The sequence below is a fragment of the Diadema antillarum genome, unplaced genomic scaffold (assembly GCF_040938485.1).
Source record: "Diadema antillarum isolate AM-2024a unplaced genomic scaffold, OU_Dant_1.0 seq00000490_RagTag, whole genome shotgun sequence".
NCBI lineage: Eukaryota > Metazoa > Echinodermata > Echinoidea > Diadematoida > Diadematidae > Diadema > Diadema antillarum.
In genome coordinates, this window is record NW_027271451.1 from 477,710 (window position 1) to 549,798 (window position 72,089).

A 72,089-nucleotide genomic window follows, 5' to 3' on the forward strand; every position below is an offset into this window, starting at 1 on the left:
TGCGTGTAGATCGGAGTCAAGAACGTTTGAGAGGTACCAACGACCCTTCCAATTAGTGTTTCGTTCAAATTACAGGGCTGACCTATGGTGCTATAAGGACTCTCCATAAGCTGGGCGATCGGGCCCTTGATTTTGGAGACACATATCCATATGCCTACTAAAAGAAACATTCCAAGAGAGGCATTGTTTCATGCAGTCGAGACAAAAACGGCATCATAATTCAGGACGAGTTTCATTGACAGTGGAATAAACGTTAACAATGACAGATCGGCTATCTCTTTGAGGCTTAGAGAAAGGATGCGACCTTTATCTTGGACAAGACAAAAAATTTGCCCGACCAGAAGAATGAGTAATCCTGGTAGGGAAAGTATGCTGTAGAACATAAAAGCATTTTTCAAACAGCTGTGCAAATTCAATCCAACATAAATTTGTTGTGCTGTCAACTGTGTTCATATGACTGGCATCAAAGTCGTTATAAGCGGAAGACCTAGCTTCGTCATTTACCAGAGGCCCAGCAATTGTTGGCTCTAACCAGTCTGCGTCTCTGTTCCTGTTTGTTGATGAAGACAAAGTGTCGGTAGTTGTTGGCGAAGTTGTTGATGAATGATCCTGGTGGATTTGGGAAACTTCTCTTGAATCCACATTCTGTGGTAGCAAGCCAAGAACTCGTGCACATTCTCGACATCTGTTAGGCCAGAGGACAAGTTGACTCTTGTGAAAGTTTTCACGATTGCGAACGAAATATATCCCAAGCAACAGTATGCAAAGTGCTATGACACTGAAAATGACGTTAATAACGCAGAAAGTTGTTTCCTTTACACTGGAACTGTGTCCCTCGTCGGACGGAAGATTTGGGAGGAGAGCGAGACTTGCTCCCAAACTTATTAGAAAACATCCCAGAATTGATGAGTGGTGGTACAGCCTAACATCAGATCTCCTCTCAAGAACGTTCACGTTTTCCATATTCGCGCAATTTTCAACAAAAAGCTATCAGGTTTGCACAGACTGACGAAACGTGGAGAAATGCGAATGTCTGTTGAGCAAACTGTAGACCTGCGCTATGAGTGATGATAGTTATAGTGGTGGTGATAGTGATAGTGATAGTGATAGTGATAGTGATAGTGATAGTGATAGTGATAGTGATAGTGATAGTGATAGTGATAGATGTCCTGATCAGATATGACCATAATTATCGTGCATACGATATCACCTCACCTTTCACTGAATACGAAATAGATATTAGAGTGATTTAAAGACGGTTTCAGGTTTTCATGACAGGATTTGATTACAAGATTATTGCTGATATCATTCTTCATAACATTACTTTTTAAAGACAATGTTACGTTGACTCGTCGGGCAAAATTACCTTGCTTTGATCTACTTCCGTAAACCGATTATGGTGTACTACAGGTCCACTGACAGATTATTAACAATAAAATTGGTATAATGTGTCAAAGATAAGATGTGGGAATTCTTAACGAGACTCTCATATACTGTAAGTTGTACTTTCGGTCATGAAAAGATTCTCTAATCTAATGACATGATTAATATCATCATGATCTATCCCGGGGTTCGTGATTTTTCCTCTACTGTTTTAGGCATTGTGCTTCAAAAGACAATAGGGAGATTTAGATTTGCGACGTGGACGTTGAAGACGGCAATTGCATTGGCCGTTCCCCTCTCTCCCTGCTTTGTGTTGCTACGTATCTTTAATCAAGTAGAATGGCGCTTCCACAGGATCATTGCGAGTAGGTCACTGCGTCGTGCATAACATTAGCGGACGCCAAAAAAGACCCAGAACCGGCTCAGCAAACTCAGATGACGCAATGTCAATTTTTATAAGCAAATATACACATGCGCAGAACATGTCCCTTTTCCTCTCTCTCTCTCTCTCTCTCTCTCTCTGAACTTTCGCGTCGCAAAAACCTTAAGTTTCCTAATGGACGTCCGATTGATGGAATACGATTTTTGTGCAGATCTGATAACTATTATGATCTTTTTCCACCACTACATGAGCACATGTTATGATAAATATACACTCCTTTCAGACCTTATGCCTGCGTTTTATCATAGTTCTTACTTTCTTTATAGCCCATCCCTCTAGATACAAGGCGCTTTAATAATGTACGTAATACAAATTATCATCATGAGAGACAAAAAGTTCAAAATTCGAGTTACGAGTTCCATCTATGTATGACAGAAAATGAGCGTGAAGGCCTAGGTAAGCTATATGATGCTCTGAACATCGTTCAGAATTTGAAAATCTCGTCATGGAACATTTTTTTGGTAAAGAAAGTCATATCTGCCAATAGGATTCATAAATGAAGAACCACTTTATTCTTATAATATAAACAGAGCAATATTGCATTCCTCGCGATCACGTAAAAACAAGTATTTTGTCTTACAGGTATTATTAACCATTTCCAGATGAAACAAAAAACGAGCTTTAGTGCTTCAAAATATTTTTAAAATGTGAGCTAGGCATAGAAATAACCATTGTAAAACGGAGGATAATCACTGTTCAGCATTGATAAATATACAAAATGTGAACAATAGATATAAGAAAATTGTTTTTAGACTAAAACGTCTACAGTTGTGGTTTAATGATGAATATAGTGATATCCTATATTAAAGGTGTCATTGCAAAATTTTTATATGAAAGGGTGTTTAGCGATACAACTGACCACATTATGTACCAAATGCGACAACTCGATTTTTTTTTCTATAAATCACTGCTCCTAAAGACACAATACCTTTTTTGAAGTCCATGTACACAAACAAATGAATGAAATCAAATGCACGTTCTGGGTTGTTTTCTTCTTTCTTTCTTTCTTTTTGACAAAACAATCCATAAGGTTTTTATTTTTTCTAAATTTACAGTGTCAGCAATTGTATTAAGAAAAAAAATAATAATACAAAAAAAGAAAAAATGAATCTCTTCTGTTTATCAAATGGGAGGTCAATAATTGATTCTATAGTACATGTTTATACAGTACCAATTTAATAACTCTAAGTTGCCTTGGAACTCTCTTGTACAAACAATATATGAATTTCAATAATCTAAATTCAATTCTTTAAATACATGTCATCGGCATGCACATACAACATACAAAAACAAGAAAAACAACAGTCATTTTCGACATACTTTCTACCACAACAACTGTTTTTTTTTTGGTATGTGCTTTATCTACATGATGTGCCAAAAACGTCGAAGTCAGTCCGAGCTAATAGCGTGTATTTACATATACTGTACTACAATAAATCAAATGTATGCATAGAGGACATTACTCTAAGTCTTCTAACAACAGGTGCATACACATAATTAAGAATAATCAATGCCGTTTGATTGTGGGGAAAGCAATCCAGTTCTTTTACTCTTCGTATACTACCACTCTCTTTCTAGGGATCAAGTTGTATGATCTCGGGATAGCACCCTCTTGTACGGCTCGACTGATGTAATGCTTGTCGTCATCTGAAATGACGATGGGAATGTGTGTGTATGGGGGATAAAAAAAATCATAATCTATAGCTTATGGAATTAACCAAATGCTGACCATGTTACCGAACCCAACTGTTGACACATTACTTTTGTGGTTTATCGAAATGTACAGTTATCCGTGCATTCGGTAAATTGACCGTCTCGTGTATATCCATATTGTTTTCGGACACCAGTGCACACCTTTCTTGTCAAAAGAGAAATAACAATAAACAGCACACGAACAAAGTAGACGAGTCATGATTTTTGAGCGACATTGATAACGACGATATTGAAAACACTTTCATTGGATGCCAAACATGTATTACAAAATGTGTATGTGCATATAACAGCCAGATGAAATTGTTGGGTTGACGTTGATACATCTCGACGGTGCTTTTCCCGGGGGGGGGGGGGGGGGGAGGGGTCTGTAAAAAAGCGACTGGATGCTACTCATCATATTCGAGCAGATGAAATTGCGTCCATCAAAATTACGTCAACTATAACCAAATATAACATACACTTCATTGTCACACCAGCTTTCGTTGAAATCCCACAAATTGCTAATTGGATATGACTGGTTGCATCTTTTACTGTGTGTAATTTGAATTCCAATACTTAAAGTGTGACGAAAATGAGGAGTTCATAAGTTCTAAAGTCCGCCAGCACATTGCATGCACATTGTTACTGTTGGGATAAATAAATAGGTCTTCTCACTGCAACTCAATCAATACAAAAATTGTACAGTATACGTTTTATAATGCCTTGTGCTAAGCTTATGGGGAAGAACGGCTTTCTTAACAATCTGTAAATGGAGACACAAGAAAAATGAAACTGATAACAGCGTAGTTTCATGGCTTGTGATCAATTACTTGACGTCTCTTATCAAGGTTCCCCGAATTCATAATTTTTCAAAATAAATGTCTCGAAAACCTGTCGAATATCAGCAGTCATCACATTTCTTTACTTAGAAAAAAAAATGGTAGCATGATATCAATACTTCTTGATAATTCCACTTTGCATGAATATGAAAATATTACTGTTTAGTGCTGTCCTGCTAAAAAAACACACACAAAAAAAAAAAACCCCAGACAAACAAAGAAAAACATTACAAACGAAGATTTGAGTTTGGTAACAATGGTTAAACGCCTCTAAACGAAATAAGGACTCCCGATGTAAAACGATTTTACGACTGCAATTCCCTCATGATGACTTTATAAGTTTCGTAGGCAACCATTGTCGTATGCAACAGATAAAGACTTCCAAAGGGATCTAAAAGAACACCAATCACGCGTCCTGTGGTTTCCCCGAAGAACAGCATGTGAATCGGCCAGATTTCAATGAGGAATGTTCTCATTACCCATTCCGCTCCATTAATGAACATGATATAAACGAGGCAAGAGATATTCCATCTAGCTCTGTTGAGATTGTCTTGAGACAGTCTTTGAGCATTAAGTATAAAAGCTGTCGTTAGCCAAACAATAATCGTATTGATGATAGAGTAGACGATTGCCGAAACAGATAACAGAATGTCGTCGCCAGTGAGGGAACCTCCTCTGACGAGGACGCCAACCGCTGCAGACGAGCGAAAAAAGTTTTGACCGAACATTCCGCAGATACATAGCAGAAGAAGGACATCGTGACTTTTGAGCTTCTTTGTAAATATTTCTCGGGAAAACACTGATATTGATGAAGCGTCCATGTAGGTGTATGTCTCGTTTACAAAAAGAGCAATTAGTGGGAGAAGGTAAGCAATCTCTACGCCCCAGAGAAGTACTGCCTGTTTTGTCTCGTTTGTTGAAGAAGTACTATTAAACATGTTTGGCAATGGCATTTCGATACAAATGACGTTTAGAATGAAGTAGGATAAACCGATGCAAAAGCAAATTGACCAGGTCCGGTAAACGTGTGTCAGAATTTCAGGACGCGACCAAGTAAGTAGACGTTGCCATTCACCCCTACTTCTCATCTGATTTGGCCAGCACATGTGATTAAAATAGGATCTACAAGTTGTTCGTACATCTTTTAATTGCGATGAAAGACTCTGCCCCTGCCATTCTTGGTGTTGAGAATAAGTGTCGTCTACTTTTAACGCAGACTTTGGAATCATAGCGTTCCACATCTGCAACAACATTGCAGTAGCAATAATGGTAAATTCCGTGTAAACTGATGACATTCTCAAACTCGCATTCTTGTAAAATACCCTAATAGTCCCATTCAATTCGCACGGCTGATCATAGGTAGTGTTCATGAGCGGTCGTAGTGGGTCGATTACCGTTATGCCAACCATCCACAGTCCCCAAGACAGAAATATAGCAACCACTGTACAATTTGCGGTTGTTGCGACAAATACAGCATCGTGATAGCTTGTAAAGAAAATCATTGACAAAGGAATCACGAGCAACTGAGAAATATCAGAATCTTCGTAGCTTATGACATCAAAAAATGATTCCCTACATGTCATTTCTCCTGTAAAAATAATCACGATACCAATTACTACGCATATGCCAAACATGTTAAATACATTCACCATAGAACGGTGAGCGCTGAAGGTGGACTGTTGCGGCGGAGAATCTTCGTTAATGACTGTACGGATAAGAGTGGATAAGGCACATGGATTCTCGGGAGGGAAAGGCTCTTCCCCCTGGGAGCTTTCATCTGAAGACTGCTCGTCACCTATTGGCACGTATGGAGAGTCTAGTACCGAAATATTGTCGTATCGACGGCGAAAAGCAGGGTCCATTCGGTGAGGTCTATGTGGAGACGTTGGTATCGCGGACGACGACGGGGATGGTCCGGGCCTCTGCAGTGTTGTAAATCTGCTCCTGTACGAGGATGCGAGGAACGCGTTGCACTTCGGTCGCACACCAGTCAAGCGGGCACAGTGGTGGCAGCGCATCGGCCATAAAATGCGTCCATCTCGGTGAAGTGTCTTCCGATGGCGTAAAAGAAAAACAAATGGTCCAAAGGCGGCGAGTGCAAGTAAGGACATGCCAATTCTTCTGACGCTCGCAAATACAGATGAACAATCTTGCATCTTTAAGGGAATAACTTGCAGGAAGGGTAAACAAACACCGACGCTAGCGAGTAAACAAACAAACATTGTAGCATTATAGTGCCGTGCCAATACGCCACACGACCCGTTACGAGGCATGTTAATTTCGTGGTATGATTTTCAATTTGCTCTATAAAACAAACAGTTTCTCAGTGCAATGACACGAATTCGCATGAATCATCTGTGCTTCGGGAAGTCACTGAGCTGACAACTTTACACTGACAATGCCTGATATGGAATTGTTCTTTTGCCTTTGTTTGCTCCGCACAATGCGCTCAGATAATGCGACAATTCAAGGCGTGGTGATAGTTTCAATCACATGACCCATTGCCCACACTCTCTATACCGAAGTATTTCATTTTGTAAAACTGAAAGTTTCTTGGACTTGTGAAGAAATGTGAGCAATGATCTCAGGCATGTAACAGCTCTACATCCGCGTGGTCAACCACTGTCAACTGCTGAGATAGTCGTATCAAAATGCCTAAACTCATCTCGTCCCTATCATTTTATCAACGAATAGTTGGATATCAGTTATTATACTTTCACTTCGTTGAATACTCGTTAAGTCTTTTATTAAGTTTGTCTAAACAACTGTCACTTTACAGAGTCATTGTGGCTTCAACCTCTGTGTCTTCAAGTTACGTGGTCTAATCGGCATAAAAGTTTTGAAGGAGAATCTCCCTCCCCCCCCCCACACACACACAATATTTTATGTGAATGCTGAAAGAGAAAAGAAGCATAAGAACACATCAAGTGACATCGGTGAAAATTGAGGATATTCGGTGAAATTTCACTTCCTTTGAATAAAGCTACATTCCTTCTACTCAATTGTAGCGGACAATCCTGTAAAGGGCAATACACTTCCCACTTACGGTGCCAAATGATCATCTATATAGTTTTACTCTGTACAAAAAAAAAAGAAACAGACAGGCATATCTGTGATCACATTACAATTACAACGTATATGCAACAGACCTTTTTGGACGAGTGATAGGAGACGAACGAAAACTTGAAAACTTGGAACACCTTTACGGGCCCAAATTGACAGATATCTGACCATGCTTGAGTCACAATGTGATCACCTTTAAAAGTGCAACTTTGCACCTTTCTGCACACGTAAAGGTGCTCCCATCAGGGTAGCATATTTCGTCTGCACCTTCGAAGGTGCAAAGGTGAACCTATTTTTCTTATTGTGCGCAGAAAAGAAAATCGTATTATATGGAATTTATTCAGCTTTCCACAGATTTCATGTTCAAATTTATAACATGTTTTGTTCTCACGTTATGAACACAAATGCGAAGAAACCACATATAGCAAGATTAAACACAATTTAAGAAACAATCGGTGTGCCTTTGAAGTGCTTATCAGTGTTAACTGTCCTGAGAGTTATAATGTAAGAGCTCGAAGTGAATTACATATCAATTACACACTCTGCATAATGTACAGCAATTCAACCTGAGATAATTCAAACAATGCCGAAGCACGCTCCAGTATCATAGATGATACGATAAAAACAACGTCTTGTGAAACGAACGATTTTCTTTAATTGGTTGCGAGGTATGATGTTCTATTGTTTCCCAATAGTATCAGCCAATCACAAATTATTATAGAGTGTTAAGCACATCCTCTACTAGACAGATCGGCCAATCAAAGATGCATCCCTTCGGCACAGATTTTGGTATATGCCCGAAACACAGATTGGGTTAAAGGTTAACTGGAGTAAGGTATAACATTCAGATATCTTTCGAATGAGCTTCTTGCAGCTGAATTGTGTTTTTAACAGGGTGTTCATAAACCAGCCAAAAAAAAAAAAAAACTAGAATTATCACTGAAGGTGATTAATACCCCCGCCCCTAGTGTCGTTTTATAGTATGTGATCTCATGAGGGCAATGACGTTAATACCAAGTTTGTGCACTTGTCGAATTGGAAACAGAATAATTTTAGTTTACTGTACTCAATTACAGAGTTGACACTGAGTTCCACAATGCATTTCTGACCATTACTCATAGCTTGACCCTCATAGCTTGTTTATTTTGATACAAAAATGAGTGGTTACCATGGCAACACACTTTCCATAAACTACACGTTGGTGTCTTGCAAAACTACACTTCTAGATCATGATACATACTATATTTTACTTTCATTGCTTGAATGATGGAAAAGTTATTCGATCTGCAAGGTTTTGGTAAAATTGTGGTTACCATGGCAACGGTTTGTGTGACAAACACAAAAATTATGTGTTCCACATCTATACCTCAGGGCCATAATGCCTCCCAAATTTGGTTTCAATTGCTTAAAAACTGTGGAAGAAGTTCACTCCACAGGATTAAAGAAACAAACATGCGGTTACCATGGCAACGCATTGTCCGATACAAATACAAGGGACATTTTGCAAAACTACACTTAAAGAGCATCATACACACCAAATTTCACCTTCTTTGATTAAATGGTTCAATTTGATACAAAAATGAGTGGTTACCGTGGCAACACATTTTTCTTATATTAACACATTGGTGTCTTGCATAACCACTCCTCCCGATCATCATACATATTAAATTTGACCTTAATTGCTTGAATGATGTGGAAGTTATTAAATCCACTAGGTTTTGGTAGAATTATGGTTACCATGGCAACGCTTTGTCCGACAAACACAAAAATTATGTGTTCCACATCTATGCCTCAGGGCCATAATGCCTACCAAATTTGATTTCAATTGCTTCAAAACTGTGGAAGTTGTTCACTCCACAAGATTTCGAAGAAAACATGCGGTTACCATGGCAACGCTTTGTCAAGTACAAACACAAAGAGTGTCTTGCATAACTACACCTATAGATCATCCTAGATACCAATTTTGAAATTGATTGCTTGAATACTATGGAAGTTAATCCACAAGGTTTTGGTAAAATTATGGTTACCATGGCAACGCATTGTCTGACAAACACAAAAAACATGTCTTGCACATCTATACCTCAATATCATCATTTACTCTAAGTTTCATTTAAATTGCTTCAAAACTGTAGGAGGAGTTCGCGACGCAAGATTTTGCAACAGACCGACCGACCGACTGACCGACCGACCGACTGACCGCCCGACCGCCCGCCCGCCCGACCATTATCACGGTGATTCCTATATACCCCCTTCACACTATGTGTGGCGGGGGTATAAATAGGAGGTAATCAAAGGACAAAGGCCAGAGAGAAGAGGGTGTAAACTCTGGCGTTCATTTGACACCTTGCATCATCGCCATCCATGTATCCCGAATCACTGAATAAGACACTCTATAAAGTAGTCCATCAACATCTATCATATACAGTTTCTACAAATTGCAGATCAACCGGGGACGTCACAAGCTTTTGTCAAGGGAGGAGGGTGCGTTTATATTTTTGGTTCTACTTCCGGGTTTCTCCAGCTGACAAGTAAGCACACAAACAAACAAACAAACAAACTATTTTTAAAATGTAGACATTGATTATATCAAAATAAAAAATAGCTTGATATTCATAAATAACGTGAATTATAAATTTCTGGAAAGCTTAAGTTCTCAGAATATGATTAGGGAGCTTTAGATTTTAGACGCGCGGACGTTCAAAGGGAAAAATAAAAAAATGGTCTGAGCGTGCGCAGTAACTTGACGTGCGCTACTGCGCACGCTCAGACAATGTTTTTTTTTCCCTTTGAACGTCCGCGCGTCTAAAATCTAAAGCTCCCTAATAATCAAAGTTTCAGAACGATGGAGAGATGGTGTTTTGAGACCCTTTTCTGACCACCAGAACCCGATCTTACGGCAAAATTTTGGGGACCGAAATCATGACGTTACGCGAGTAAGCTTAAAAATTCAAGCTTCAAGATTGACACATAAAATGTTCAAATTTTAGAAGGTCAACTTCAATCGATTTTTTCGTAGCGATGAGGTTACGTCCCGAAAAAAGATATTGATTTTTTTTCTTTTCTTTTCTTTTTTAAGCTAAAAAGGACAATTAAATTACCTGGTCATTTTAATGACGTGCATGGGATTTAATATACGTTGAAAATTGTTACACTGCATAAATCCTCCTATGTCAAGGAGAAGTACAAGAGCAGATTCTTAAAGCATTGCTGCCTCTTTATCTTTTTTTTTTTGGGGGGGGGGGGGGGTGGTAGGTCATCCCACTAGACCGACAACCATGAGTCATACGGCCCACGAGTTCAACATTTAAAAAAAAAAGATCCATGAGTCACACACCAAACGAGTCGTAAGGCCCACGATGAGCTCATAGGTAACATGTACAATGAGTCCGACAGCATCCAAACAATGCGCATACGTACGACTTGGGCAAAAATGGCCCATGAGTCCGACATTAGTCAAACAAGGCCCATGAGTTCGACACTAAGCGAAAAGGCCCACAAGACCGACATTACATCACTTGGATTAATGTTTCGGTCTCGTTAGCCCTTTTTGTTGATGTCGTTGTTGCAAGTGTGGTTATTGTTTGCCTATAAGTGGCGGACTCATGGGCCTTATTAATTTTGCCTTATTTAGTTCATGGTGCCGAACTCATGACGTGCAGGATTGGGAGGGGTTGTTTGTATTTGTATTTTTTCTTGTTTTTTTTTATCCTTATCATTTTTACGAATTATTACCCCGGAAGTCAGAATAACATACATGTAGTAATACATAAACTGTAGTAGTAATACTAGTAGTATACAACTTTGTAAGTAGTACTGTAGTAGTAGTATATACAATTAGGTAGTATATACACGTGTATAAATGGGCACTGTTTTAGCAATTTGTATATAGTTAATTATGATTATTTCGACAAGACTTAGATTATTCACGTCCATGTATATCTACTGGAGGAAATTAATTTGACTGCTCATATCATTTTCTGCGACTTTGGTCTGTTAAAGGGACCGCATACTTTTGGGTGAGACCTACGTCGGGTTTTTAACATTTTTGGTGAGATGTAATGAGAAACATCTTATGAAATAGGAAAGAGCATTCACTTGACAACTGGTTTTGAAATGGCCGACATATCCAAAACAGAGTGATCCTAATGAGAGATCGTAATAAAACGTGGGTTTAACCTTTTATTACGATCCCAATGCTCTGCTTTGTTTGTTTGCTCTTTTGTTTTGATGTTTCAGCAATTAAAAAACCAGTTTTCATAAAATAAAATTTAAATTTCTCCTAGAACAATATAGGCTCTGTACGATTTTCATAAGTGGTTTCTTGGCATTTCACAAAAAGTTTAAAGCCCAATTCTCATCTCCACCAATACTATAATACCATCCCTTTAAGATGTATATTGTATATGTCATGATATATATTATTAAGAAACATGAAACAACAAAAACAACAAAAACAACAACAGCAACAACAACGTGCGCTTCCCGCCAGGATGATGCTTTATGTATCAAAAGTAAAAACTCTGAGCAAAGCCTATTTTCTTTGCTCAAAGTTTTCACTATTTATCATTTTTTTGTTTCTGGTCAGTTTTCCATTTCTTTGTTTATGATATATATATATAGTGAAAACTTTGAGCAAAGAAATGGATTTTCATCGGGTTTCGAACCCGAGACCTCCGGATTACTAGACCGGTGCTCTACCGGTATTAATGTGTATAATATATAAATATATATATATATATATATATATATATATATATATATATAAGAATTAGTAGAAGAAGAAAGACGTAAAAAAATAAATCATAGATCTTGAATATATATATATATACACATATATATAATCATGATAATACAGGGATACTATCTCCCTGGAGCCGTCAAAGCCCCCTTCCCCTAACCTTTCTATGTTATCAGGTACTATATATAATCTGCAAGAATGCGGACTGGGTCTCCCCACCCCTGACCTGTGTGACAGCGCTCTCATACGGCTCGACTCACTGAGTGCTTGTCGTCCTCTCACGAGGGTGTGTTCGAAGGGGGTCCAGAACAATCCAGAATCTAGCTTTAAGGGATGGTATAGTATTGGATGACATGAGGATTCAGCCTTTTACAACTTTTCGCGAGATACTTAACAATATAGAAACACTTTATCAAAATGTTAAAGAGCATAAAATTTGAAAAGGAATTCAAAGTTTGTTTGATGAAAGTCGGTTTTGAAATGGCTGAGATGTGCAAAAATAAAGCAAAACAATGCGATCCTAATAAAAGGCGGATCCCACCTTTTGTTAGGATCGCTTTCCATTTTTTTTTTGCATATCTCAGCCATTTTAAAACCAATGTTCATAAAATGAATTTAAATTCCTCCTAGAATTATATGCCCTTTCATATTTCTCAAGAGGTTTCTCATCATCTCAACAAAATTATCATCAAGAAATGATGGAAGCCAAAAGCTAATATCAAACAAAACTATACCATCCCTTTAAAATTGAGCAAAAGCTGGGCATGTTGTCGAATCTAATCGTGGTACACGTTTCGTTTATGTGAATGTGTGTGTGTGTGTGTGTGTGTGTGTGTGGGTGTGTGTGGATGTGTGTGTGCGTTTTATGGTTCATCAAAATGCTTAGTTATCTGTGCATATATATTTTGATGCAGTGGGTTGAACGTCTAGTAAAAATGCATACAATGTATAGGCCCTACATATATCAATACTTTCAGATACATATTGCATTAACGCACACAAGATTCGCTAGTACATGACTTTTAGAAGACCAGTTTATTCTTGTTCTCTCAAGAGATGACTCAAAGACACAAGTCTACATCTTACAAAATAGTGTACAAACGAGAAATAACCAAAGCACGGCACATAAATAAACTGAAATACTATATAATTATGGTGATTTCCGATCAAAATTGAGAATCCAGCACCTAAAAACAATAAAAGCACGCATTATATACTTCGGTGTAATACACTTTGATTTTGCAACAATATACGTGAACAAACGGTATTACTACAGCTGCAAAATCCAAATTCATATTGTACGTGTATACATATATTTTAATTCACGTTTTCTACTTAGATCTTAGTGTGAAGAAATTGGACGATTCAAATTTCTAAGATCACATAAAAATAAGAATCTTTTGGCAATCTTCAAAAGTCTGCGAATAACTAGATTAGAAGTTGTATGTACACGTATACTATATGCAATTTTTGCACAGTCGATGTTACATATCAGTCACATCAGTCTTTCCGAAATGAACACCACCGCTCTGTTTACACTTGCAATATGCCTACTTTACACGCCTACTTTACAGCTCTCTACTGTCCTTTATACATGTAACTGTCTGTGTTGTACATGTACATGTAGGCGTACATATTAATTAGAATGCATGCCGATGCAGGTTGAGCCAATGAAATAGACCAAGGAAACAAATAATCTTCAATAATCAACAATCTCGGCACTTGACTCCGAATTTTGGATTAACATATACGTCTCGAACGTCTTTTCGCAGGTTATGTCACATTGACGTATCGTTCTACTTTTTGTTTGTTTGTTTGTTGTTGTTGTTGTTGTTGTGTGTGTTTTTTTTTTGGGGGGGGGGGGACGGCCATGAGACGATTGGATGATGTTTCAGTTATTACAAGTAAAGTGAAATTTTGTCCGACTGATTCATTCCTCGCAACAAATTCTGACAATACCTAAAATATTGATACACTCTATTGTCACACCAACTGTCGCATAAGTTCATATAGTTAACTGGACAAAACTGGTGGCTTCTTTTTTCTTTTTGTTAATCATTTGAAATCCAGTGCTAACATTGCAATGGAAGGCACTTGAATGATCAGTTGGTAAGTTCGACAGGAGCATATTCATTGGTAACTGCCATAGCTGATAAAAATGGGAGCTTAATAGCTTCATCTCGTTCCTTAGAAAATTGTAAAGTAACGTTTCAACGTTGATTGTATGATTTGTGCCATCATGCTCAGTGAACTGGTTTCATAAAAAATCATTATATAGACGCCAGGAAAAAATATCAATTGATAATAACTTGGTGCTTCTCATGAGATTGTGTCAATAGCTCCCCAGATATTGAATAGGTACTGATTTGTTACAAAATATATAAGCAACTCAAATTCTTTCTGCGTTATTCTTCGAACGTAAATATATGCGCTAAACTTGAAAAATGAAGATTTGAATTTAACTGCCGCTCTGCGAACTACGAACTCCCGATGTGAAATTTTTTGACAACCGTAGTTCCCTCATGATGACTTTATAAGTTTCGTAGGCAACCATTGTCGTATGCAACAGATAAAGACTTCCAAAGGGATCTAAAAGAACACCAATCACGCGTCCTGTGGTTTTCCCGAAGAACAGCAAGTGAATTGGGAATATTTCACTAAGGAAAGTTCTGATTACCCACTCCGCTCCATTGATGAACATGATGTAAACGAGGGAAGATATGTTCCACTTAGTTCTGTCGAGATTGTCCTGAGACAGCCTTTGAGCATTGAGCAGAAAAGCCGTCGTTAGCCAAACAACGATCGTAATCACAATAGAGTAGATTATTGCGGAGAGAGACAACAGTACGTGTATATCGTCGCCATCAGAGAGCGATCCCCCTCTGAAGAGCACACCGACAGCAGCAGATAAGCGAAAAAAGTTTTGACTGAAAATCCCGCAGATGCATAGCAGAAGAAGGACATCGTGACCTTTGAGTTTCCTTGCGTACATTTCTCGGGAAAACACTGATGTTGATGAAGCTTCCATGTAGGTGAACGACTCGTTAACAAGGAGAGTAATTAGTGGGACAAGGTAAGCAATCTCTATGACCCAGAGAACTATCACCTGTATTGTCGAAGAAGTAAACATGTTTGGCATTTCGATGCAAGTGACGTTTAGTATGAAGTAGGATAAACCCATGCAAAAGCAAATTGTCCAGGTCCGGTAAACGTGTGTCAGAATCTCAGGACACGACCACGTGAGTAGGCGTTGCCATTCACCCCTACTTCTCATCTGATTTGGCCAGCACATGTGATTGAAATAGGATCTACAAGTTGTTCGTACACCTTTCAGTCGCGACGAAAGACTCTGCTCCTGCCATTCTAGGTGTTGAGAATCGGTGTCATCCCGTTTCAACGCAGACTTTGGAATCAGAGAGTTCCACATCTGTAAAAACATCGCAGTAGCAATAATGCTAAATTCTGCATAAATTGGTGCCATTCTCGTGGCCCCGTAGTCGTACAAAGTCTTAATTGTCTCACTTAAATCGCACGGCTGATTATAGGAACTGTTCATGAGCGGTTGTAGTGGATCGTTTAGCTTTACCCCCACCATCCACAATCCCCAAGACAGAAATATGGCAACCACTGTGCAATTTGCGGTTGTTGCAACAAATACAGCGTCGTGATAGCTTGTAAAAAACAACATTGCAAAAGGAATCATCAGCATTAGAGAAATATCGGCCTCCTCGTAGCTTAAAACATGCAGAAAGGATTCCCTACATGTCATTTCCCCGTGAGAATACACATGATTCCAATGACTACCCATATGCCAAACATGTTGAATACATTCACCATAGACCGGTGAGCGCTAAAGGTAGACTGTTTGACTGGGGAATCTCCGTTGATCATTGTATTGTATTGCCGAGTACGAGTGGATGGGGCACATGAATTCCCAGGAGGTAAAGCTCCTTCCCTCTGGGAGCCATCTTCTGAAGAATGTTCGTCACCTATTGGCAGGCATGGAGAGTCTGGTACCGAAATATTATCATATCGACAGCAGAAGGTGGAGTCCGTTCCGCTGGGTCCATTTGGAGACGCTGGTATCGCCGACGACGATGGAGATGGCCCAGGCCTCTGCAGTGTGGTAAATCTACTCCTGCGTGGGGCTTGGATAAACGTGCTGCACATCGCCCGCAGACCAAGTAGTTGGGCACAGTGCCGGCAGCGCATCGGCCAGAGAATAAGTCCCTCTCGATGCAACTTCTTCTGATGTCGCAGGAGAAAAGCAAATGGTATAAAGACGGCTAGTCCAAGTATAACCATACATATTCTTCTGACGACCATAAATACAGACGAACAATTCGGCATCTTTAAGGGAATAATTTGCAGGAAGGGCAGACAAACGCCGATGCTAGCGAGTAAACAAACAAACATTGTAGCATTATAGTGGCGTGACAACATGGCACACGACCCGTCACTGGGCATGTTGACTTCGTGATATGATTTTCAGTATGCTATATAAAACAAACAGTCTCACAGTGTAACGCAAAGAATCCACAGCAATCATCTGTGCTTCAGGAAGCCGCTTTGGTGGACAGCTTTACACTGTCAATGTCTGACATGCAATTGTTCTCTAGTTCCGCAAAATACACTGAGATAATGACACAAGGCGTGATGATAGTTTCATTCACGTGACACAATGTCTATTTACACACACACTCTTCTCTCTGTGTACAGAGAGCTTTGCAATTTGTAAGCTTGAAGCTTCAGCTTGTGAAGAAAATTTAATGTGAGTGGAGCAATGATTCCTGGCATGTTATTGTACTTCCAAGTCGTCAATCACTCCGATAATCTCGTGTCGCAATACCTAAACGAGTCTTCGTCCCTTTTCAGTTCAGATATTATTTTCTTCTTGTTATTTCGCCCATAACCACTAATTGGTCTGTCATAATAATTATGATAAGAACACTTTCACTTCCCTGAATGCTCGTTTGGTCTACATCATTAATTTGCAGGGGCGTCGATACGTTTTCAAGATTGGAGGGGGGGGGGGGGGGGTGGGTGGTGGAGCTGGAAGATATTATGTGCAAGAAACCGAGGCGACCGAGCGGGGTGGATGCAGAGGCAGGGAGTATTCCCCCCCCCCCCCCCCCTCACCATGCAAGGAAGATGAAAACTTTCGGTGACATCTAAGAAAATGTCCCCCCCCCCCCGCAAAAAAAGAGGAAAGAATACTAAATGCATTGAACGTCGTATTCGGTGAAATGTAAATCAACATTTATCTTAGCTCTTGTTCTGCAAGTGCGTCATCATTGGATAAAAAGATGAACAGTTGTGTATGGATTTTGACGGGGTGGAGCGTTAATTTAATAGGGATAAGTGCTCAAAAATATAGAACATTTGCATTTTTTTAATTGAAAAAGAACGATTGGAAATACACTTTTGTTGGAATATTCGAAAGATTATCAATATTCAACGAGTGTATGGAGGACCGAGGAAGAGAATGGTCGAAGGGGGTGATGGGATATCACCTATCATATTCGAGGAAGCTGCTGCATTTTTGGAATTGAAATTCAATATGGTTGAAATCTCAATCATCTGTATAAGGTTTGAAAACGCATTAGACACGCCGTCGATGTGAAATACAGGTAGATACAATGTACATGTATTTAGCAAATGAGTGTGATAAGCAAGAGACAACGGCTCATCTTATTTATGTGAAGAGGTTACATTATACTTAGGTATGAAAAGTAAACTAAGCTTCACACATCACATACACACACAGGAGAAGCATGGGACAGGGTTTAAACGATATACATTGTACATTGTAAGGTGGATCAGACTGTAAAACTGAAACTGCATCACGAAACATGAGATATTAATAGGTCCTGTTAACAAGTGATCGACATTGTATTTAACTTCCTTGTCGTTCGTTAATTTTGTATATTTGTTTTCAAACAGTGCACTCCAGTAACATAGCGAGCAAAACTACACATTCATATCAAAATTTCGTTACAACGAAGAAAAGATTTAGGTCCCACAATTACATTGTATCATTCTTCTAATATCATTCGTTTGATTATTCGGCTACAAAGAAATGTTGGTTATAGACTCAAGACTAGAAATGTCGCTAAGGCGACTGTTATGCCTCCGCCATAATGCATGATTCTCCTTAATATGTCTATAGTACATGTAGACAATGTGTGATTACATTTTCACAAAATTGGCAAAATATTAAAATGACAAGTTTGTCACAAATGTGTTGAATGTTCACCTTCCTTGACCTAGGTTTAATTGGATGAATAGGAGAGCATGTATTTGGGGATTTAAGGACTTTAACTTTACTTTGACATATTCGTAAGTTTATGCACTGAGTAATTTTCAAGGTATGAAGAAAAAGTGCAATTTCTGTATTGAAAAGTTCATTGTTACCATTTTCATCTGCCTTTGACCCTAAAATTCATAGGATAATTATACTGTCAGGCACAACATGCATAAATAGTGTAGTAAGTTTCAAGATAACTTGAGCCACTTCTGAGATATGGAGGAAAAAGTTAGTTAAGCACTTTCCCTTGATCTTTGACCTTTTGACCTTTGAGGCAAAAAAAAAAAGAAGAAAAAAGAAAGCTTCCAGAGAATCTCTATAAGGTTATACATGCATACACCAAGTGTAAAAAAAATAATAATCCTGCTGGCATTGCATAAATATGAGGGAATAGTAAAATTTTGAAGTGCTGCCCTTGACCTTTGACCCCTGACCTTTGACCAATGAACCCTACATTCTCTAGATAATCACTGACAGTCAGTACATGCATATATACTATGTTCCATGATGATACCTTGAACAATTTCCAAGATACGGAGAAAAAAGTGAAGTTTTAATATTTTTACTTGACCTTTTGACCTTTGACCTCATGACCCCAAACTCTCACCAGAGAATCTTAATTGGGTAATACATATACTAACTTTCAAGAAAATATCTTCAGGCATTGCATAGATATGGTGGAAATAGTTAAATTTTACGTATTTGACCTTGACCTTTTGACCTTCAGCATGTGCACCCAAAAGTTGATAGGCACAATTTCACCCCCTAATACACATACATACCAAGTTTCATTAGGATACCTCAAAAGGTTTTTTAGTTACGCTGTCCACAAAATTCATTACGGACGGAAGGACGGACGGACGGACGGACGGACGGACGGACAACCCGAAAACATAATGCCTCCGGCACCACTTCGTGGCGGAGGCATAAAAACTGCCGGACTTCGTTCCGCGGGTGGCTTGTAAAAGGTCTTTTCTTGTTCATCCTCATGCCATATTATACATGTATATATATATATATATATATATATATATATATACAGCAGACGTATACCCTTGTGTGTAAGTCTGCTTCAGAAACGGATTTTAATCTAACATCACATCGCATCCTGGTCGCTGATGAAGAATGCGATGACTAACCTGTTTGGTGTCTTGTTTCTAAATCATGCGCTTTCCTCGACAGGATAAAGCGTTTTCAGTCTAATGCCATTTTAGGTTTTTATCACATATGTATATATAAAAACATATGTATACAGACATTGTATAAATCGTATATTGAATGTATGTGTGTATGTGTGTGTGTGTATGTGTGTGTGTGTGTGTGTGTGTGTATGTAGGTCTACGGGTCTATGTCTCTCTCTTCGTTTGTTTTATTTTTTTTACCTCTGGTCTAAAAAGAGGAGGCACAAGTACGGTACATTTGGAAGTTACTACAATTGTACATGTATTTAATTCTGCATAAACCAATTCCTCTCACTTTTTTCCCCTCATTATTTCACGTGTATAGAGACATGAAAAACACGATTACAATAAATTGCTGTCGTCTCAAGTGCACTTTAATTTTGCTTACTTTGCAATACATGTACACTACTTTACTCTTGACTTTCAAATTATTACAGCGTACTACATTAGGCAAAAGGGATGGCACAGTGCAATTTCATCGTTTATGGAAATTACAGGTACAACTTGTACATGTACATTGTAACGCATCTGTAACTGCTCCTGCAGAAGTGCCAAATGGCTAAACACTGTACTTTATGGGCGTAGAGAGCCAAGGCTTTCATACAATATTAAAATCATTTGGACGATGTAAGCAGCTCCATCAACAGGACCAGAGGGAGGATTTGAATCCTGATGCCTACACACTGAACATGTAAATCAGCAGGTCTAGTGCATACTTAGTTGCACTGCTTTCGGTTGGAATCCTTTAGGAACTTTCTACGTATGGCACTATGTGCCTGGTATACCTTTGCTGACTTTTCCCCTAGTGTAAGTGGGGCGGAGCCCACTTTCCCGGGTTTACACTCTGCTTTTTGAAATATCTTTTACGTGTGTGCCACTGTGGGTTATGACTCTCTCACACGGCCCCTCCATTATATGACCTATGCGATGGACAGGGTGTGCGCCTCTTACTAGAGGAGAAGACATGATATCACTCGACATAATTCAGCCGTAATTTCAGTGGGACACGAACCCGAGCCCCTCAACTTACGGGAAACACCAGGGGTGGATCCAGGAATTCTGTAAAGGGAGGGGGGGGGGGCGTGACTATTATTTTTGGTGCCACTTCCGGGTTTCATTTCATTTTTTTCTTTTTATTTCTTTTGTTTTTAACGATAAATAAAGGGGGGTGCGCCTCTTGCGCCCCCCCCCCCTCTGGATCTGCCACAGAAACACGTTGTCAACTAAGCCACCTCCTCTTTGCCTCCTCGTTACGAAATCCCATGACTTTTGGAAGGGTTTGCAAAAGGCATTTTCTGACTAATCTCCTATCATAACTTGATTTAGTCAATAGAATTTAGTGGAGGAACTGGAAATGAGAACGCCACATGCTACAATGAAATTCAAGACAGGTACAATGTATTGACGACCAAGTAGGACCGTGATTTGTCACTGGGACAGTCATATTTTAGGCTTGTAGTTGTAAATATCTACTCCTTTTGGTTGGTCAACTTGCATAGTTAATTACATGGTATACCTTGCAGTTGTTTTTTTTTTAAATTATTGTCACAAATTTAGCTGGCAAACGAATGTCGCAAACTTATTGCCCCCATTAATACACCTGTACTTATACAACGTAAATGCATCTTCAAGATGAACATCTGTACTTATTATGTACACTGCATGTATGCATCTGCAAGATAAGAAATCCAATAACTTTTCTCCTTTAAATTGACAACACGTACAATTCATAAACCTCGAGAAAGGAACTTCATTACAAGGATTAAACAAGGTAAATTTACAGGCCGAATTATTTCAATTTTGTTTCTGTTTTGTACTTTCATATACACATAGTGAGAGTCCTGATATACCAAGGAAATTGTTATGGTGTTTAGGTCCGCGTTATAACAAGGTTCCCATGCCTGTACCATAATTTACTCAGTAGGGAGCTTTAGAGTTTCGGGACGCGGACACTCAGACAGAGAGAGAGAGAGAGAGGGAAAAAAAGGTTTTGCACATGTGCAAAATTACTTGTCAAAATAGATACGCGTCGTCGAATTTTTCACTACGCTTTCTCAACCATTTTTGCCCAATAAGCTCGACGCACTGAAGCAATGCATTGATCACATGGGGGCGCCATTCCACTTTTTACAGGTTACGTCTTTGCGTAATCTAAAGCCCCCGTCACACTAGAGCGGATCGAGCCAACGAATGCTCAGCGGATCCGAAAATTTGGAGATACGCTCACATCCGTTGCTCGTCGTTCGTGACCCGCTTGACGTTCGCTGTATCCGCTAGCTGTTCGCAGAGATTCGCAGAGATCCGCCGGAGCCAAATTTTGATTTTGGACATATCCAAAATCAGCGGATGACGAACGGAATGACAATCCGCTCTATGTTCGCTTAGCATCCGCTGATCGAAAGTTTTGGGTCGCTCTGCGTTCGTTTCTTATTCGTCCGCCGTTCGTCCAAATTCGCCCACCAAATCTGCACAGCAACACACGTTAATTAAACGTAGTAGGAAAAAACAGTTATTCATAGCACACATAATAATAATGTTATAATAACAATAATAAGAAAAAGGTCTTATTTACCCAGGGTAGCCTCTTTAGTGTTGCCATTGCTCTACCAGAGGGCCTTGCTATTATCATTACCGTAGCGTTGCCAGGTACCCATTTACACCTTGGTCGAGAATGATATCGTAGGTAAAAAATCTTGCCCAAGGATGTAAGCACTGGACGGTATTCGAACCCGGGTCCTCGGTTCGGGAGTCGGGAGTCTTATCCACTGTGGCACACCCCTACATGACATTTCATTATACGTATTCTGGCTTTAAGTAATAAATGGTAGATAACAACCGCACTTGCAGTGCTTGCATCGAGAACATTATTCTAAACCGCTGCTATGAAAGTCAACCTGTAGTAAATGGGAATCTCTGCATGAAAATTCGGAATTGTGAAAATTCGACTCTAGTTGGAGGCACCAGACGCAAGGGAGGATGTTGGACTACCAACATCATGCGTTCATCAGAAGGAAGTGCACGTTAATAGGGGAATCCTGAGGACTGTCGAGGGTAGTGACATCAGGAGTACTAGTAGGCCTACTTGGTGGTGACTTCTGCTTCCTTCTTTTTGGGGCCACTTTCACAGTCGCAACATTACTTGACACAGTCTCTGCTCAAAATGATTTGGTGAAGTGTGCGTCAGCCGAGATCCGTCACGTGATCGCCGCAGTATCGCTCTGCATACGTTGGGCATTCGCTGCTCATTCGCTTTGTCCGCTCAGCATCCGTTGGATGGACAGTACGCATTCGCTTTCATTCGTTACTTTATCCGCTCGTAACACGGTTAGCATATGCTCATCATTCGTTAGGCGAATGTTCGAAAACCACATTTTGCTTGCGAATTCGAGCGGATTTGAGCGTATCTGGACTTTGCCAAATTTTGCCCATCCGCTAGGCATTCGCTGATTTATACGCTGTAGTGTGACGGGGCCTTAAAGCTTCTTTTCAACTCGGGCAACGCAATTGTCGTCTAGACGTCCGTGTCGCAAATCTAATGCTCCGTAGTGTACCACACAGGGTGGAGTTTCAATATAATGTCTGTGATATTGAAGGCACTATTTACCTTTTGCAGATGAAACAATAACACAACGCTAGTGCTTCAAAATACATTTTGTAATTCTGAAATGTGAGTCAGGGATAGAAACAACCAATGTAAAAAATTTAATCCTTATAATGTTGTTTAAGTATTGTTAAATAATATGAAAAATGTGAACAATAGTTAAAATAAAAAAAAATCTAGACTAAACCATCTACAGTTATGTTTTAGTAAGCAAAATTTTGAAGTCTCCTTATATTTTAGGCTTTATGGTAAAACTTTAATGGTAGGATGTTTTGTGTTGTACAACTCACCTACACATACCTGTATGTATCATAATAAAATTATGAGACAACTCGAACATTTTTAAAATCACTGCTCCCAATGGTAAACAGTACCTTTTAAGCTTTAAGGGGAGCTCTTTCATTAGGCAATATCTCAGACACACTCATTTTCAAAAGCCAACCCGAAGAGCATTTCATGCTTAATAACGTTTTTCCCTGTAAATGTCCCATTCCTTTACAGACAATAGAAGAGGAGACCTCCAGATGATTTTCAGAATTTTACATTTGAACAACTATTTAAATTAGTTCTACTGAGGACAGAGTTTCAGAATCTATGATACTTGGGAGGAAGAAGAATATTTTTGAAATTTATAACAAATTGCAATGAACAAGGATGATGACATGGCACGGTCACCATAAGAATGCAAGAGTTGGGGCTTAAGAAAGCAGAAAAGAAGGCATGCATAGATTATACACAGGTAAACTCGCAAGCAAGCTGTATTGTAATGAAATTACACTGCAACATGTCTGAAATACACACTTATATGTGAGCTTCCTATGTCATCATCCGTGTTCAGTGTCATTTATTTAAGGTTTTTCAAAGTTCCCCTGCTTCTGTTTCCCTGCTCACAAACCACAATAAATTTCACAATCCTATACATGGAGCTGTTGATTTATGTAGTATGCATATGTGAAATTATGAACATCGTCTCGATTGCCCCTTTAAATGCTCCTTGAGCTCTCCTATATTTTCTTTCTTTTTTTTTTTTGCTATCTCTTCATTTTTCTTTTCCTCCCGCACGTGACTTCAAATACCTACAAATACCTTTGGAGCTATACAGCACTGCCCAGTCACAGAATGAAGCACATGCAGTAACACAATGCATACATACTTGTTCAGTAACGTATCTTCTGTGCAATACGGTACATGTAATTCTGGATTCTGTAAGGTGGTGTTGCCAGACGAGTGGATCCGACAAATTAAGCTTCTGCTATGCCTCCTCAAACAACACTTTCTCCAGAGGACTTTAGTAATGAATACTTACTCTGTCAATGTCGACATGTGACTTCAGAATAGTCTAGAGGCTGTTTTTTTTTTTCACATAATAGGTAGATGATAAAGAAGACAATGAAACTGATCCAAGTCCAAGTTTTGCTACCTTTTTTGGTGACTTTGCTCTCTTTTCTTTTTCTCTGGTGGAGAACTCTTCCTAGGATGGGTCCTCTTCCTCTTTGCTGCGGCTCCAGGATGCACGTACCTGCTGATCTTCAGAGGGGACATGGCAGTCCTTGAGGGGGAAGCTGTTGGTCCACTGGTGGATGGTGGGAATTTTTCATCTCGTAGAGATTCTTCAGAGGAGGAGCTGATACAATCCCAGTCACTTTCAGCATCATTGCAATCCTTTTCCCTCTTATTGCTGCCACTCTCGCTTCTGCTGTCATCCTCATTATCATCACAATCTCCATCTTCTTCCTCCTTGCTTTCAGGCCCATTATCATCCATCTTGGTGATGCTGTATAGGACACTGTCACCATGAACATTCTCTTTCTCCTCGTCTTCATCGTCTTCATCAGATAGCCAACCCAGAAGGCTGTCATCATCATCATCATCATATTCCTCGTCAGACCGATTCTCGTACTCTGCTGCTGTATCCTGCTTCATGACCATGAGCTCCTTGAGAGCTTTCCACGCATTGTACACCAGGTCATGTTGTTCCTTGAATTCAGCCTCGAATCTGGACTCAAAGACAGCCTTTTGCTCATCGGTCAGAGACTGAGCCTCTTCGAATTGTTTCAGCACATTCTTTGACTCATCTTCGATGCCTTCAAGTTTGTTGTGCTCCCCTTCTACCACAGGCAAGCTATCTTGTCTGACATCTGTGCCTACTACAGGAATATCACTGATGACCTCCTCATACATTGCAACCTCGATTTTATTTCCATCTTCATCAAAGCACAATACGTTCAGGTGATCCGATTCACTAACAGTCCTCTGCTGGTTCTGTGAATCTGATGGCCAGACTCCGCTCCTCTCAAAGCCTAACCTGGCATTATTCTCAGATGCAAGATGGGTCCAAACGTTACTGAAGACTGCTGGAAAGGCATACTTGTCCACTTTCATTCCTGGATTTAGGAGTTCAAAGTTCATGGACTCCATTTTCCATTCGTTTGGCAGCTGCTTGGAAAAGCCCCACAGCAGAGGCTCACGGAAGTGACTCGAGGGTGGTGGCATGCAGAAGAGTGTGATTTTTTTGTCTTTGCACAACCTGGATACATACATGTCAACACAGGGCCAGTTGGCCTCAATAAGTAGGACAATATTTTTCCCCGATGGTGCATACTCAAGGAAGTGTTTCCCAATCCAGCTGTAGAACAACTCCACACTCAAATCACCATTTCTGCTCTTCGTGAAGAAAGTGCCTTCAACCGCCTCATCCTCCAGGGCATCAATATCCTCCGCATCAGACGGGTAGACAATCATTGGTGGCACAAATTTGCCATTTGCTGAGGCTGCGGTGAGTACAGTCAGGTACTGGGATTGCGAGCGAATCTTTTTGCTGAAGCAATACCTCACCACACTCCGGTGTCCTTCAACTAGGAAGCGATTAGCAGTGCAGGTGAAAATGCACGCTGGATCTTTGACGCCATGCCGCTGGAGGAATCTCTTCAGGCTGGATTCCCACTTGCAGAGTGCAGCATCTGACTTGACTAACTTCTTCCCTCTCTCCAGGACCTGCAAAGTGGCTCTCTTCAGCTTGGAATGGCGATCACAAAAGCGCACCCACCAATCTTTGCCAGGGAGGTTGTTCTCCCCAAATCTCTTCTCTCTCCCACGGTCTTCCTTCTCATCTTTATCAAGAATGGTCTTGACAGTGTACAAGATCTGTGTCCTAATGCACATGTAACCAATGCCTGCCATCTTTACTCCCCATTCTGCCAGGGCCACTTCTTCCTCAGTGGAAAGAATCTGCTTCGGTCCTTTCTTGCACTCTAGAGGACTTTTGCCCTTGACCTTGTCAATCAGCGTAGACTTGGGAATGTTGAATTTCTTGGCAGCTTGCCGTATAGACATCTTCCCTTCTTTGGCTGCATGGTAAGCACGCTCAATGTCATTCTGAGTTGGTTTACGCTTTTTACGTGGCATTTTCACCCAGATAAACCTGCAATACACAAAGAAAAATTGAGAGAAAAGTATATTTACAGTTGATTGGACACAAAAGTATCTCCTCACGGCAGCCTACATATAGGTGCGCCAAGGACTAGAGAGTGGTACGATGAATCATTACAATGGCTCATAATGTAAAACCATAATATCTGGGGCATGAAATTTAATAAAATCAGAGCCTACAGTCTCTTTCGCAGCATGGAATTTTCATGAATTGTTACTGGTGTTCAATGTATAGATCACAAGTACTAGTGTCAACAAGAACTGTAGTTTTACATGCATGATGATATCAAAATACAAGTAAAAATTTCTGATTGTGGGCAAGTCCAAGATATCGCGCACCTTACGTATGGGACATTCAGAGATTTCAAACCTCTGAAAAGTAATGAAGGAGCACTTGGATTTTACTGTTTATCATCAGGAGGACTGGTAGCCCTGAGAAGAATATTATGTTTGAGTTTGATGTCATTTGACCTTCGGTTAATTATTTTATTAAGGAAAATATGGCAACTTACGTATGGGACCAGAGAAAAACTGGATTTTTCAAAATAAAGTTTGAATGGAAAATTCTCTGAAAGTACCTTACTGATCAAGTTCTGTTTACAAGAGAAGAAAGGTACAATACTGAAGTATCTTTCAGCAAAGTTTCACTGCAAAAGAATGGCGCATATTTTCATGAAGGTGGTTTAATTAACGAAAGTACACCTTACGTATGGGACATGGCTCAACTTACGTATGGGACATTTGTCTTTAGTGCACAAGTGTATTCATGGGAATGATTTTAAATTTCCCCATAGTGTCATATTCAGTTCCACAAATCACACTACAACATGTAACAAATGAAGTAGACTACTAAGTGGGTACTTTCCCGGTTCAGATACCTAACAAAAGCTAAAATAAGACAAATAAAAGTAATTACCAATTTACAATTAAATGTCTTAGTTTGGATTCCATCATGCATTAACACTGTCCTCATGATGTCTACACACACAGTATACAGTATACTGACACTCTATTTCTAGCCCATTGTAATACTCTGGTCAATATATCTTATCAAATGAAAAAAAAAATGTGCGAATTCTAGCTTGCGACCTTGATGTACACTGTAGCATACATGTAGATGTACCATGACTAATTTATAGTCTTGATTTAGTTATTTCAATTGTAAAATCAAATGTCATGTACAGTGTAATTTGCAAATACAGTTTGAAATGGGTACTTTCAGTAGTTCTAGGCTTACCTTGCAAGTTGTCTAAGTTTTTATAGAGCTTTGTAATTGTTTGAAATGCAGCACAAAACACAACAACAACAAGAGTAATTAATTTTGCTCTGTAATCATCATGTTTTACCATGTGAATTTTAGCTTCTGCAAAATCAATTAAATTTTAATGAAACTTTTAGATTTTAAAAGCCGTGGTAGAACAAAGAGATAGAAGAATGTATGTGCCAATGCAGGCTTTTTTTTTTTCAAATTGCTTAGCTTCGGGTCGATGAAACCAAAGACGACAAAATTTGTGTTTATAAATACTTTGTACATATATACATGCTTGTGTAGTGATACAGGAAAGATTATCATTTGTACATTCAAATCTTAAGAAAAAAATGTAATTCTAGATTTGAAACACTTAAGTAACTCACTGATCTGAAACTTACAATTTTGATAAATTCTAATAACCTAATTTGATCATACACTACCAGATTGCAATGCTTATTAATAATTGTGTAGATGTGGGGTACAAAGTATGAGTAGATGAAGGTGTCTCAGAGCACATCTGTCTCTTCAAACACAATATAGAAAAGAAAATTCAATTCCCTATTTGTTGTGTAAGTTGTGTTATTAGCACTCCAACCACAGAACCAGTATTGATATTGTGGTTCATGGCAAATGTGAACTATAGTCTTCATTTTACAGGATTTTCAGAAATCATGTTCATGACCTTGATACCGGGTAAGTCATGACATATTCTGAGGGTGTGTAGTTGACATATTAAACATCATATCAAAATAAAAAGAATTCTCATAGGGTTTTTCCTTTGCTATCAACTCAAGTAATTTGACAAAGTTACCTGCTGTCACCTCAAAGTGATTTTTCTTTTCAGTAAGACCTGTAATGTTGACATTGATGAGCGCCACAAGCACAATTGTTTTGATTTCCCTTTTTAGGCTGTACAGCGTGCAGTACATGCTGAACAGTGTACTGCACCTAAAATGACACTCAGAGAATCCCATTCTCTAGGACAAAGTCATTTTGTAGAGAGGTTAAGTTGAAAATTATAACTGAATTAAGAAAATGTCCAACATCACAATGTTAAAAGGAGGAATGTTAATTGAGGACCAGCTGCACAGCCTGTAATGAAAATAAGAAAATACAAGTATAAATGAATATTCTTTATTTTCCTTTCTTAATCATAGAATGACTCAATAATGCTGTTCTTACACTCTCCCTGAGGTCAACTAAGTAGGAGAGGTAGATATATAGACATATCCTTCAGAGTAGGTGCAAAGATAACCATTAACCAAACAAATGTAATAGGCCTGCGGATTGAGGCTGAATTTTGGGGTCAACTGGCAACTATCGTATAACAAACAAATTTTGTAATCTTTTGAAAGTATATGTCTTAAGAAACTTACCAGTAAAATTTACCCGAAATTTCTGCGTCGGAACATGCTCAAATGACGTCATCAATATGGCCACCACAAAACCCAAAAAAATCAATGAGAATTTTAGGATATCTCAAGTGTTCATTATACAACTGACATTATAATCATTAGATAAGTTGCCAGTGTATGTATTTCTTATTTCCTGCCTTTCTCCAAACAAAATTGAGCCCATTTGTGACCTCTTTTCATAAAATCTGAGCCCAAATTAGGTCATTTCTATGGCAACTTTATGCTGAACACATTTTTCTTTCTCAAACAAAAAATGCAACACCCTCCCAACGATAAACACCATTCTAAATCTATATAAGTATGTAAATTTAATAGACTAGAGTTGAGACCTAACCTGTGAGAGACCATAGCTACCATGGTTACACTCAAATTTGCCTGTAGCCATTATAACACAGCTGTCCAGATATCACAATTTTCATTATTAGTGGTATATTATGTATATTCCATCTCAGTAGCTGGATTTTTTTTTTTTTTGTTTTTCGTTTTGCATTTGGCACAATCATAAGACAATCTGACATTTTGTTCAAGTCAATTAGGCATAGAATATAGATTAAGTCAATTTCTCATATAAGATGAGACCCTCCTCCACCTCAGCCCCCTTGTTAGTTCATGGCTGTTCCTTTCTTACAGTCCTGTAGGGTGTTTCACCAAACTTCTCATTGGTTTCAGTTTCACTTCACTGGTTTCAGTCTCGCTATCTCACTTTTTTTATTATGTTTCAGTCACGAGGACTTGCTAAGTGAAACTGAAAACACTAATTGACACTGATCTCACTGAAATCAATGCCAGTGGTGAAACGGGTCTTGCATGGATTTCTGTACGATATCAAAGCAAGCTCATTATACTCGATGGACTACTGCAACAAATACTGTACTTCTGAAAGAAATGAAGCACTGTTAACAGAAACTGGATTCACATTTTGTCATAGATCACATTAGTCCAGTCAAAATAGGGTTTCACCCACTATACTAATTGCAGTAGGAAATTCCACTGCAGTGCTACTTGTTATGGGCTACTTAACACCTTACTCAAAGTCCTAAGAAATCCAGTGGGGCATAGTGGCTAAATTTCCATAATATGCAAATTAGCACCCATTATGATAAAAATACAGTGTTACCATGAAAACTATACTTCTAGGTTTTAGATTGGAACACCGAAAGTGTTGAAACCTATGCTTATAATGTCAGTTAGTGCGATGCAAACATTCGCCATGACATGTACATAGTCTGGGCCTCATTTGCATAATATGCAAATTAGCTCCCATAGGCCTAATGATAAAAATACTGTGTTTCCATGACAACAATGCTTCTAGGATTGAGACTGGAACATGTGCACCGAAAGTGTTGAAATCTATGTTTACGATGTCAGTTAGTGCAATGCAACTATTTCCATGTACATAGTCTGGGCCTCATTTGCATAGTATGCAAATTAGCTCCCTTAATGATAAAAATACAGTGTTTCCATGAAAACAATGCTTCTAGGTTTCAGATTGGAACACCGAAAATGTTGAAACCTATGTTTGCAATGTGAGTTAGTGCGATGCAAACATTTCCACTTATATAATCTCGGCCTCTTGCATAATATGCAAAGGGTTCCGAGCCAACGGAATATTCTAATGCATCAAAGTGCCCGATATGAGCATATCAAGAGTGTTCAAATATGATATTTCAGTTTCTCTTCACCAAAAACAAACTTTACAGCCTTAGTAAACTAGCATGAATAATATCATAAAATTAGAGTTTGTTATCCAACAGATAATGATAGCTTAAAAGTACGAAATTAAACAAGTGTCAACATCTATAATTTGTTTAATTTTGTAATGAATGAACTTTATTTGGAGGGTGGTTTGCTCGAATCTTGATGATTCATCTCTTGCATCCTTGAGGGTTTTGAGATATTGAAGATGGCACAGTCAAAGGAACCCTGTAGGTAGTGCCCAAAGTCAACCCACTCGATCATATTATCCCCACGACCATTTACACAACATTCATCAACCAACGCGATTCCCGTTGTTTTAAGCGTACGAGATTTTATTTTTAAGTCGTTTGGCCGTCTAGCAAAGACTCTTTTATTTCCATGAAATAGAATTGGCATTGACAGAGACATTTTCCTACAATTTGTGTAATACTCTATCTTTAAAAAGTGATGCACAGTCAAAGCGACTCGTATATAGGGAGGTACCAGAATTCATCCCTATACCCTCACGGCTCGGTACAAAACATAATTATACAAACGTGAATACAGCTGTTTGAAGCGAAAAAACTCTGTGCATAACGTCCTTTTAGTTTCATTCCCATTAAAATTCAGTGGAAGTTATAGAAGAATTTTTGTTCTACAATTCTATAGGGTAAAAATGGTTCACATACGAAGGCAACCACGTGGAGGACGCCTAAAATTACCCCACCCAAAGGCAGTCTAAGACATGCAATAATCATGCACCAACGCAAATACATAATTATGTTCTATGGGTACATGCCTTTAAACAGTCCTTTTGGTCCTCTAGCAAAGAAACTTTTATTTAATGAAATTCAACGGAGTCAACAGACGATATATTGCTCTGCAATTTTGACTTACACTGACATAGTTAAAGTGGTTATCATTCGAAGGGAGCGTACTATAATATGGAAAGTACCCACATTAATTGCCTCTATACATTTCCCTTTGCAACGCAAATATCAACGCAATTACACTCGTTCCAAAAGTGCATGTCTCAAACAAAAAAAGTCGTTCCTTGAGTTTTATGACTATCACTTGAGTTTTATGTTTATGTATAATTATCGTATGGTGCTATAATCATTGTAAATTCTTTTCATTCGACATAGTTTTACGCACATCATTTTCTTTTACAAAGAAAGTGATGTCTCGATCTGTTCTTGTTACATTGAAAATGAAATAAAAATCAAATTGAATTGTATTGAATTGGATTCCTGCCATATCAAGACAATTTTTTTTTCTATAAAAGTTGCCGGGGTAGAGATAAAATAACAACATTGATCTACAATATCTATGCAGTCCAAAGGGTTCACTTGCAAAGACCACCTTTGGAGAGGTGCTCAAAGTAACTCCATGCATCCTAAAGGCGATAAAAAACATGCAGTATACAAACGAGAAAAATGTTCCATGGTTACATACCTCTAAAAAGCTCTTCCGCCTGTGTAGCACATACGCTTTTATGTTCGTAAAATGCAATTTAAGGTGATATAGGACACGTTGCTTTACAATATATATTTTGTCAAGCCCTTGGGAAGTGCCCAGATTACCCCTACCCTGACCGTCGTGGTCCTGAAATAGATTAACAAAACATGCATTTATGCCAAAGCAAACTCACTTGTACATGCATGTAAAGTCGTTTTGCCGACTAGTAAGTAAAGACACTTTACTTTTCATGATTTTTAAATGGTAGAGACACTGCTTTGCAATGATCATATAGTCAAAGAGGTGCACATTCAACGGCAATCGAGTGGGATGTGTTCAAAATCATCTAACCCCACGGCAATATAGAAACATGCACTAGCATATAGCACAAATATGTTTCAATTTTCCATGCCTTCTCATTTTCCCGATCGTTACGGTTGTAGAGCAATTGCCCTTTTGTTTGTAAGAAATGCAATATAATTACAAAAAGAAAAATGCTCTACATTAACTACATTGTCAAAACGGTGAACATTCAAAAGCAATCCCTTGGGAAATCTCCAGAATTACACCGCCGCTCAAGACCCGTAATTACATCACACGGATACTATGAACGCAAATACCGACGTTCCTTTGTGCATGCATGGTTTTAGAAGTAGTTGCAGCAATACAGCTACACACTTTTATATCAATGAATGTCGTGGAAATGATAGGAAAAGCATTGCCTCAAAATATCTATTTAGTGGGAGGATGCACATTAAATGCCAATCCTGTGGGATGTGCCCCAAAGTGCACCACCCTCATGGCAATATAGAAAACATTGAATATCATTAACGCGAATACACTATGTTCCAAACATACATGTTTTCAAACTTCGATCGTGCCGTAAATCAAGGGCACTTTTGTTTTAAAAAATACGTTGTAGTTAATAGAGGAGACATTACTCTACAATATCCATATCGTCAAGAGGGTGAACATTAAAAGACAACCCCATGGGAATTGTCCAAAGTATATACACCTACGCTCAAGCCCCCTTAAGACAAAATGTAGATATTAGCAACACAAACATCGTTGTTCTATAGCGTGGATGGTTTTAAAAGCAGTTCCGGCAATATAGCAAATACACTTTTTAACAATGAAAAGTCATGGAAATGATAGAAGAGGTTTAACTTTACAAGATCTATGCAGTGAAGAGGGTGCACATTAAATGGCAACCCTGTGGTATGTGCCAAAAAATATTCCACCCTCACGGCGAATATATAAGACATATAAAATCATATAATGCGAATATATTATATATGTTCCAAACGTGTATGTCTTTAAAATGCCATCTTGCCGTACAACAAAGGCACTTTTGTGTCCAAGAATTATAACTTATTAATAGAGGAGACATTGCTCTACAATAAATATATTGTCAAAAGGGTGAACATTTAAAACTAATCCCTTGGGAAGTGTCTAAATTCACACCTAAGCTTACGCCCTCTTGTTACAGAACACATATATTAGCAACGCAAATACCGTTGTTCTAGCGTGAATGGTTGTAAAAGTAGTCCCGGCAATACAGCAAATACAATTTTCATCGACGGGAAGCAATGGAAATGATAGAAGAAACTTAACTTTACAAGATCTATACAGTGAAGAGGGTGCGCATTAAACGGCAACCCTGTTGGATGTGCCAAAAATACTTCACCCTCACCGCAATGTAGAAAACATTGTAATATCATATAACGCAAATATATATATGTTCCAAACGTACATGTTCTCGAAATTCCATCGTGCCGTATAGCAAAGGCACTTTTGTATTTAAAAAATGCAACAAATTACAGAGGAAGCATTGCTCTACAATAACTACATTGTCAAAAGGTGAACATTCAAAGCTAAGCTTTGGGGAGGTGTCTAAATTTACACCTACGCTAACGGCCTTTATTACAAAATACGGATATTAGCAACGCAAATACAGTTGTTCTAACGTGAATGGTTTTAAAAGTAGGTCCGGCAATGCAGCAAATACACTCTTACATCAATGAAAAGTCATCGAAATGATAGAAGAAGATTTACCTGACAAGATCTACATGATAAAGAGGGTGCTTATTGAAGGGCGACCCGGTACCCTGTGCCCCCAAAATGCCCTTTATCCTCTTGGCAATATAGAAAACATATACTAGTATTATTCTATGACGCGAATATATGATATGTTTCAAACGTACATGCTGTCGTGCCTTATAGCAAGGGCACGATTGTTTCCAAGAAATGCAATGTAATTAATACAGATTGTCACATAGTTCTTTACCTCAAATGTGACATCCATATTAATATGTTTTGATAAACAGAATACACAAGCAAAATGACACTTGACAGATATGTTGAAATTGCACTCTCATTCCATTGCGTAAACCTGTTTCCGAAGCTCTTTCTCGTTGCCATGGAAACAATTTTGGTGACCATGGTTAGCCTTACAATGAGTTGAATCATCTAGTGACTGGATACCTTTACTGGGCACCTACTTATTTGAAAGTTATTAAGCTTAATCTATAACTATTTGCGTAGAAAGAATTACATTTTATCATTTAGGGTTTTTTTTCATGAAAGCGTTACCATGGCAATGACTATATTTCCCCCATATTAACACATGATTAAGACGGAAATTGGTTCGGCACTTCGCTGAAACCAACAAGACACATAAAAAAACACATATCTAGGCATTCTTATTATATTTCAACAAATTAAATTAAAATTATGAAAATTATTATGAAATTTTTTGTTTATTTCTACTAAGTCAGTGTAAGGTCGCTATAGAAACGCTATTGGTATGCGTACAACTCACCAGCTCAACTGAAAATGAGCATAATTGATGGCTGATGACCTGAGGTACATGAGAAATAGCATTACTGTAGCTAGAATTACTTCCTTTCCGAAATATTCCATTTTTATTATTAGAGATGTCGAAGTGACAATTACTCTGGCAAAATTGTAGTTCTTAAGAGGCCATTTTGATGACGTCATTTGAGCATGTTCCGATTAGATTTTTTTGAGTAAATTTCAGGTGGCATATTGTCAGGATGTATACTTTTTAAAAAAGTTAAAATTTGCTTGTTATACGATAGTTGCCAGTTGAGCCTTTTTTAAGCCACTTTTTGGCCATCGTCTGCAGGCCTATAAGGACATAGCATCCATGTCAAGAGGCGGTTTTCCCATTCACTTTGCATGTAATGTCCCATACGTAAGGCATTTGTCCCATACGTAAGCAAACTTTAATTAGTTATAAGATGAAGGACTAATTAAATTTCCACATTAAGTTTTGCTAATCTGGAGTTAAAATGAATAAATTACAACTTCCTAAAGTATGATTGGTCAATGTTAGAAATCTTCAGAAAAAACTTAAAAAAACATACTAAAATCCTTACGTATGGGACACTTCGTTCTGGGAAAGAGCATAATTTGCATAATTAATGTGCTGACCTTGTCTTACCAATTGGAAATTATACTAGCTCATACAGGGGTCATATCCATAAAGGAACTAGGTCAATGACAAATTCAACTGATTTTAGATTAATATTTTTAATTTGTCCCATACGTAAGGTTTGTTTTCAATTTATGCAAATTAAGGCCATATTTCTTGCATAAATTTGCATAATTAAATATTTTCTTTGCTGGAAATATATAATTTAACTCTTTGGCTACAACATGATATCAATAACTTTTTGATTAAATCAAGATGAATTTTGAGCATCCGAGGGGACATTATCTTGGACTTGCCCTTTAACAGTAATAAAAGAATAAGAACAGACAAAGAGCAGGCAGACTTGCTAAAAGCTGAACTATAATATGTCACATGTGACTCTGTACCGTACCGTAGTTATGGGTAAACTCGGCCTAGTGGGTAAAGTCGGCCACCAGCGCACGCATTACAAGTACGTACTGGTAGTTGTACTGCGCGCACTGGGGGCCGACTTTACCCGCTAGGCCGAGTTTACCCATAACTACGGTACATGACCCTTTAGTTTACCATGAAAAACAAAGATGATCTGTGAAATATCAGTACCGGTAAGTCAGCCAGTCGGAATTTATGTCGTACTACAGGTATAGATGGTCTACACATAAATTATACAGAATATAATGAGAGACAGAAAGATCCACCTGTCCGGAGGAGTCTTTTTTTTTTTACGTCATCAAACATCACTCCGTGAAGCAAGACGCAGTCTCCGCGGAAATCCCCGACGACCAGATAAAGACCGATCTTTCGGTCAACTATCCAAACTGCAGTGCATTGCCATTGAGTGTTGGCTTACAGACCCAGCTGATGAGTAGTGTTGTCATGGTTGTAAATGAACTGCTCGGCCTTCGAGATCTTCTGGAACACACTGATTGTCCAAATCATGACATAGATAGTCTAGGGCCTATGCATGAAGCTACTGCTGGAGGTTACATAATTTAATATAATGGCTAAAGCTTGAACTTGTCTTGGCCCTAGTCACCTCCCTAATCCAGCTGTCCCAGCGCTACAGTAGTATCTAACAGTTAGTACCGGTAACGTATAGACGAAGGAGCTTTGAAGCTAAAATTTACTGTGGTTTAGACAGAAAGATCCGTCTGTCCGGAGGACTCCTTTATATTTTGCCATTAACGCTGTCCTCCGTATACGGAGGGGATCCGTGAAGCCACACGCAGTCTCCGCGGAACATTCCCCGACGGACAGATACAGACCGATCTTTCGGTCAACTGTGGTTAGACTTATACCCCTTTCCCGCTGAAGAAAATCTTCCCCGGGGGCACCTGGGGGCACCCGGGGAACCCCGCAGTGTGAAAGGTCACTCGGTTGAAACCTAGGGGAAGCCTAGGTGAAACACCGATGAAATTTTGGGCAATTTTTACCCGAGAAGCGTCCTGGGTGAACACCGATAGTTCAACGAGAGATCACCCGGTGGTTCACCGAGAGCGCCCAGTGTGAAAGGTTGTCTCGGTGAAACACCGGGGAAAATATGCAGATTATGTCAAAGGTCATGTTTTGTTTCTGGTCATGCACACGTTTTCAGCTAGCTAGCGCGCACTCGACCTCCCAAATCCACACGTACAGGGTACTAGTAATTCGTGTTTGTAAACATACACACGACATTACATAGTATAGTACTAGTATGTCGTTTCGTGTGCAATGTGGCGTTCACAGTGCGACGGCATTGTTTTGCATCGTGCTGGGCATTGTATTGTTTACTAGTAATTAGCACGCCGTGTACTGTATACAAAGCTGATATAGGTTTACAGTGTACATATGTACTTGATCGATTTGATGCTTCCTCCTTCTTCGTCTTCCTCTAGTGTCTAGCTCTTAACTCTTCCAGTAAAGTCTGATACAGTGCGCCTCTTGCTTGATTTTTTCGTATTTTGTGCTTTTCTCGTCAAGTGCTGGGTTTACAGTGTACACATGGTACAGGAGAAATCCGTTGACGTTTTGTGCTGTTGAAATTTGAATGAATTTTGCAAATGGCTGGAATGACTTCAATTACGTAGCGATCGAGGCAGCAGTGAACGAAGAACTGAGCGGGACGTCGGCTGACGCTAGCCGCGTACGAGTCCCTCCTCCGAAAACTTGCCGAACATGGGATCGAAAAAACCCAAATCGCAGATGCAAAACAAACTCAAGTACATAAGATCACCCACGTTGCGAGCAGAAAACCCGTCTAGGGGAAAGTTTCACCGAGAGCAGTGTGAAACGACGGCACTCAAACTTTCACCGAGAGGTTCCCCGGTGAATTCACCGGGGAACCTCTCGGTGGTTCACCGAGACGGGCAGCGGGAAAGGGGTATTAGGCCTACCCCACACCCCGCGTTCACGTTCACGAGATCTACACACATGAGCATGAATGGTGATTACGCGACCGAATATACAGACAACAAACGACATAACTCGATGCGTGACAACGGCGACCAAAACAATGCCCGACTGACGGCAAGTTCAGACAGAAGGATGTCGTAAAGAATTAAAATGACCATACATTCGCAATTCGAACCCCCTGAGAATTCCAAATTGTGTATTAACTTACCTAAACAATGGAAGAAAAGATTTTTTTTTGGCAAGTTTCTCTCTTCTTTCCTTTCACCAGTGTATGACCGGAAATACAAGCATGCGCAATAAGGAATATTAGTGGCATGGTGCCATCTACGTTCGAAATTTTACAGTTCTTGAAGTGAGTCACTTGCGGCACTGGGAGCCAAAACAAGTCGTCAATAAATTTACAACCCACTGAAACAGGGAAAATCGTGCCGTAAAGCTGATTCTGTATAATTATGATAGCTTTTTGTATTGGAATTAGCCCGACCTCCAGACGCCGTGCGAAGCACGACGCGAAACTTGTGTACAGCGACAGGGTTGTGTAAAGTTCATTAGAATTATAGGCCTATATATTATCATATAAGCCTATACACGTCTACGGTGATTTCCACACTGGCAGGGGCGCCGATCCTGGACGGGTCGGAAGGCTCCGGAGGAGGCAGTTGCCCCTCCCCCTCCCCCCCCCCCCCCCCAATAATTCCCCGAGATGTGCGGACATTGCTTTTGGAATGATGAAAAACTGTCCAAATACTTCACCCAAAGTGTGTACCAGATATACCTCCCACACCCTCCCCCGCTCAATCCTTTCCATGACACGTTAAAACTCTCTCAGATTGCGTAGATTTCCGAATCATTTCATCAAAAGTATATGCACGACACCTGTCATTTCAGTTAAAAAAGATATGAAAATATGAAAAATCCATAATCATGGAGGATATCTCCTTTCAATAGTTACCCTTTCCCCGCTTGATGCTTTCCTCCATACACTTTGGATACTATTTCCGAACACCATCACAATGTTTGCGAGATATTCATATAAATTCTATAAGTTTTAATGCAAAAGCTCCATCATATCATGCAGGAGTCCGCCCCATAAAATATTGGGGTGAGGCATATGTGTGTGTGTGTGTGTGTATGTGTGTGTGTGTGTGTGTGTGTGTGTGTGTCAGTGTGTGTGTGTGTGTGTGTTTGCCCAAAACGCGGAAAATTTTGTTGCTTTTTTGATACAAAATTGCCTAACCGTACGGTGTGCGCCAGATCGTTGACCTATTAAGTTCTTAAAATGAAAAATCTCCCTCGCGTGTATTAGGGAGATGCAACACCCCTCCCTAGATTCCCTTCCACATCACACTTTGGAGATCGAATATCAACAAGTGTGAACCAGATTGGCCTGTCACTTCAATTCCAACGAATTCAAAAGTTCTCTCATTGTAGGAGGAGAATATTCTCTTTCGATCTATACTCCCCCGCTCGGTTCGTCTTATCCATATATTGGTACATTTCTTTGATTGACAATTTCCCAAATATTCAATCATGTTTAATGTGTAGGGCCTATGCAAGACATTTCGTTTCAAGTCATAATGCCAAAGCTCCACCGTATAAGGGGTTATACATGTACCTATACGGCGGATATAAGTTCCACACTCGCCCTACGCTATATTTGATTTATAGCCTCTGCCCCCACCCCACCCCCATGCATTTATCATGATATACATGCCTATACACTTTATAGAGACTGACAATTTTCCAAATATTCCACCAAAAGTGTGCACCCGATCATTCAATCAACGTATTGTGCAAAACCGGTGTAGAAGCCATACCTCCTCCCATCCTTCCCCGCCCCTGAAATCCCTGCATTATTAGATGACAGACATACACTTCTCACCTAGGTCGAAACAAATTGCCAAATATTCCACCAAGTGTGTCCCATATTATAGCATGTCGTTGCATAAAATTTCAAATCTAAAAATGCAAAAGCTTCCTGTTGCTGAAATGAGACCGGGTATACTTCATCACCTCATAGACCTTACCCAGCACTCTATATAGCTGTCCCCCTTCATGAGACTTAGTTCCGAATATTCCATAAAAAGTGTCCATTAGATCGTTTTAATTTCAAGATCCTACAAAATGCACGCTCAGTCGTCGGGTGTGATGAGAAATAATAATGACGCATGCGTGCGCGGAACAATCGAACTGAGATATACCGCGATTTAGTCATCTGTGAATATCGCTCTTCGGTAGACAGATAGACGGGAAAAAAAACCCAAAAATTTCACCGAATGTGCACATGCACAAGGTCACTGAATGATGGTCTGAAAATTCAAAATCTTCCTCTTGCGGAAAAGGGTTGCCCATCCGACCTCCAACACCCCCCCCCCCCCACTCTCTCCGCTCCCTTGCATCTCCCAAGTTTTGCTCCCCCCTCCCCCGCATCGTGAAAACGGATCGACGCCCCAGCTGCCACATCAATGGCAATCGTATTAATCAAGGGCCTATCAGAGTTGGAATGAATGTACAAATTGTATTATAAGTCACTATGTCAATCAATCAACTGTTGGAGATGTCAAAATCTAATGTTCAGTAAGAATCACTGAATATTTTAAAAGAGAATTAATTGAAATACATCCTCATACACCAATAGACCTATTCCTATAAAAAAAAGAAATGAATGTCTTCAACACTCTAAGAAAAAAAGGTTCTCAAATGGTTCTCGTCGGCTCCAAAATGGTTGTCATCAGATGGTTCTCGCAAAATGGTTCCGATGAGCACCTATAAATGGTTCCCAATCGAAATGGTTCCGTTCGTCACCATCGGCTAGTATGCGACCCAGTCCCCGAGTGTTATTTGTTGTACTCCTGCAGGTCAAACAATATCTCTAGGTCCACTTTCATTTTCCCTTGCTGTATATTAATGAATGCCAGATGTAAGAATCACCAAAACTGTGGTATTGGTACGAAAATATTGTATGTGTTTCTACTGCTGTGATAATAAAAAGTACATATTGTTTTTATCGTAGACTAATGACTTCTCTTGGCTGCGTGCCAACTGACAGCTGCCACCATCCAATTTTAGCGCTCGATCAGATATGCGTACGCGTAAACGTACACATACTAGTACTGCACTGTAGGACTATGTAACCGCGGCGGCACGCGCCGCGGCTATGTGTAGCCAAAGAGTATCTCTTTGTGTGTAGCCCTGTGCTGCCTGCCTGCGCCTGCGCCTATGCAATTCAAACCTACCACCGCATAGCGGCAGAGTGTGAATGCAATACCCATGCATGCAGCATAGCAGCAGACGGCTAGTGTAGACACTTTTACACATATAAACTCTACACATAAACACATCACACCCATAACGAACGGCACCCGGTAACGTTAGACATTAATTTTGACAAAGTGGACTGGAAACGTGTCACTGTCAATTCCATTTTCGCCATGGCAGTCATCACAATTTAGGAGAAGAGGTAAGACTTTTAGTTTTAATGTGGTTTTATCTCATTTTTAGATGACATTCGTTGGTACAAAATCAAGTTAGAATATTACGTGTTGGATTCATCACTCAGACTCAGTTTTCGTTTTCAGTCAGTGATTAACCTTTAACGGTTAGCTAAATCCTAATGTTAGATCTAATTTGATCGAAGCTGCTATCTTGTGTAATGTTTACCAGGTACAGTAGATCCAGATCTAACAATAACATGTTAGGCCTGACACTTTACAATTAGAAATTTGGCATAGCAATGGCTCATGGGCTAGCCCGAACAGACGCCGTGCGGGGCCGGAGCATGGCTGTCACGTTTTTACAGCGACTGGGCCGGGCTACAATGTAAGTTACTTAGCTAGGTATGCATGTAACGTTTAGACATTTCTATGCCTATTAAAAATAGAGTCTACTAAGTCCGAAACATAGCCCAAACGCCGAACGCAAAGATAACTGTGTACAAGGAGCGCCCCGGGGTAAGGTCTATACCGTCTACATGCAATAAGGAAATTTGTTCTATAACTAATATAAGTTATAACTGTCAGTGTTAACGTTAGAGCCAATGGAGGTCTGTCTACAGCCCAGTAGGCCTAACTGTTATGCACTTGTCAATGTAATGACGCACCCCACTACCCCCGGACATGGGTGCGTCATGGTCATTTTTTGACTGACCACACGGGGTTTTTGACGGACACCACAGTCACTTTTTTGACGGACATAACGCTGCAAGTGACGAACACCACAGTCACTTTTTTGACGGACAACACGTTGAAAGTGACGCACACCTCGGTCACTTTTGTGACGGACATCCTCGGTACATGTGACGCACCCCCGTAAATACTGAAACGATTTTTGCATACGTTTTATTCAAGCAATTTCATTTTCTTTTGGTTCGTACACATAATTTGTAAAAGTTTCGGCAAGTTTCCCTTACCATGTAAGCACCGTATTGTCATTCACCGTACATCACGCTGCTGCTACGATAATAGTATTCCGTATAGTAGTATGTATTCTGTGCATGCAATCCATACATGACAATCACATGTGTGCAGAATTTGCGCTGTGTGTGCGCGGCCATTGCTAGTGCGGTGGATGCATACTGCTGCAGCGCAGGTAGGTACACACCACGCCACGGCATTCATATTCCCGCTCGAGTACTGCGTAACTACAGCCTACTAGTCGCTGTACGTAGAGATTCGCACATCTAACGTCGCGCGCGCGTCTGGCCAGCTGGTCGGGCTATCCCGCGAGCAGAAAATGGCATGCAGCAGGCAGTTCTTCTGCTGCCGTTTCGACAGGAAAGATTGAACTAAGTTGTTACATCGCTGAACAGTCCCTGGTTTGAGATTGAGTATGCATGATTTCATGGGTTTGTTGGAGGGAAAATGTAAGGAGAAAGGGTGGCTTTTAAATTCTTTGCTTGCCAGATTCTGGCAAGCATTTTTTCCTCTTATTCCAAAACGCTTCCCGACTTTGATTTTCACTTGCCGCGGGAAAGCGCTCACTGTAATTTCACTCGCGGTACGTGTATCCGGGACGCGGGGACCGGTAGCGTGCAAAAATGCGTGCAGTTTTCCACAGCCAAGTAACGTACCATGACGCACCCCTCGGTTCAAAATAATGCGTGTTATTTTCCATAGCCAAGTGACGTACCATGACGCACCCCTCGGTCAAAATTTTGACCGACAATGATGGGATTTTGACGCACCCCTCGGTCAAAAATTTGACGGACAAAGCTGGTAAAATGACGAACACCTGGGTCACAAATTTGACGGACCAAACGAGGAAATGACGCACCCATGTCCGGGGGTAGTGGGGTGAGTCATTACATTGACAAGTGCATTAGGTCAAAATCTCTTCAGTATGTTTTCAGGCTTGTTCTAAGTGAGGAGTCGCGTCATGTAATGCCATGTTCTGTTTATCAAATTATAGCAATGACATTGTTTTATTAACGCGGTGTAGGTCTATTGTATCTTTCAATTCATATATCAGGGAAGTGGACACACCAACATGCACAGAAACCAGGGAACAAGTAACTCTGGCCGGGACGATGAAGCAGTACGTACGTGTCTGGGTCGCTGGTGCGGTTAGGGAAAAAGGTAGACTCTACATTGATCAGAGAGACAGCCCGTGACAGACCGTTGACAACATTGGCCAGAACCGTAGGCTTAACACTAGCCAAGAATTAGCTGGGCGGCCACAAGAATTCATCAATCAGAATAAGAGCCCGGGATAGCCCATTTGCAGCATCAGCCAGAACCCTGGGCTAGTCGAGAATGAGCTGTGTGGCTAAGACGATACATCGACCAGAATGACAGCCTGTGATAGCCCGTTGACAGCATCAAACAGAACCGATGGGCTAGTCAAGAATGAGCTGGGTGACCAAACGAATGCATCGATCAGAATGACAATTTTAGCCCGATAGCCCGTTGACAGCATCGACCAGAAACCTACGCTAGCCAAGAATGAGCTGAGTCAAAGAAAAAACACTGATGCTGCCAGAGAAAACCTTTGAGAAATATGTAGATAGGGTAGGTAAGTCCGTTTGCATTGACTTATAGGCCCGCATTCACGAAGGTGGTCTAAATTTAAACCATGGTTTATTTATATTTCTTCTGCGTAGATATGATTGACAGATTGCATACGCTAACAGGCATCCAGTAAAAAAAACGTGCATTGATGCGCGCATGTATTGGTACGCCTATTTAACGCTTATTTTAGACCATGGTCTAAATTTGTACCATGGTCTAAGTTTAAACCACCTTCGTGAATTCGGGCCATTAACTGTAGTGTATTTTATAGCTGCTCTTTCAGAATCTGCCGTCAACCAAATATTCATGTCAGGCGACTTTTTGTTGGTTTGTGTGATGGAGGGTCACATATGTTTTGTTATGATCCCAATACAGTATTTGCAACTTACAATGTACCAGTGATAATGTTTCACTATAATTTGCATTTAACATCTTTGAATCAACTGTATTGGGGGGGGGGGGGGGGGTTGACGTAATGAGATCAGACCAGATGCCAATCTGAGAAGTGGAGTCATTCATAGTTCTAAACTTTAAAAGCACAAACGGAAAATGCTCTTTATACTTCTCCAGTCATTATGTGGTCAATTTCTGCTCACTTTTAAAGTTTGCACCTAGACTGGCAAAACTTATCTACCCACGCAGGAATTACGTATTGTGTAGAGAATTGAAGATTATGTAATTTATTTCAAAGCACTGATGCACCTCTTGTCACCAGTTTATATTGCTTTTGCAGAAATACAAAATGTACATGTACGTGGTGGTGGTGTTTAAAAGACTGTTGGCAAATTTGGTGAACAAAATGACAAAAAATGCTAACAACATATTATTGTCATAGCCAGGTTATAGGACAGCAAATTCAAACCTCAGCTTTAGGCCTGCATTATAGTATAATCTAATGAATTTGTTGCTCTGCTTTAAAAAAAAAAAGTGTAAATGAAGAGTTTGTTCGCAAAAACCGATAAGTCCATATTTGCCAAATGGAGATATTTGCGATTAAAGGTCAAGAACAATAAAGAGAACAATAAGAAAATTGTTGCTTCTTTTGACCATAACTTCAAAAATGTACCTTTATATGTAGTAACCAATATATAATTTAAAAGGTATTATTTTGTACTTTATGACAGAGACCGTACTTCAAAATCTTCAAAAATGGACTTATCGGTTTTTGCTATCAAACTCTTCAAATTTTTATCGATTCCCAATGTTATATATTTTAGATCATGGTTGAGGAATTTTGTTCATTCATGCCTGTGAAACTGTGTGGGTGTGGTATCCTAGCTCTTTTCCCCTTGGGATTCTTATTATCCTTCTCATCATAAAACAATGTGTTCTTTTCTTTTCTTTTCTTTTCTTTTTTGTGTGTGTGTTTTCGTAGGACATGCTGTAAATTGTCAGAAGTCATGATTAACCTGAATTGATACTCTTCTTGTATTTGCAGTTGTATAGATGTGTCTATGGTGCTTTCAAATTGCAGAACAACAACAACAAAAAAGGTCACTCGTATACAAACAAAGATAAGTTAATTCAAGTACTCGACGTTATGAGTGTGAAGTGAAGTGAAGTGAAGAAGTGTAAAGCTTATCCTACCCCAAGTATCATTCCAGCAATATAATGTGTGTTTTCTGTGACAATACCAAAGGTCCTGTTTAATGGAATTGTTTTCCTGCCCTTTGTAGTTGCTTTTAGGACAAATGCGTTAAAAGAAAAAAAAACAACAACACCGAACAAACTAGCAAATATGTGGAAAAAGTTCCTCATACTGCTTAAGCAGGTAATGTACTTGACTTCTGCCTATCTTAAGACTTACACAGTTATACTGTATCTCATCCATGCAGGAATTATTTCACAGAGAAATAGAAATTTTGTTATGTACATGTATTTCAAAAGCCTGATGCACCTCTTGCTATTTCATATCATCTGTACAGAGATGTGTGATGGTGTTTCAAGAACTGCTCGGTACACAAATGACAAATATTGTGGAAAAAAGATAGTGAACAAATAAAAATATTTTGTTAAGAATATTTGACAGATTATAACATGACAAATACAAACCTCACCTTTAGATTGTAAAAGTGAAGGTGAATAAATACATTTCTGCGAATTTGTGAAAGCAAATTTCTATGGTTTTCAGTTATTGAGTAATGTTTCATGAAAAAATATTGGTGAATGTCATGGACATGTATTCATGCTTGTGAAACTGTGTGTGCATGGGTGTGTTATCCTTGCTCTTTTTTTTTTCCAGTGTCAATGATAATGTATGATATGCTGATGTATTGCTCATATACATGTTTTGAACGTATGTTTGACTGATGAGATGAAATTCAGATGAATTCATTTCATTTCAAATGAGTTTGTGATGCACATTTTCAATGCAGATAGGTAATGTACCTTTAAGAATGGTGCCAGTGAAGCACTTTACCAGCACTGCATGTGAAACACACCAAAAATACACAGACATCAATTCACATACATTCTAAGAAAAAAAAAAAGGTTCTTTTGAGCACCATTAAATGGTTCTCAGCACTGTCACAATAGCGACACCTTTTTTGGAGCCTGTGAGAACCTTTTTTAAATGGTGCCTGTCAGCACCTTTTAACACTGGTGCCCATTAGAACCTTTTCCAACGAAATGGTTCCCATGAGCACCTTTTGAAAAGAGTCAAAAAGGTGCCCATCTTTAGTCAAAAAGGTGCCCATGGGCACCTTTTAAATGGTACTCACGAGCACCATTTCATCGGGAAAAAGGTTCTAATGGGCACCTTTTACAAAAGGTGCCGACAAGCACCATTTAGAAAAGGTTCTCACGAGCACCTAAAAGGGTGTCGCTATTGTGACAGTGCTGAGAACCATTTAATGGTGCTCAAAAGAACCTTTTTTTCTAAGAGTGAAATATTATACTGTCTTTGAATATGCAGCTCATGCAGAATGGGAGTATATAGGTATAATGGACCATTTCGAAAACAATCAATGGCAAATAAAGGGAAATGGATAAAAATTGAAATTATAGGGTGTGGATACAACATGCATGATAGTTTTAATTGTAGGAATGTGGATCCTAACTTTGCTCTGTGCTGCGTGTAATCTCACAGATTCATGTAGGAGGTACAAAAAGCGCACTGGTGTGCTGCCCTTCGATCTGTGTCGATATTTTCATGGTGGGCGCATTATCTAAGGTCGAGATAAGTGGAACCCTAAGGTACACAACCGCACACAGCTGCTGTACATGTACAGTGAGTAGTCCAACGTACGGGCGGGCAGAAACTTACATGCCAATTGAATGACCAGCAGATTGTATGTTATTGTTCAGCGCTGCGTTGAGGGGCGTATTATAGCAGACTTCTGGTAAGATTAACACTTCTATTTCAGAAAATGTCGGCAAACTGTTATATTTATCATTTATGTTTTGTGTAGTAAGTAAAATTGGTTCTCAATTTCATGGGAAGTTAACAATATTCCCTGTTCGTAGGCATAATCGTACATGATTTGGACGCGATGACAATTTTTGTAGTGAGGGGTGGCACCGGCATGCGCATGCCAGCGTACACAACACTGAGTCAGTGGAGACAGACACGGCACGGACTGCTCGATCATCATGCTCCTAAAGTTATGTTTCATGGCCGATGCTAACGTTAGATGGTTAGATCATCAACATGACACACGGCTATTAGTAATTACGGGTATTGATGCATTACATGTTATTATTACCCATATATAAAGGTAGTTTTGCCAGGCAATTGTAAATTTAGTTGGTATTTTGAATGTCAATAAAAGATGTCACGTGACGTTGTCGATATTTGCTGTCAATCAGAAATGTAGTTCCTGACGCAAAATTTTGCGCACGATCTTGCCTTTGAAGTTCGGAAACAAGTGCAGAATACCCCATCACATCGTTGCATGCGCATGCAAGTGTGTAACACAATCCACATGTAGTAAATTTATCTCTAACCAGTTACTGTGACTAGTGAGTGAGTGTACAATGTAAATGTCCATATTTTGACGCTATTCATTTTTCGCGCTGAGTGCAAAAACTTGAATTTGCGCTGCACGATTGTCAACTCATTCAAAATGTGCAGAGAAAATCGAGAAGACATTTCTTTTTCGCACCGCAAAAATTTGTGTGTTTACAGTAATCAGCATGTAGGCTAGGCTACTGTAACTGCGACGGTACCAGCCCCAACGTGCATAGCGGCGAGGTCTCCGGGGCTACATTGTACATGTAGGCCTACTGGTCACAATACCGTATCACTACGCTACCCTGGCCCTGCCCTTAAATATGTATCATATATATAGTGACACGTAGGTATTATAAATGCACAAATGCATGCACGCAGGCACATTCGGCTCATGATGGGTATCAAATCCTTTCTTAAGCCTAACTTCAAACGTTTCACCCCCCCCCCCCCCCCCCCCCGAAGAAAAAAAGGAGATGCAAGAAAATGTTCTACATTTGTATGATGTTAACCTTCACATACATACACTGTAATTATTCTAACATTAGGTGATTTCCCCATATTGGTGTGATCTTGCCTATAGGTCCCCCCCCCCCCCCCCAGCAATATTGCCAAGAGTGTATGGGACTGTGAGTGCATGCATCCATGACTGTAAGCTTCTAAGGCACCAAGGGTAGGGTAGTGTAGTAACTGTAGAGTGGTGTGGACTAAATTAGTCGGGGACATTATTGTATTTTACAAAGAACTCTTTCCAAGCAGAGAACAGTTGCCTGTCATCTCAATGCTTGAGTCCCACCATATTCTCCTGTTTGCTGTAGGAAACATTGTTGCAGCTGGAGGTGCGTGCCCTGGACCATTCTGTAGGAGAGGAGCAGAAGTGACTCACATTCACCATGTCGTTTGGGACGGGAGACTTTGGGGGCTCTGGTAACAGCTTTTCGACTTACCACGGTAGCGGTAAATTTCTTGATTTTCTATCCCCAACTGTGTTCTTTCCTTCTCACATGTGTGATGGTTGGTACTCACCTTGTGGCAAAGTGTCTCCTGCAGAATGAGGTATTTGCATGACCCCTATTATAACTCCCGCACATCCTATCAGAGGCTCATATCAGATGTTTTAGAACCCATGTCTTGAGCCACATTCTATTGGTAATTTTGTGTCATCTAACTGCTGCACGTACTTATCTTGTTGTATTGTGTGATTTGTTGATTTGTTTTTAAACTACACATATACAAATGTAGATTGTTGGATTGTATTTTCATTTTGTCTACTATTAATTAGTGCTTTGATACTCACTGCAGTCATGAAACAGACTTTGTCAATGTGTATCTGCTGAGATATATGCTTTTAAGAATCCCTGACATAGAGAAACAGAAAGAAATGTACCAGGTACAACAAAAGTAAAAAATCAGCACAAAGTACAAGTTTTTGTTGCTGTTTGTCCCTTTTCTGTCAGTACTTTTATACGCAGTTAGTGGCAGGATCAAAAGTGACTATTCTATGCTAATTAAAGACAAGGCCATTCTTAGTGCCTTTTTTAAGTGACTGGAAATGGTGAAAGACTTTAATTTTCCTCGCTTACATGTGAGATAAACACCCCACAAGTCCATAGTCATAGTCACAGAGATGTAAAATCTCAATAATCATTTTAATGTCATGAAGTGAAATGAGTCTTATTCAGTATAAATTGTCCTAATACACAATGTGCCCAGTAGGTCTTTTTGCTTAAATTGAACAGAAGAATCTATAGATGAGAGAAGTATGTTTTGGGAAATCAGAGAAAAAAAACAACTTTGAAAGTCAGTAGTCGAAAATAAGAGAAAATAATAGTGATAAGGGTGATATATGATGATGATAAGAGTAACTAAAGCTACAAGTTGTGTAAAAAAAAAAGATTATACAGATTGTACGTAGTAACTGATGTAAAATATGACTCGTATCTAAAGTGTAGCATGACACCCATTGTGGGTGTGTGTCATGCTGATCAATAACTGTACTTGACATTTGTCAAAAAGAAAGTGAGAATGTCACTGTAAGAAGATCAAAGACTCAGCGCCAAACTACATGTACATCTGCTAACGCTCCGTCCCAGTGACAAAACACCTCTAGATGTTTGCTCGTACCCCTTTCATACTTGGCAGATTTCACCCGAGATTTCCAGGGAACTTGCGATTGACGCTGTAAGTGTGAAAGGCATAGCATGTACACCTCGCGGGTAAAATGCTGGGTAACTTTCCAGAAATCTTACCCTCTAACCATCACTGGTAAACTAGCAGGTGTCCGCATGAGCTCCAGGGTGGCAATGTTGCAGGAAAAAAATGATGAGACTCGGTTGAAAAGTGAAGATCAGCATACCAATCTTGGGGTCGTGTTTGCACATGCGTCATTTTTATAATGTGTACCTGTACTGCAGAAGAGTGGGCAAGAGAAATACAAGTGGGTGCTCGTTCGCTGGTATGAAAGAAATTTCTTGCACTATTTTCACCTAAGTCACCCAATACGCATTAAAATACTGAGTTTTGTCTTCAGATGTGTTGTTGTCTACAGGTTCTGGTACATTGTAGGTTTACAGAAAAAAAAAATCATGTGAGTAATATGAAGGGCTCCATGAGCCAGGTTTTAAAATCTAGTTTGAAAAAAACAAACAAACCAGGGAGGTGCTAGAGAAGGAGAGACAACTAATGCTCTCATTTGAAGTCATGCACGCCACCGCCGAGAAGTTATGCGTTCAACTACAGGTGGAAACCAGGTGCTTTGACAAAAGAGAGCATCAATAATCGCGACTAGCTCTCTCACATCTAGAAATACTTGCCCCTACTGCAATTTGCTCTCTCTTTCAATGTGATGGTAACAATGAATTTATGTACCTTGAATTGGAGCAGCAAATCAAAATACAGTGTTAGTAAAACTGACAATTTTAACAGCAAATAGTTTAAAAGCATGCTCGAACACGCTTTAGCGGAGTACTTTATTTGAAAGATCAAAATATACCAGATTTCAAAGATTGAAAACTAACATGCGGAAATGTGCGCATTATAGAAAAATATTAGGTTTTTAACAGGTGCTAATTTTCATTTCATTTCGATTTGCACACTACGAAGAAACTAGAAATACATGTTTATAATATTGAATTCTTTCCTAAACTATACTAAATCAATTCGAGTATTTCATTTAAAACTTTACAGTGAAATAAAGCTTGTAATTCAACGAAAGGTGAAATGCGCTCTTCGTCTCCGAACTTCGTCTTGCAACTAGAGCGGTGCCAAGCATGACTTTAAAGCGTAGTGGAATGCTAGACATCCCATTGTAACACCTTGAACCCAAACATGTGTTTGCATGAATTACGAAGAGTTGCCACTCCATCTCTGTAACACCTCCCTGAACAAACAAAAACAAATGTTATTTCCAGCTAGCATGCAAGTGCTACCTTGCTGCACATATAGTACAAGATATTATCACATGTGGGAATGTTGCTGTGTTGGTTTAAAAATCCTTTTATTATTGTAATGTACATAAAATCAGAAAATACACTTGTAGGTTGGAATGTGAAAAAACTTGAAAGCAAGAATTTCAAAAAGTATCTAATGTTTGTATGATTGGAGAAAAATGAACATAAACAATGATATGAAACATGTAGATTGTATTTGTAAGATTAAAACCACCATACAAACATGTTTGTACAATGTACATCTAGGTATCATTTGTACGTAGAAAATCATAACTTTGCAATCTGGTGCCTTATACATATATACACAATTCAGTTTATGAAAACTTGTTGCTCAATCTTTATACACTAGATTAACAGTGACTTCACCCTATTGTTACACAGCTGACGTAATTGAAATTTGAAAGAATCATTTAAATATTTAAATAAGGCCATTACATTGTGCCGTTTACTGTACATACATTGTACACATACGTTGTAGTGCAAAAGTGTACACAGGCATGTGCCGCATTCCGGTGCTGTATTCTGATAAGTGAGTGCTTAGCATACTAATACTGTAGGCCTACTAAGCACTGGCTGACGTTGGAATTTACTCACCGACCAAAGTACATGTATTTCACAGAGTGCAGACTGTATTGTGTACCTCGGTAGACAGTGAGTATGATGAGTTTTGAGATGAGATCATTTCCACACTTAGCACGCGTGTGTAGAGTAGCCCAAAGTGATCACTATGCATTCTCTTTTAGTTTCAAAAGTGCATGGTCCAATCGTATACAATGTGTACATGTTGCAATAATTGGTCATTTGTTATGATTTAATGCTTATGAGTCAGTTTGCATTCTCTAGTAGCTCTGGAAGCCTGCCAAATGCATCTTCAGCCTGGCTCTTTCTCTTTTAAGGTTGAAAATATAAACAACAACAACAAAATTTGTTTATAAATCTACTTATTCGGCAAGCATATTTTATAATGACCAAGCAGGCCAGTGTTTTGACAATTACTTTTTGTTTTAATATAAATATACAATTTTATTGTTGTCTTTGCTTTCAATATATTATGCTTGTGCAATACACTTTTGGTAGTCATAAGGGCTTTTTATGCTTGCAAATTTTTGCTTAGTCCCGTACCAACGGTGGGGCTAAGGGGGGGGGGGGGGGGGGGGGGGGGGCCGGGGCCTTAGCCCCACCGTTGGTACCGGACTTTCCTTAGCCCACTTTCTGTTTACACCTGTTTTTGCCAAAGTGGGCTAGCCCCACCGATAATCCCGTACTACATTGTATCTGGCCCTGCAAAAAAGCAGGGTTTAGCACCGCAATTGCGGTGCCAAGCAAGCGAGTGTAAACAGAACGAAAAAATAATCCGGGGCTAAGCGACGGAGGCGAAGTCCGACCCCCACTGACCAATCAGAAACGAGGTAATCAAGTGCTGCCGGTGCATGCGTGTACTTGTACAGTGCACAGCATAATTATGAATATTCAAGTGGTTTGGAAAGTACGGGACTAAGAAATATGAGTGTAAAAAGGTCAGTTTTCTCTTTAGCCCAGGACAAGAGCTTAGTATGGGATTTATTGGTGAGTGTAAAAAGCTGAAAAAATTGGTACGGGATTAACGATAGTCCTGGGTCAGAGAAAGTACCGTACGGGGTTAAGAAACACAAGTGTAAAAAGGGCTTTATTGACTTGATTCTAAACCTCTCCTTCCCAAATCGTTCACATGTTTTTATGGAGCACTTTTCACTCATAAAATATGTAGGCATACATTGTACAGCGTAGATTGTATACCATACATAATGGTGATATCAAAGTCGAGTCGGAAAATATTCCACTTCCTGGACTGCAGTTTCTCTGTACCGTCTTTTTTTAATGCATACCACAGTTGTTCTGCAGTGTATTAAATGTACAAGTGTAAACTTGAATGCGTCATTAGTTTTGGGTGGTTGTCTTCCCTTTTAATAGTGTATCTAGACATTAGTTGATGTGCAATGTACATGTCATGTTTTAAAGGCACAAAGTTGTGCATGTTGTGTTCCAGTCATGAGTACAGTATTTTCAGCGTGAATTTTCCGCTTTGTACAAGTTGTCTATTGGGATGTGTGTGTGTATTTTTCTCCCTTTCCCAGATATATCCATCACATAAAATACATAGATGTGGTGACAGATCTTGTCCCAATTTGCATTTGGATTGCCAGTTGTGCACTCAGTTTGGCATTCGGCAGTGTGACATCTGATATCTTGAAGTCTTTAGAAATGTGATTTGATTGAGGCCTATTTAGGCCATTTTTTCGGCAAAATATAACACAAAAACATATAATAGTGGCGTTCACAATGAGAGCCAAGCAGCCTTGAAAGCATCTTGTGCTTGTGTTGGGTTGCCTACACATGAAAATACTATATTACAATAGCGACAAATATTACAATTGATTCTGTGTGAAATCAAGTAAATAAACATGCCAATTGTAAGCAAAACACCATCACATTAATACGTACATGTATATTATATACACTCACACACACACAGCACACACACACACATTTGATTTCATTCATGCTGATATTCCCTTAGGACTGACACTTCACGCTATGCTTTGATTGCTTTATGAACTTCATATTTCATTGCATCCATAATATACACACATAATATACATTTGTACTTGAAACTCTTTCCCTGCAGTACACAGTGTGTGTATAGCATGTGAATAAAATATACCATTTCACTTAAAACAGAAGTGTGTAAGTACATGTACAGTGTACATACATGTATACTAGTAATGATACACTCACTGATATTGAGACAAAACTAATGACAAATGCCATTGAAGGTTTTCTCGATGTATCTACAGAGTACATGTGGGTAATTCCATGAAGTTGGGGCAGTGTCCATGTAGCATCGTGAAATTTGAAAAATACATTTCAGCATAACTCAATATTAATTATGCTATACATTTATTGTTTGTAGGCTTTACATTCGCATTGAGGCCACACATTTTCTTGGAAACTTTGTGCCATTCAGACTCAATTTTGATGAAGTTATTAAACAACATGTAACGGTGTCCTGTAGCATCGTGACGTGTCCGTGTAGCATCGTGATATTTTAAAATTTGGTCTTAAAGGGATCGTATAGTTTTGGTTGAGACCTAATTTCAGGTTTCTAACATTTTTTGGTGAAATAATTAGAAACCTCTTATGAAATATGAAAGAGCATGTAATTCTATGAAGAATTCAGCGTTTATTTGATGAAAATCGGCTTTGAAATGGCTGAGATATCCGAAAAAGAGCGATCCTAATAAAGTGTGGGACCCACACTTAATTACAATTGCTTTGTTTTACTTTGTTTTTGGATGTTGCAGTCATTCCAAACCCGATTTTCATTAAATAAACTTTGAATGAGTTCCTCTTAAAAGGGTATGCTCTGTACTATATGATAAGTATTTTCTTGGTACATTGTATGTAGCAAAAAGTTAAAAGCCCAATTCTCATCTCCACCAATACTGTACTATCCCTTTAAGAGACAAATTATGGCAATTACAGCTGTAGCTTGACCAAAATTTGATGCAATATGCATATTTACTAGATTAGTTAGATAGCTAAATATCTCAAATTTCCTGTACACAGTTTTAATTTTAAAAGAAAATTACAAAATGTATCACGATGCTACGCGGTGTCCTTTTTTGTTACATTTGGTGGACACCGCGTAGCATAGTGACACATTTTGTAATTTTCTTGTAAAAGTAAGACCGTGGAAAGGAGAGTAAAGATTTTTAGCTATCTGACTAATCGAGTAATTATGCATATTATATCAAATTTTGGTCAAGCTAATTGCATTAATTTGTCTTTTAGGACCAGATTTTAACTATCACGATGCTACAGGATACCGTTACATTTTTTTAAAATAACTTCATCAAAATTGAGTCTGAATGGCACAAAATTTCCAGGAAAATGTATGGTCTCAATACAAATGTAAAGCCTATAAACAATATACACTGTACACACACGTAGCATAATTAGTATTGAGTTATGCTAAAATGTAACACTTTGTGCCCCAACTTCATGGAATTACCCACGTACGTACTGTTACTGATTGATCAATGCTGAGATTTATTTTTGTGTTATCTTAATCTAATTGCCTGACTGATTACAAATTCAGGTCAGCTTAAAAATGACAGTATGATGTGAATGGCTACTCATTTCCATAAGTTCTCAACTGTGAGTCATTGGAATGTGATGTACCATGGAGCTGCCAATTACTATTCTCTTTCCTGAAATTTGTTTGGCATGAAAAGTAGAGTTGTTGTTTTTTTTTATAATTTGCTTTCTATTTTTTTCTAACTTTGGTTTCTTTTTGGGGGGGGTTATTTTAATATGCAGGAATTGATAGTTCTGAATTTGTCACGTGTGTTTGTCCTAGTAATGCTCAAGAAAGTTTAGGTCTGAAAAGAAAAAGCAATTCGATTAAAATGTAGTTGTGTCAATTCTTTGAGTGTGATGGAAAGGTACACTTTACTGGTTTAATAACTGTACCATTTCTCAAACTCCCAACACTACTGTATGCTTTCATGATAAGAAAGGAATAGATGAAGTCTGATAATTTGCAAGAAAGATGAGTTTGATTTAGTTATTGATAATTTGCAAGAAATATGAGTTTAATGAATTGGTAGAATCCTCCTGCTTTGAGCATTGCTACCACCATTATGCCATCTCCCAAAAATAGATTTGACACAAAAGTCACACTGTGTAGAGGTCATTCGCAAGGCAATGAGTGATTGCGAAAGAGGCTGTTTGTGTTCAACAGTAACAATACACACAACTTGTGTACAATATGACCTAATACTGTATGTGTCACCCAATATTGTACTCTCAAACCTTTTATGTGGAGGCTGCTTTTTTTTTTTCTGGTCATCTCTCTTTTTTGTTTTCTAAACACATGGGAAAGCACCTGTGTAATAGTCATACTGTACATGTATTAGTGTACATGCATTTTAAAATAGTAACCAAGTTACCAGCTTGCAATCTTTCTCAAAATCTCCAGTTTTGCTGTAGTCAATGATAGTACTGTAGATGTGTTTCCACTCGATCATCGAAAGAGTTCTTGAATCATTGATTTGATAATGAATCAATTCATAAATCATTGATAAATTAATTAGTACAGTTTATTAATGAATCAATTTGTGAATCATTAATAAATTAATTACTGCATTTTAAATATATTACTACCATGTGCAAAATTTCTGTGCTTCTGCAATCATGTTTGTTTGTGTGTCTTTTATCCCATTTGTGTTTACATACTTGCTGTGCTATGCAACAGTTACAATGTACATTGTATGTCAAGTCTTGTAAAAGTAAGTTCTGCAGTAGAAATTCAATAACTCAACCTGCAGCTTCTGTACATTCTGTAATTTGAGTGTAAAATTCTACCATTGCTATTCAACCATTTCTTTACTGTGGTTACTGCATTTTTAGCAAATAGATTTGTCCACCTACAGCTCTATTTCCAAATTGTGCACATCAAATTGTTTTATGAACCCTTAATGTGAAGATGGAAAAATCATGTGATCAGTAAGAGTTATTGGAATGAGCCATGCCCTTGAAAACATTTTCTTTGATAGTCCATAGAAAGTGGATCTGAATGGTGTGTTGTTGCACACCTAATATTGATATCATGAAATTGCCCACATATATTTAGATATCATGGCATTATGAAACATTTTCATACACTATGACAAAATGAACTAATGTTTTGTTACATTCATTTCCTCCCTCAATATGTAATGCCACAGCTGGTAAGAGCGGGAGTTCGCAGACAGACTTCAATCGCCTCACACAGGGAATCGCAAACAATGTTCGGAAGATATCACAAAATGGTGAGTTTGCTTCTTTCTTGTCAGGCATCGTTTATTACAACTTGTATGCATGGTCTTGTTCTTTCACATTTCATGATAACAGAGTAAAATAATGGCAGTCAGAAAATCAGTCAGTACTATACAATATTTTTATGACAGTCTACTCTTTACTTGTCTGAGTTCATGTAAATCATTAATCTTGTCAGTGTCGTTATAGTGGGATGTTTGTGAGATGAAGAGTACAACGTAAGTGTTTTGTAGAGCTAACTGCTTCATGATGGCTTTCCACCAAGATTAGTTTAGTGAGTGCATGACAATTAAATGATAATAAAAAATGACTCTTGGTACTCTTTCCTGATATTTCTACAAAATCAGTTGTAGTTTGTTGGAGCAGTGTAGTATTTGTAGATCCATTTTTGAGTGTGGCTGTTCTGGCAGTGAATAATCACTTTAGGCTCCTTTGATGTTCTATTGTACAATGCAGCAATGTTATTATATGATATACAAAGTGTACTCAAGTGTGTGGGTCAAAGTTCATTTGTCTACAATCAGCCAGACTATGTGGCCCTTTTTTTATCTTCTACACAGTTCGAGAAATTGAGGGTTTCACAGCTAAACTTGGCACACATGAGGACAACAAGATGCTTAGAGAGAAATTGTAAGTATTAAAGGATTCAAAATCAAATAGAAATAAGGATGCAATGTTCACTGTATGTGCTCCCTGTATAGGTATGTGTGTACTGCAAACAATTGTTATAAGTAGGTGCATGTTTGACAAACCTGAGGAAAACTTTGGATAATGGATTGAACTACTCTCTCATTTTATGAGCAATTGACTTAAAACTTGGCATGTGTCACCACTTTCATTGTGTCATTGTTGCAGTAATGTCCGGTCAAAATTAGGTAAATAGCTGATGAATTATTTAGAATCCTTAGTTTGATAAAAAAAGAATCACATACAGATTTTGTTTTCAGTTAAAAGAAAAGAAAAAGTTCAAGAAATGTACTTCCCCTGGATGCCAACAATGAGATTGCAAATAGTGTGAGTCTGTGACATATATGTTATTTTGGTATCCAATGTGGCACTGTATTTGATTTTGATGCCAGTTGAGAGAGGAGAAGGTTATCCGTATGGCTTCCTTTATTCTTGCCCAGTGAAAGATAGCCCATCAAGTGACCTTTAACCCCTTCTTGTTCCACCCCTCCCTCACTTCTTCAAAACACAACAGGGATGAAAGACAGCACTACACAAACCAACTGGCCAAGGATACGAATAAAATGCTGAAAGATCTAAACTCCATTCCACCCTCTTACAACCCTTCAGATCAGGTGAGGAAAATGAGAACTCAAATGTCAAAGATTTATGTTAAAATCCACTCATTTTTATAGTTAACTTTTAATCTAGAAGGTTAATCAAAGGACCAAAATAATGAGCATTGTATAAATATCAGATATAGAAAACATTCAGCAGTACTTTGTATATTTTCACATTTTTTTATAAACAGTGTTAATATAAATCAGTCACCACCACATATGTCAATTAGATAGAATGATGACAACATTGCCTCACATGATTTTTCTTTGGTTTGTATATCCAAAATGTGCAAAATATCACGGAAATCAAGATTTTGGTTGAAAGCTTAGCAACTGTGACACCCGTCCATCTTATGTCACCAGTGCTGCATTACTACAACTCTCCAGTAATTTGATGCAGGGGAGGTACTTTTTTCCTATCCTGTAAAATTCACCAGTGTCAGTATTGGCAGTCTTGTGGAGTGTGTAATTATCACTTCATCAAATTTTCATTTGTAGATTGTAGCAAATATCACAGTTTCTTTTAAAATGAAAATGTGAAATCATAATTTGATACTCAATGTCCAGATTTGAATAATGAAATTGCTGCTACTGTCTTACTATTTTTTTTTTTTTTTTTTTTTTTGGGGGGGGGGGTTGGGGGTGATATTAGATTTGTATCGGTTATGGCCACCTCATGTGCCATTGAACTATTTCATCAAGGTGCAAAATATGTTACAACATCATTTTGAAATGTAGTACATGTATCATCAAAGTGACAATAGTTATTCTGAAGTGGCATGCAACAGGAGTTTTCATCATTCATGAGAGAACAATGCTGCCTGTCTCTGTCTCATGCACACCCAACCGTCCATCTATCACTTTCTCTTCCTCCCCTTCCCCTTCCTCTCTCCCCTCCCACTCCACCTGCTGCCTGGTGACACTGGACACCACTTTCTCATTCCTGCCTCTGTGCGTCTCGTGTGCAGAAGCAGCAAAAAATGCAGAAGGAGAGACTAACGAATGAGTTCACGACGGCCCTGAACCAGTTCCAGAAAGTCCAGAGGGATGCCGCTCAAAAGGAGAGGGAGTCGTTTGACAAGGCTAGGGCTAGCTCAATGTCATCAGTGAGTAGTCTTGCATTAATTCTTATACCAACTTTGACAGATCATAGTGGTAATAGAGAACAATTACTACACATGAATATCTGATCGAGCTTCAGAATTTACATTTTTTAATCTCAGTGATTAGTATCTTTATTATAAATTTTTATATTCCTTACTAAGTTTCTCAAAAGGTAGAGATTATGATGTAAAAAAAAGAAAGAAAACAAATCATTTGAACCCTGTGTTGTCCATAATTATTAGAATCCTTTGTTTTGGTTGCAGAATAACAAAAAGCTTCTTACAGGCTAAAGTTCTGATGATTCTCAAATTTACAAAACACTGGGGAAGAGTAATGTTCCTTTCTCTCTTTCAACGGAGCCTATTCTTGCAGATTTCATTACAAGTTTGTAAAGCTTGCATGAAGTTATTGCAATCCATCTATTGTAAAACTGGAAATATTCACAGCTTTAAATTTCCACAAATTGGAGCTGACGGTCTTTTTGGCGGTATGAAATTTTCGCAAATTGCTACTGGCATTCAATGCATATATAGTGTAAACAAGAACTTTTGCCTGCATCAATGTTGTGAATTTTTGGCTCCTAGAGAAATTCATGGAAATTCCATGCACACAGGTTTTATGGTGATAAGTGTAATACATGCAGCGTAAATCAGAGACCTGTGTCAATTCAGTTTCTGTAGGACTGATGAGGTACTGTAAAACATGATATATTCACGGCACAAAATTTTCGCAAATTGGAGCCAACGGCCTTTTTTGTGGCATAAGATTTTCAGGAATTGCCACTGGCATTCAGTGCATATAGTGTAGATGAGAAATTTCGCGTGCATGTTAATTTCGCAAATCTTGGTGCTCGCGAAATTAAAATGCACGCGAACATTCCTCGTTTTACAGTACTCTGGTATGCTGCACACTGCTGATGCACCTGATATTACTACACTATGAATATTTCATTAAAAAGCTAAACTTTTGGATGATTTCGCTAGACTGATTGGAAACACAACATTACCTAGGAAAAACAGACCAGATATTAATGATAATAATGATTTACATTTATACTGTATAGCGCATAACAATAAGGTTCTGTTTACACTTTATGTAAAGTTTCACCTTATACATCAGGGGAAGAAAAAGTTTTCACACAGCCCTTACCTCCGATCATCCACTTCCAAAGCCACATATTGTATAGGATGACTGGCACTAGCTCGCTCTTTTGCAGTTCTCTCATTCTGCTCAAAGATATCCAAGACAAAAATAAATTCAAATACTTAGGAGCTTATAAGCACTTGTAGGCCAAAATTGTTCCTCAGTAGAAACGGAACAGAAAGAGAAAGACAGGAAAATAATCATATCTCACTAATATAGTCCTACCAGTATTGATGAATATGAATGAAAGCATTGGGTACTGGTCTACGTCCATCAAAAATGAAGGTGAAATTTGATTTGTGGATGATATTTTCAGCTCAAATGATCAATTCTTCTGTCAGTGATGATTGAAAAGAATTCTTGGGTTTTGGGTTTTGGTTTTTTTTTTGGTAGTTTTGAGGAATGACAAATGGTGCATGACATTATTCAAGCAGAGGTTTCTATCTACGTAATTAGTGTGCATTGTTTAACAAAATGTACCAGTAGTATCTCATTTATATTGCATGAGTCTAGACACTGGCAGTTTAATTGATTTTAAGTGTTGGGCACGTTAGTAACGACATTGATACGGCAACAACTTGAGGAATTATATAATTGTTTTATTTTGGTTCATATTTCTTTCCGTCTGTTCCACTATCTCTCGCTATCTCTCTCTCTCTCTCTGTCTGTCTGTCTGTCTATCTCTATCTCTATCTGTCTTTCTCTGCAAATATCTCCAGTCTGGATTTGAAGACCATTCAGCAGACACTTTGATTGGTTTTGAGACGTAAGTCCTTACAAGCAGAGCATAGAATAAGAAGAATTGTTTCTTGACATATGCCATGTCATAATTGTTTCAAATATTGTGTTCTGTATATTTAGTGTTTTATTCCAATTGGTCATTTCACGTGAGGATATGCATCCCTGTTTTCTATAGTGGAGGAGACATCAGTGCAATATATTTGACAAAAAGTAAACAAACATATAATAGATGACACATTGGTGTTGCTGACAGTGATAGCATTACAAGCTCCATTGACCATTGAACTTTGACATTTTGATGGGTTTGTGGTGTTTACTTCAATGAAGAAAACTCACACTGTGAATTACATCTTACTACAATCGGATTTATTGTCAGAGTGAAACATGTCGCGCAATGCACAATGTATGCATGCATGTGATATACAGTATATTGTGTGAAAAGCCGCCATTGTATGGAAGATGATAGTAAGGAAAGCCATTGTAGCAAAACATGTAACACATTTCAAGTCTGTCTTCTGCCTTTCTCCACCTAGTTCCAGACAAGACGCTGGGTTCAGCCAGCAGAGCCAGGTGACCTATGAGGACTTGGAGGCAATCAAAGAGCGGGAATCACAACTCAAGAAACTGGAGGTGAGAGACACACCCTGGTGACCAACATCTGGAGTGAAAGGAAATACGGTGTTAGATAAAGCCACTTAAGTCAGTACAAGTTCTGGGAGAAAGTTTGAGGGGTATTGGAGAAGTATCAAGAAAGTTTTGAGGTGCTTTGAAAGTGACATTGTCGTTGGTTTTGGATATTGGCTGGTCCTTGTCCATTAAAAGTACCAATGTTGTGCCTCTTTTCAGTGCTCAGAGGTTTTCCCTCCATCATATCAGATGAATTTGACATATGTGTCAATTTCTAATTAGTATAAAAAAAAAATATGTTGTCAGGTATTGCAAATCATCACAGACAAGACCTTTCATCTCAAATTTTGGTGAAAATAACTATTTTTGATTAATGGTCAGATAATCAGTTATTGTTGAGTGATGTCCTGTCCAAATCCTAGCTGTTTTACCCCTAGAAATGAAGCCACCATGACGTGTCAGCAGAAAGACTCTCCCATGTAAAATAGTGCTTCGGCTACCATGTTTTTGTGCTCTCCTGAACATCTGACATTTTGTAGATATAATATGAGGTTTTGTCGCCCCAGTGACGATACGCTGTCATCATACAGGTCGCCCTCTATGTTACAGCATGCATTAAACATGAGAATCCATTGAAAGCTTGTTTACTGTTTGTGGCTTCATGCAAGTGTATTATTTTGCCAAGTCGGTGTTATCGCACAGTAAATTTTCTCCTCCAAAATTTCAACTTGCTGTAAATATTCCATGACATTAGTTTCCACTCATTGTGATTCTGTTTTGTATCTCTTATAACATAGTTGTTGTTCAGGTTTGAGTTTCTTCAGTTTGTCTCCCTCTACAAATGAAAATTTGTTCAGATCGCAACTGCTGATCTGTAAATTAACAAACATGTTGGAAAAGTTGTTGTTGTTGTTGTTGTTGTTGTTGTTGTTGTTGTTGTTGTTGTTGTTGTTGAGGTGTGTAAACACTTTGGATGAGTATGTCCTTTCGACCACAAGAAAATTACCTGTGTGACAAATTAATGTACAGAAGAGGAGAATACTTGTTATTTGGTCCACAAGTAGAAAGGCAGTGCTTTAAAAAGTTTTGTCTCTATCTCTAATAACATTTGCTGCTTTGTGGAATGAGTGGTTTTCTGGAAGATGTGACTCAGGTTTTCGCACTTTCTGTTTTCAGTCTGATATTTTGGACGTCAACCAAATCTTCAAGGACCTTGCGACTATGGTACATGAGCAGGGAGAAATGATAGGTGGGTCCACGAGGCTTGTTTTCGCCAACTATGGAAATCAGTTTCACATTTCCTTGAGCACATGATTTTGATTTGTTTGTTTTTTTTCAAACTCCAGTATGTGCTATCAATTTACTACCCTTTACCAGGAAGTGAGTAAGTAGGAAACTCTGTGGCTCATGATTTTTCACATGCTCTTTTTCAAGGCATAACCTTCTCATAGCTTTTTGAGTAAAATAACTCCAAATTGTATACTTTGAATCTTAATGATTCCTGGGGAAAAGGGGTAGTTGGAGAAACTTGTGTCATTTGTTGAATATCCCATGTTTCTTGTGGATGTATTTGGCACAATGCAAGAAATCTCAGGTCCGGGGCTAATTGTGATAATAATAGTTTGTTTGTTTGTTTGTTTTTTCGTTTTTTTTAAATCCAATTGTGATAAAATAGTGTTGAGGTAAATGTTCTTCCAGAAGTGAAAGTAGAAGTTTTATAGTGACAGTTGGGGACATTAAAGGGGCATTCCAGACAATTTTCATGATTTCACATCATGTAGTATGTAAATCGACAGCCCCATATTTGGATTTGTGGTATTTTTTTGTGGTCCTTGAGTAGAGAAATCAATACTCTGAAAAACCTTAAACAAATTACAGTCATACACTGAACAATGTTGATGACATAGGAAGCTCACATAATTCAGAAATGTAGCAGTGTAATTCCATTACAATACTGCTTGCTCAACAAGTTCACCTGTGTAGAATCTATGCATGTCTTCTTCTTTTGTTCTGCTTCTTTGAGCCCCAACTCATGCATTTATATGGTAATGATAGGCTGCTTTGTCATCATCCTTGTTCATTGCAGTTTGCTGTACATTTTACATTTTACACTTATCCCTAATCCCAATCACTATTAGTTCTGAAACTCAGCATAACTTATTAACAGTTGTTCAAATTTTAAAAAGTCTGAAAATCATCCGGAGGTCTCCTTTAAGCATATATTATTCTCTGCATGGACACACAGACAGCATTGAGGCCAATGTGGAGTCTGCTGAGGTGCATGTAGAGCAAGCCACTGTGCAACTGGACAAGGCCAGGGAATATCAGGTAAAGAGAGCATTCATCCTGGGTATTGTGTGTCAGAAATTTGTCATGACTTAGTGTATGGCATGCTCATCGTGAAATATTAACTCTGCAGGGTTTGTGTGAGCTTGAAAAGTGCTTGAAGTTTTCTCTGGCCTAGAAGAGCCCTTAAGATGTTTTTTGTCTTGTGTTTGACTGAAGTTTGAAATATTGAGTCCATCCGTATGATTAATAATTCATTTGAATTGCATGGGAATTCAGATACTGTATACATCATATATTTAGCGAGTCTAATTTTTTGCATGTCAGAACTTCCAGATGAGTTCACAAGTGGGTAAATTTGTTATCCTGGATTACGTTACTGAATGGTGAAAGATATGTGTGCACGTCTCATTAAAGCATCTTAAGAGCTCTTCTAGGCTAGGGGGAACGAGCTTTTGCTCACGCTGGACCAACACTGGAATTCACTTCCACGTGAGCTGAAAGACTCAAGCTCCGTAACATCTTTTAAGGAGTAATCTAAAATCCTATTTGTTTGACAGTGTGTTTTGAAGACAGACTTTCTTGTCTTCTGTTTCATCTTCTTATTTTATGGTTTATGTATTTTCAGTCTTTTTGCTTTGATGTAAAGCGCCTTGAGCATTTAATCAGAGTGGAAAATGGTGCTATAGAAATTGTCAGTATTATTATCATTATTATTATTATTATTATTATTATTATTACTATTATTATTATTATTATGGCTATTATTATTATTATTCATGTTGGGATCAGAGTCAATATTTGCATGTTTTTTAATTCGTGAATAGCATCTGACTCGCAAAATTCACAGAAATAAAAACCTTGCCAAATGTTAGGTGTATACAGTAAGTGATTTTTGAAGATATCTATGTAAATTTAGATTTTATCTTTTTTTTTTCTTTCTTGAAAATAAAAGAAAGGAAAGACAGATAGATTCCAATGGGTTGATTCATTAAATATAAACCAATGTTTGAATAGTGTTTCTCCTTATTAGAGCCACCCATATTGATGTTGTGTAGAGTAGATCACATCTGACTCCTCTATTTGTCACCATGTTTATCTCACCATCAGTCCAAGGCAAGGAGAAGGAAGTTCCTACTCTTCATCTGTGTTCTCATCCTACTGGGAGTCCTAGCACTCATCTTGTACCTCACCCTCAGATAAGGTGAGAGAAATGTGTAGAGTGCTGCTCAGGTGCACAATACCAACTCAGCAAATTGGCAATAGCGTCTTAACCAGTTGAGGACGGACTGATTTTGCTACAACACGCATTTCCCATAGACACCTGCCCGAGTATACTCAGGACTTGTCCTCAACGGGTCAAAGACACTGTGAAATGGGGATATGTTTATTAAAGCTTTACTGTGCTTGGCTTGCCGATAGGTACACACACTGGAGTGCTTTCTTCAGAGTTCCCCTAAGCACAGATGTTTTGAAACTAATCTCCAATGTATAGAGATGACCTAATCCCCCTTATCTCTCTTGTGTCAGGATGGCCTTCTTGTTGGACTATTAAAGGCACATTGCTACACCTGAGTGAGCTTGCTAACTTTACAACTAGGTCAAGTTTAATTGGAGGTATTACTGAATGCTGATGAAAGAAAAGCTTTGTAATTTACACTAAGTGTCTTGGCACAAAAGGGGTTTACCCTATTCAGGGGTCAACCCATCCAGTAAAATGTAACCTGCAGAATGAAATCACACCTGAACAGATTCCACTGGTGTTTTGCAGCACCTTAGTACTTGTGCCATCAAAACATTAGTATTACTTTACTACGTGTTGTGTGAAGGATTGATGTATAATTTACACATTGTTCAAATGACAAGACCAAGAAAAGAAAGTGAAAATGTGAAGCAGTGAGTTACAAAGTAAATGAAAATATAACAATCCGGGAACAAATTAATCTTTTGTCTCACGAAGAAAATCGTAGTAAGGTGTACGACGTTTTGCTCGCTACTGCTGAGCGTCGTCAGGTACAATGAGACATGGTGGTGCGTGCACGCAGGTTATTAAGGGCGGTCAGTTGGCTCAGTCGGTAGCGCGTCTGCCTCGCGATCAGGCGGCCCGGGTTCGAACCCGAGTCTGGACTGAGCAATGTTGTGTGTGAGCATACCGTCCCCTCTAGCAAGAGGCAAAACACTCTGTCCCTCGGATAGGACATAAAATGGAGGTCCCGTGTATGAGAGAGTAACAACTCATGCACGTAAAAGATCCCGCTTCATTCATTCATCGTAAAGAGCAGGGTGTTTAACCCGGTGAAGTGGTCCCACCTCAAATCCAACTGGACCCCATGGAAGACCAGCTTAACATAGCTGAATATGGGCTATCCAGCCATCTTCTCAGATGGAAAATGAACAAACAAACAAACATAGCGTGTATGCGGACGTGGTAGTGGGCATGCCGTTTCCTGGGGCGGAAATGAAAATACATTTAAAGTTACTTGATTAGATTTTGAAAAAAAAAAGAAGGAACAGATGAATGACAGAAATAATATGATACATAGTAATGTAGGTTTCTGGTTCACTGAGAGACATGGACTTCGATTTCAAGTGGATTTCCAACATTCTTGTCAAGATTTCAAAGTGAAATTTTGAATTACACTTGAACTGTCTATTTTGTATTGATTGATATGCCTGCTGTGATGAAAAATACTAATGTGTATCATCCTAGCGGTAACCTTGCCATGATATTACTGATGTAGTTTGTGTAAATCTGTTTACCATATTAGTTTCTTTTTCTTTGTAAACAGCTTTCCATTACCAAACTCTCATCAGAATCAAATTGACCAGCCTTCTAGCAGATAAAACACCCTTCTAAAAAGTGCTAACCGTCTTACAAACCTACGCAGTATTTGAAATGGACGGTTTGCTCAGCTCATTGGAGCTAATTGCCTGAAAAAGGGAATAAACTATAGGGATTTACTTCCTTTCTTTGTTTGAATATAATGCTCCATAACTTTTAATATTTTTCCATTTGCTTGGGTTTTGACCTTGGTTGCAGGAGCTTGTCGTAAAGCAGGGATTTTAAAGTTGTTTGCAGTAGGCTCTTTTGCATCCATCATGGATCTGGATACATTTTGTGTAGCTAGAAGAAAACAGATTTAACACACCTTTCCCCCTTTCTTATCCCATTTCTCTTTATACAATGCAGGTGACCCAACATGTACCCTCACTCTACCAACTCTTTGTGCACTGTCTGTCATCGAGAGTCGTCTCATTGTTCAGTCATGGGCAAGAGGGCTTTTTTTTTTTTTTGGTTTTATTTCTATGTTTTCCTTTTTTTATTGTTATTTCATCCAATTGGCGTACCTGAGGAACTTCTTGATGTCACTTATTTTCCAGAAGTGAATCTGTTCAGAGGGGCGCATGACTGCTGTTTGTCAGGACAAAATCTTGGAGAAGAAGTCAAAGCCAGACAGTGCAGATATTGTAGATAAGGAGTTGCATGATACAACCTGTATTTGAACTTATCTTTCTCGCTTTTATCTGTACACATTTCCATAGTCCTAAGTTATCCAGAACACAGAAACAAAATTTTGTTAGAATTGAGACAGGTTTCCTCGCTTGCTTGTCCAGTGTCAGTGAGCAACTTATTTATATTCTGTCGTAGTTTTCAAAGTTTGAGTTGTAGGTTAATGTGTTTTGTTTGTTTGTTTTTTTCTTTTTTTTAAGGATGTTATCTCTCAACTTGTTTTATGAAAATGTGGCTTTTTGAAAGGGTTGTATACAGCTGCCAGAATTCAAGGAGGAATTATAACCGGAGGGCCAAACCCAAAAAAGTCGCTTACTTAACGAGTGAGTTGCACTCTCTCTACAAACTAAGTAGACCATGCTTATTTTCAAGTTTTTATTGTAACAAACAACATTCCACTGGTCTACCTCAAAAAATTTGTTGCGAAAGCCTCCAAATCCAAGATGGCGTCCAAGATGGCCGCCATATTTACTGAATTTGTTATTTGAAAGATAGAATTTGATTGAAACATCAGATTTCAACAAATTTGATGTCATATGAAAGAGAATAAAATTTTCTACAAGTTGATACCATTTTTGTGGGTTGTTGTGATAACTGGATTGAGATTTTAAGGAAAAAACACTCATTTTTTGGTATTTTTCTGAAAAAAAGAAAATCATGAAAATGCTTGATTCATCATAAATCAAAGAAAGACTGAAGGATTATCTTGAAACATCTCAAGAATTTTGTTTGACATATAATTGATATTTGGAGAAAATTAGGGGTCAGTACCGTTTTTGGTTCAGGAGTTACAATGTCTCAAACTTGAAAACTCACTATGTAAAAATGACCACTTTAGTTGTGACAAGACTTTATTGGTCGTAAAAAAAGCATGCGCGCGCCTAGACTACTACACGCACCACTGGCACTGACGCCTGTAGCAGTGCCAGTGGTGCGTGTAGTAGTCTTGGCAAACGCAGAATTTTCTTTGACAAACAAGGGTTTGTGCCTGAAACTAACTTTTCATACCAAGTGGTAGCTCAGGTGATGCTGATTGCTATTATTTCAAAGTAGATTGTTCTGAAGCAGATGAGATGAAGCAAAAAATATCTTTCAAATAGAGGTAGAAGCTTGAAATAACCTTGCTATCGAAAGTTTAAAACAAAATTTGGATCAATCACTCAAAAAATTCAAGATTGCAGGCCATCAAAGCTGACATAGTGTATTGCGCCAAAGTAAATGTATCATTTCGATTTTTATACAATTTTGTCTGTTTTGGTGTCTATTTATATGGTTTTTATATATTCTGAACATTTTAATGCTATTTCAAACCATCTTAGGTTTTTATGGAGACATTTTTTTTTTCAGAATGGACCATGAATATTTCTCTAAAATGTTACAAAAAATTAAATTAAAAATGTTTATGAAAACCATGCAGAAATTACAATCTTTCCCATATAATCAATATTTGGAGGTCAGTATTGTATTTGGTTCAGGAGTTATAATGTCTCAAACTTGAAATCCCATTTTACATGATATGTATTTGCACGCATCTGTTCCCAAAGACGTCACAGAGGGTCAAATCCAAGATCGTGCTTACTTTTCGAGTTCCACTCTCTCTATAAACAAAACCATACATAATATTAAGCATACTAAGTAATGTTCCGTAAGTACACTTCAGTAGATTTGTTGCAAAAACCTCCAAAGTACAGATGCGGTCCAATAGGGCCGCCATTTTTATTGAATTTAACATTTCAAACATAAAATTTGATAGAGACATTGGATTGCAACAAATTTGATGTCATATGAAGGAGAGCAAAACTTCCTAAAAGTTGATACCACTTTAGCTGTGTATTGTGATAAATTGGGGGGGGGGTATTTGCTTCTCTTTTTCGGGGGGGATCCATATTTTTATATTGTTTTGGAAAAAAAAGAAGAAATTTAAAAATGCATGATTTAGTATTTATCAAAGAAGAACTGAAGAATTATTTTGACACCTGCGATTGAGATTGAGATTTACTGAGATTGAGACATAATTCATATTTCTGGAATTACAGGCAATATCATACACTGTTCACAAGTTAACATCTAAAACTTGAAAAAAAATATATTCATGCATTATAAATTTTGTATACAATGTGTTTACATGGTCACATGTAATACTGTAATGGTCTAGTGACTTGCAAGTACCTGCATGCAAACTAACTTTTCATGCCAAGTGGTAGGTGACGCTGGTCGCTATTACTGTAGCATTTCATCATAGTAGATTGTTCTGAGGCAGATAAGATTGAACAGAAAGTATTTTCCAAGAAGAGATAGGAGCTTGGAATTGGCACAAATTTTTCCAATGTGTAATAATTAGCGATAAAAACAGTATCCACACAAAATTCAAGATGGCGGTAATTAATCGAGGTTGTTGTTCAAGGCATTATTTCCCATTAGTGCACGTATAACAAAAATCCAGCTTTACTTAATTCCTCAAGCTAGTTCTAAACTGTGAGTTAAGAAACAACTAATGTACAAACTTAAATCAGTATATTGTTAGATGTACTAAATAGATCTGATAAGAATGTTTTTTTTTTTACATAATTCAAATTCAAATTCAAATTCAAATACTAAATTGTTAACAGTTATCATGGTTATGGTTTCTTGAAAAGATATGGTGATATCTTCGTATGTTTTAGGCTTTATTATGATTTTTTTACATGGTAGAATGTTTTTGTAATACAACTAACCTGCACATATAAATCGAATGTGATATCTCTCCCAATGGCAAACAATACCTTAAGTGTGTTGCGTCAAAGTTAAATCTCAACTTATAACTTATAATTTGATATATATTTCTAATCTTCTTATCTTTCTGTCTATTACATGTTTCTATACATCCGAACGATATTGTACTATTGTAAACCATATTGAGGGTCTTTTTTTTTGGGGGGGGGGGGGGGGGGGGGGTGGAGCTCATTCCAGTGTTTGGGTAAGGCCCAATCTTTCATAAAAAAAAAGAAATGCTTCTGTATCAAAGATACTATATGCTTTTTTACTTGTATGTTACTCTGCTGTTGTAGAAACGTGAATGATGATGGTATAATTGTGTAATAATGTCTGATCCGTAGATGTCCTTGAAAGCCCTTCTGTTCCGAACCCCCCCCCCCCCGCCAAAAAAAAAAAAAAAAATCCGACATGGCGGCAATTTCTCAACTTTGCTCTTAAATGTGTTGTGCGAAATTACTTTTCAGTATATTGTTCGAATAAAATTTTCCGAATTGATTATTCGTGCTGTATATTCCCCATTTACAAATAAGCATGCTGAAACTGTATTTACTGTTATCAGATTGTTTTTGGGCTGATTTCATGTGGGTTATAGTGTCACAATTGATCTGAACTTATGCCATTGGTAGATGCTTTCCCATACTAAATATCAGGATCACTCGAGAGTGAAAATGTTCATTTTCATTTATTTCAGAGTGACCTCAAGATCACTCGAAAGAGTGACGAGTGATCCCTATTCAAAGGCAGGGCTCGACACTACGTTGGTCCGGTGGGCCACCAAAATGTCAGAAATGAAGAATTTGGTGGCCTGATCGGGCCACCAAAAAAGGTCGGATATTTGCCTTTGGGCCACCAAAAATAAAAGTTAGTGTGGAGCCCTGCCTAAGGTCACTCTAAAATGAGTGAAAATGAACATTTTCACTCAAAAGTCATTCCAATTTCACTCTAAATTCACCGTTTTCTGTTATTCACTCCTCACATCAAAAGTAAAAACTTCCACTCGATTTGTCAGTTTTTTCTTTTTCAGAGAGTAGAATATCACTGGTCTTAAAAATGTGTCCATAAAAACCTAAG

At 38.6% G+C, this 72,089-nt stretch overlaps 2 protein-coding genes across 5 annotated transcripts; one reads left to right on the forward strand and one right to left on the reverse strand.

The window, feature by feature from the left end:
- Positions 1-24,578: 24,578 nt before the first annotated feature.
- Positions 24,579-38,617, reverse strand: LOC139733758 (uncharacterized). Of its 2 annotated transcripts, none has more exons than XM_071644563.1 (2): positions 38,513-38,617; positions 24,579-26,667 (listed from the first exon to the last, which is right to left on the reverse strand). In XM_071644563.1, exon 2 carries the CDS (start codon positions 26,649-26,651, stop codon positions 24,663-24,665), a length of 1,989 nt encoding a protein of 662 aa, XP_071500664.1. In that variant the 5' UTR covers positions 26,652-26,667; positions 38,513-38,617; the 3' UTR covers positions 24,579-24,662. The 2 variants fall into 2 exon arrangements, with proteins under 2 accessions (XP_071500664.1, XP_071500663.1); XM_071644562.1 differs by lacking the exon at positions 38,513-38,617 and adding an exon at positions 36,612-36,731.
- Positions 38,618-47,569: 8,952 nt separating this feature from the next.
- Positions 47,570-68,534, forward strand: LOC139733772 (syntaxin-12-like). Of its 3 annotated transcripts, none has more exons than XM_071644576.1 (12): positions 47,570-47,650; positions 49,077-49,215; positions 57,476-57,559; positions 58,127-58,196; positions 58,768-58,867; positions 59,821-59,958; positions 61,819-61,865; positions 62,374-62,470; positions 63,644-63,716; positions 64,713-64,795; positions 65,864-65,957; positions 67,944-68,534. In XM_071644576.1, the coding sequence occupies exons 2-11, from the start codon at positions 49,152-49,154 to the stop codon at positions 65,954-65,956; spliced, it is 849 nt and encodes a 282-aa protein (XP_071500677.1). In that variant the 5' UTR covers positions 47,570-47,650; positions 49,077-49,151; the 3' UTR covers position 65,957; positions 67,944-68,534. The 3 variants fall into 3 exon arrangements, with proteins under 3 accessions (XP_071500677.1, XP_071500678.1, XP_071500679.1); XM_071644577.1 differs by having other exon boundaries at positions 49,077-49,209; XM_071644578.1 differs by having other exon boundaries at positions 49,077-49,185.
- Positions 68,535-72,089: the final 3,555 nt, after the last annotated feature.

Coding starts and splice junctions, on each gene's coding strand:
- LOC139733758 (XM_071644563.1), bottom strand. CDS start 26,651: ATGCCACGTAAAAAGCGTAAACCAACTCAGAATGACATTGAGCGTGCT.
- LOC139733772 (XM_071644576.1), top strand. CDS start 49,152: ATGTCGTTTGGGACGGGAGACTTTGGGGGCTCTGGTAACAGCTTTTCG. Junction 49,216..57,475: donor TTCGACTTACCACGGTAGCG/GTAAATTTCTTG, acceptor GTAATGCCACAG/CTGGTAAGAGCGGGAGTTCG. Junction 63,717..64,712: donor TGAGCAGGGAGAAATGATAG/GTGGGTCCACGA, acceptor ATGGACACACAG/ACAGCATTGAGGCCAATGTG.